The 71,069-nt window shown below is 39.4% G+C and overlaps 1 protein-coding gene across 2 annotated transcripts; it reads left to right on the top strand.

Moving 5' to 3' along the window:
- The first annotated feature begins 17,523 nt into the window (after positions 1–17,523).
- cplx2b (complexin 2b) lies at positions 17,524–65,336 on the top strand. 2 transcript variants are annotated; one of them, XM_061237090.1, is made up of 4 exons: positions 17,524–17,628; positions 37,514–37,680; positions 52,956–53,131; positions 56,369–65,336. In XM_061237090.1, the coding sequence occupies exons 2-4, from the start codon at positions 37,650–37,652 to the stop codon at positions 56,564–56,566; spliced, it is 405 nt and encodes a 134-aa protein (XP_061093074.1). In that variant the 5' UTR covers positions 17,524–17,628; positions 37,514–37,649; the 3' UTR covers positions 56,567–65,336. The 2 variants fall into 2 exon arrangements, with proteins under 2 accessions (XP_061093074.1, XP_061093073.1); XM_061237089.1 differs by lacking the exon at positions 17,524–17,628 and adding an exon at positions 34,229–34,377.
- Positions 65,337–71,069: the final 5,733 nt, after the last annotated feature.

Below are 71,069 nucleotides of genomic sequence, written 5' to 3'. Positions count from 1 at the left end.
ATGTTGGTGATCATGAAGTTTCCAATAATAGAGCCATGAGCCTTCAAGCCCTCCCCTTACTGACAGCCCATTCTCAAAATGGGGGAAAGAAGCAGGTTGAAAATAGGCACTCCTTTTGTTACCATAGCTGGCCCATTTGTGATTGAATCTCATTTACCAATTCGGATGGGTCTCAGAGGCGCTATTTTATTATTTAAATGGTAATTTGGCTTGATTTATGATGTTTCATTAGCCTCCACCTACCTACCCCCTCCACCTGAGCTCCAGCAGCAGTTCAACCCAGAGCTCTTTTCTGCAGTACAGATATTTGGATTATGACCTCTGACACGGCGCAAAAGAAAAATACATGGTTTGTACAACATGCTGCATGGAGCCTGCCGGTTCTGTGTGGATACACCATGATGCTTTATTTCTGTTCATGGTTGAGGGGGCATTGACCGGTCTGAAGCGGGCGGAGTGGTACTCTAACCTGGACCTGGCCAGCAGCCCAGTAAACTGCAAGAAAAAGTACAATTCCATGGAACTTCCATTAAGTTTATCAGGCAAAGGTGAACGTGCTGACGGTAACATACAGTAGAAAACCATTATCTGCGTTCAGCCTTCATAGAGCAGGTGAAATAATGTGTTCCTACCAGTGAATACATCATTAAAATGATCAAAATAATCATTTACCTTTTTTACCCTGCTGGTTTTTTTCTCAGGTGAACACGGTGGAAGATATAATATAGTTAGGGTGACCGGATATCCTGTTTTTCCCAGGACAGCCCTGTATTTCAGCCCCAATTCACAAGTTCTGACTTATTCTGAGAAAATCTTGACTCTTTCCAGTCACACACCTTGACACAACCTCGAGAGGATATACAAGCTGGACATAGGGAGATAAAGAAATTCCGGACTCCGGATAAAAATAACAAACTAAAATAATAACGGCAAAGTAAACCAAAACCTTAACGGTAGCTTTTCAGCCCTTGCCATTTTTCCTTGTATCAGTTGCTCTATATTTCAATGGATTTTATAACCACAATTGCCATTTATGTAGATTGTCATTGCATTATGTTTTGAGGCTCATTCCCACTGGTTCTTAATAGACTGCAAATGTAATACTGCACCCAAAAAACAGATTAAACAGATTTACACTGATAATTAATTAAATGGCTGCTATAAGGCAATAGCTGTTACATTTTACATTTAAATCTATGATTTCCTTGGTTTTGGTTAATTTAGTGGCCATCTATGATAACTGGCGATCATAGCCAGTCTATTCTATATTTCAATTCTGCATACAGTAAACAAGGTAAATGGTCTCATTGTTAGAGAAATGCCAGAGGGAATACGTCACTTTAAATTAATCAATAACTTAATCAATTGTTCATAGATTTTATTTAAACATGAACTGCATACATTAAAAATGCATACTTTGTCCCTGCTAGCTACCAGCAGTCCTAGCTCAGTTAAAGGTAAGTAATTAAATGAAATGTCCTTCTGTTGAGCCATCATCCTCAATTACCACCATATTAACAAATGTGAAACTAATGTTTATCAACCATTTCACATAAAATGAAACAGTGGTTTCATTAGAACTTGATAGTGGCAAATGCTTGTTGTACAGATAAAATGTCCCAGCTGTATTGTAATTCAAGCTTTTTACTATTATGATCCTGCTTCAACGGAAAAGCTCTCCTGACTTGTCCTTCTGAGGATAACATTTCACTCCAGGGTGTCAACAACAGGGCCCATCATGATTAGAGCTATCTGATTTAATCTTTGTTATCCACTTCCAGGCATGCACCGTGACCATTTTCTGGCCCGGTCTGATCGATTGCCCTCAATTGATAAGAATCTAATAACCCACATCCCTCTGAGTTAAGCCCAAGGTTCACATTAAACCTTAATCAGGGAGGATTAATTCCCTGTATCTTATTTTTAGTGGCTAAGGAATGAGCAGTCATGTCACTTGGCTAATAACCAAATCTCCACCACCCCTCTTATCTACCCTTTAGGCCCATTCTCATTTTAAAGAGCTGAAAATTGAGCCATTTTTTAAGTTGTGCTGGCAGTTTACCTCAGAAACAAAGTTATGTCCAGGTAATTTAATGGCTGAAAGAGCTATACTTAACCTGCTCACATTTCAAAGAGCAGAAGTGTCTAATCTAGTTTGTTGACGATTAGAAAACAGCGCAAATACAACCTTTCTCATCTAGTTCAACTGAAAATGTAATTGTAGGTGTGTAAACCTATATGACTACATGTAAAGGTATCATGATATTTTACCCCAAAACAATGCTTTTAGTATAAATAATAGTGGGCAAAAATAAATTAGTAAATGAATTTACATAAGAATACAGCCCATTAGCACATAAGCATACTGCCCATTATCTTGACATGGTTCCCTTTCAGGGGGCAGCACGGATGGTGCAGTGGGTAGCACTGCAGCCTCACAGCACGGAAGTCCTGGGTTTCTCTCTCTGTGTGGGGTTTGCATGTTCTCCCTGTGTTCGCGTGGGTCTTCTCCAGGTACTCCAGTTTCCTCCCACAGATAATGGATGGATGTCTTCCATTCAATCCTATTCAATTCATTTCATTGTAGCAGTCCACGACCTCGGGACAGGTAACTGAGTTGGGGCGGGCCATGAGCCTGGGGTAGTGGGGGAATAAAGAATGAAGTTAGGCACTGTAGAAGTTATCGATTCACAGAATAAGATATTGTTTCCGTGCCAAAGCTTCATCTTAGCTTCAGTTTATATTCGAGCCCTGAAATGGCCAACTCTGATCATGAACTCATGAAACTAGGCTAAGCTACATTCCACCCACTGTGCCACAGCCCAGCTCATTGAGCATCAGAGACCCTTTACTTATGCCGAGCTTAGGCTCTAAACTGCATGCACAGAAAGCCAGGACCACACAGAGTTCCTTGGTGACTAAGGCTGTAACTAAATAACTAAATAAGGTTGACAACCATCTCCAGAACTATACACCACTTAGGATGTCACCCCACAATACTCAATAATAGTGAATAATGATAAGTTATCTATCATTATTGTTACAGCCATCTCCTGTCCTGTCTCCAAACTATAACTAATTATAAGCCTTTTTAACCTAGATTGAAATATTCAGACTGTCTGACTCCCTCATACAGGTACATTTTGGAAGGGCATTCCACAATAGTGGGGCTACCAACTAACAGGCTACTTGGGACTACCTGCAAATTGCGAACGGAGTGATCATGTGGGCTTATAGGCTAAATGCAGGTTAGTTATGCACACTGGTACAATACCATGCAAAGTCTTAAAATCTATTCTTAAAAAAATATTTCATGGGTAGCCAGTGCAATAAAGCTAGCACTGGGGTAATATGTTAATTCTTCTCAGATAGGAAGGCATTACAGTAACCTAGATGTAACATAAGCATGGATCAGTTCTTCATCCCCTACTGATCGGAAGGGCCGCAATGTTCAGTAATTGAAAGACAGCCAATTGAAAGACAGCCACAAAAGTTTCAGTAGGTCTGGGTCAAAAGTAACACCAAGGTCTTTCACTGCAATATTTGGTTCAAAAGAACAACCATTCAATACACATTGTTGCTTGCATTATCTGAAATATGATACTTTTTAATGACACATTGAGGACAATAAAAACCCATCTAAAACAGAACACTTAATGTCACATGTCATCATCTGAGCAAAATCCAATCAACCCACACTAGCCTATCTATAGCATTTATTTGTATTCCCCATCATACTCCACTGTTACCAGGTTACAAAAAGCCTCGTCTCTGTAGGCCATGGGGATTCATTAGGTTACACTGGTTTATAGCTGCCTCCCATTGTCAGCTTTCAACGGTACAGTATTCTTCAAATATTAAAGAGTCTATGACCTCATTTATATCAATATGATTATATGCTGAAACAGGTCAGAAAGGTAGAGTAATATTTGATGCACCAATAGTCAGATGAAAAGGAGATAAGAGAATATTTCATGAATTAGTGGGCTTTCGCAGTTGCATCTACTGTTTTGAGTACTTGTACAGGGATATATTCTATTTTTGTTGCATCTTCATTGCATTGTCATATCGCGGAAGCTAGTGCTACTCTAATTTCTGTTTCAGCTTGTCTTTAAAAATCAAATGTCTCAATCGCAATGATTTTTATAGTCTAAAAACAGTATCTACATTTTGTTTAAGTGAGCACAAAATGATCACTTAATTTTCCCTATGGAAAAGTCTGCCAAACGTTGAGCCCGGAGAGATTATGATGTATTTGTCCTCTTGCCAACTGGATCTATGGGTCAGGCCATTGACCAATGCTTGACCACAGTAGCTAGTGGGTGAGGCTTATGATCGGTCAATTGACTCATACTGTCATACAATTATGATGTGAATGATTTGTATATTGAGTGCTGAAAGGACATTTTGGTTTGTGGAGTGGACAACAATGGTCATGATTTCCCCACAGACAAAATTGTTATACTGTATATTATGCCTGAGTGGGAAATCAGAACAGTTCCTGCCAGTCCTATGGCAAGTTTATATACGCCTGGACCAATACAGTCGTGTAATTGTTTCATAAGGAATTTTTTTTCTTAAAGAAAAGATTATATTTATTCAGATTTAATATCTACCATTATGCATGAAATGTCAGTCGCTGCCAAAAACGACATTTGCACATGAAAGTTGATACTACTTTCTGGGAAAACACCCACATTAACTTGTGCTGCCAGCTCAGCGGGGATGAAGAACTCCTACACCATGAATGTAACAGAAAAAGTTACAGGAAATTATTTGTAAAGATATTAATAGTTCATTTGAAAGCCATTGCTGAAAGGAGATTTAATTGAATACAAATGAATCATTTCAGTCTTCAGGTCTGGCAGAAAATCCGGAAGGTGATGAAATTAATAATTTAAATCATAAATTATTTCTGGAAATTAGAAACTATTCTGAACTCCGACTACATTAAATAATAATACTTTTTTTTTTTGGTGCAGCTTCTTTATGAAAAGTAAAAGTACATTTGCAATAAAATAATGTTTCTTTATGCCTTGATCTGGTTTGGAATTTTTGCACTTTTGCATGAGTGAAATGGTATGTGGGTCTGTATGTCATGGGATTCAATTCAATTTATTTTTGTATAGTGCTTTTCACAGAAGCTCATCACAAAGACACTTTCAGAGTAACACAGGAGAGAATTAAACATATCAGCCCTTAGCCCCCAATAGCATGGGATAGTAATGACTTCACCACTATCATTTATATGATATATAATATTATTGTACAAGAACATCTGTCCTCCACGGTGAGGTGTTGGTGGTGGACCATTTAAAAAAAGACATTTGCAATGTTCTATCTTGTTTTAGGGATATCACTGTGTACAATTATACAGTAATGTACAATTATACAGTAACATTTAATGCTGTGCTCAGAAGGCATTTAAATAAATAAAACTCAAAGCAAAAAACTTAATGTTTGGTTTTGTACATGTATCCCTTAAATGCAACAACTGCATCAAGTCTACAACCCATTGACATCACCAATAATTGTGTATCTTCTTTTGAAATGCCTCCCAAGCCTTTGCAGCTGCTGCTTTCTGTTCATCTTTGTTCTGGGGGGTTATTCAGTCTCTTCTTCAGCGCCGTAAAATGCAAGGCTAGTCCAAAGCCTTAAACTCTTTTCCATTGCTGAATTCTTAGAAGGCATAGGCAGTATATATGGAGTCATTGTTTGCTGAAGGAAGCACCAGCTGATGATGTTCAAGGAATTTCTTTGTACATAGCCAGACAAAATCTCTATGTACACTTCAGAAATCATTCTACTGCTGCCATATCATCATTAAAGATGAGTGGGCCTGTTCCAGAAGCAGCCATACATGCCCACGCCATGACATTGCCCACTCCATATGTCATAGTAGAGGTTGAGGGGCGCTTTTGATCATGGGCTGTTCTTTCCTTTCTCTACTTTTGGCTATCCATAGTCTTGGTAAAGGTTTTTATTTTGGTCCCATCTGTCCATAAAACTTTATTCCACAACTAATTTGGCTCGCCTCTATATTCTTTTGGCAATTCTAATCTGGGCTTTTGATTCTTGCTTCTGATTAAAGGCTTGCATTTTGCAGTATAACATATTTAATCCTTGTATAATCTTAACCCTTGCGTAGTGTTAACAGTCTGTATACTCCCTTTGTCCTAAGGGTAAAAAATTACCCGCCTGAAGCAAAAATGAAGCAACTTAACTGAATTACAAACCCCAAATCTATTTTGCATGAAGAAACAACCTGTCATCAAATTTCAAGTTGACAAAAGATCATTTAGGGGGTTTTCTCAGCTATTAAACATAGAGGCGGGTCATTTTTTGCCCTTAAGACAACACAAGGGTTAACAGCTACCCTCTGAAGATTGCTGGTGTTGTCACTGACCATGCTATTGAGGTCTTCAGGATTCATCTGTCATTAAAAGTAGTTGTCATCCTTGGCTATATCTATTTCAAGAGGCAGTGCTGTATACTTCTGCTTTTCAGAGCCCTGAATGGGAGACCCCAAGGGAGAACCCTTGGAACAGCTGAAGTATTTTGGGTTTCCACTGATTAAAGGGGACAGCTGACGTCTCTTTGCAGTCCTGTCACATTCCATGGTTGTAAGCAATTCCAGGATGAGGGTGGTCCCTGGGTCACTGAGACAAGACCTCACCACTGCAGGGCACGACCTCTATCATTCATCTAGTGGGGCAGGGGTTGCGGCTTTTGGCCAAAGTCATATCCGGTGGCAGGTTCAGTTGGATCATGTTACTCAGCCCTTGATCCTCAGTTTTGTTTGTTTTTTGCCTGGGGGAATGATTACTAGAAACAGAGTCTGGTCCATATTTACATGATAGCATCATGTTGTGAATCTCCCATTCCACCCCACCCCAAAGGTGCTTTATTGGATTGAGGTCTGGTGACTGTTGAGGCCTTTGGAGTACACTGAACTCATGTTTGAGGAGCCAGCTGAAGATGATGAGTGCTTTGTGACACTTTATCCTGCTGTAAGTAACTATCAGAAAATGGGTAGACTGTAGCTGTTGAGGGATGCACGTGATCATCAACAATACTCACGTAGGCTGTGGCATTTAAACAATGTTCAATTTGTATGTGTGTGAGCCAAGAAAACCCCACACCATTACACCACCGCCAACCCAAACCATTGGCACAAGGCAGGGTGGTTCCATGGATTCATTTTCTTTACGCCAAATTCTGACCCTACCATCTGCATGTCGTAGCAGAATGCTACATCGGGCCACATCTTCAGCTGTCCAGTTTTGATGAGCCTGTGCCCACTGTAGCCTCAGTTCCTTGTTCTTGTTTTGAGAGGTAGATTCGTTTGTGACGAAATCCCAAAAATGTTCTGTGTATGTCAATACCTTTACCTAGTAATAATTAAATGTATTGATTAGTTTTGGTGTGTTGTACTGACGGTATGGACATATTGAGTCAGTAGTGCAGTGCATCGTGTTTTTAGTCTTTTTTCTATGTGGAATGAAAGGCCCTGTACTTTCTATCTGATACAGATTACTTTGCAGTAGCACAGAGTTTGGCCAGCAGGACCATCCATAATCTATTCATGAATGGGGTAGAGCGTGAAGAAGGGCAACTGACTGGAGGCTCTGTCAGTGAAGAGGTGGGGTGATAGACATCTGTCTGATGATGTCACGGCCCCCAAATCAGAGATGAAAAGGAAGGGGTGCTTTTCACCATGACTACCTAAGAATGAGGTTGTCCGCCCAACAGTTGTGATTTATCTATTCACTCACAGATTCCTGTCTGGACATGGAGAAAGCAATCACTCTCCTGAGACCTTGAGATCACTGCAGGTGAAATTCATCTGGACAGTCTTAATCCTTCCTGTTTTTTATATACCATCATCCCTCCCCCATTGTATTTGCTGTTGATGAGCATACATACAGTAGATGTTTTGTGAATGACATGTTTCAGGGGCACACTCACAAAATGTGCATTTTTTTATCACATGATGCTAAAGTACAGATTCAGAGCCACAATATAATGTGTCACAAATTGGCCAAATACTTTGGCCATAATGTTAAATAGAATTATAAAAATATATATACATTTGCATGCATTGTATACAATACTATGGATTTTGTTCGCTGGGCCCTAGCTGCAATAAGGATAGGATACCGACAGTACAGTGAGTCATCTCTTCTGTGTATTTCCAAAAGGTATAGATGGTGAGGACCCCCCCAAGCCTGTTTTGCCACTCCATGTTACAAATTAAGGAACCATTGTTGCTAAAACGTAGGCATCATAAAATATTTTAGAAAGATGTAACTGTTTTAACACTTTCAAATGGTATATTGTGGACCAGATTGATTGAAATGTTCACTATACTCTAAAAATAGTGTAATGGCGAAGTAGAAAGGGTTAAATTTTTTCCCCTTTTCCCTATGGCTGAAAGCAAAATGCCTATCAACCATGAACCACCTCTTTAACAGAATCATGCTGTTTTATCAATCTTCTGAATAAACATTATCACCTCGGCCCAATTCTGAAATTACGTGAAAGGTCACCTGGGGGGGTTGACTGAACAACTTACTGGCTTGAAGTAAAGTTAATTAGCAGGTTCTGCCAGGAACCTTTCTTTTCATGCTTTCCCCATCACTCTCAAACAATACACCTGCTAAAAACAAGTGAGGCAGCAGCCCAGGTACTGGGCTAACTGCCATAGTGCCTACAGAGGGGCTTGCACTGCTGATTTGTGGTCTAGTTTCCGGTTTCCACAGATGCACTGGAAGCCAGCCAGGGTGTTTTTAGCGCAAATTCTGCTTGGCTTTCAGAAGTTCTTTTGTCCTGACCCTGCTTCTGCCAACAGTGCTGCTGCCACTTCTTTGCTACCTGCCAAGATGCACACCAAATTGCCTCTTTAATGGGGTTTGATGACAGTGAGCCTCCATGCTTGTTTGCTGCACCTGCTGTATCACAGCAGTTTGTCACATGCTCATTTGCATGAAAAAAACTTGTGCACGGAATATGAAAGGTTCCAGGCTGCTTACAGTACTTTTAATATCCATCACTCAAAAAACCCCAGATTGGTTTGCTATGCACATTGATGTGTGCCTGTGTCACCAGGTGTGGTATACCTGAGAGAGAATTAGCAACCATGCTGTGCATATTAAAAATTTTTATATAGTGTGACATTTCTTCATTATCAATGAAAGCTGTATTATTAAAAGGAATCAACCATACACCACACTGAGAAATTCATAAAGTCACCAAATATATTTAAATATCTTTAGAATTTCTTAAATTCTCAGGTTTAAATACAAAACTTGAGAGGAACAGAGACAGGACATATTTATTTGTGTGGGGTCATAAAAAACCACCCTGATTCAGCTCCAGTTCTAGACAGTTCTGAATGGGGGAGGGAGGGCAGTCCCAGATTTTAGGGAGGCACTTTTTATTCAGGGCACAGTGTGTTTTGGCTCTATACTCTAACACATTTAATTTGAAATGAAGCAATGAATATGAGGTTACAGTGCAAAATGTTAGGTCTGATTTGATGGTGTTTGTTGTGATCTGTGAATGAATTTATTTTAAGTGCAATGACCCCTCTCCCGTTTGTTCAGTAATAATATTTTACTTTTATGCCAATAGTGGTGCAATTCTACTTGATTTCTACTTCATGGAATGTGTTACATTATTTTAAGGTGGTAGAAAAAATTTAAATATGTAATACTTTAGATTTCAGTATTTTTAAAATGCATTTCACGCCCATCCTCAAAACTCTGTCATTAGCCTCCTTTTTGCATGAAGAAACAACCTATCACTCATCGTAAACTCATCAAAATTCAAGTTGAAAAAAGATCATTTAGGGGGTTTTCTCTGCTGCTTGACCTGTAAGACAACACAAGGGTTAAACAGAGCTTATCCATGGAACTCATGCCCTCTCCAATGGCCTAGGCCATGGCTGTCATTACATGTCATTAGGCAGCACTGCTTCAACATTTCCAATGCTCAAACAACCCAACAGCTGTATTTTTAACCCTATGCTAGCAAAGAAAATTAAGAAGTTAGCTATACTCATTCATTCATTCATTAATTCATTATCCTAACCCGCTTATCCTGAACGGGGTCGCAGGGGGGCTGGAGCCTATGCCAGCATACATTGGGCGAAAGGCAGGAATACACCCTGGACAGGTCGGCAGTCCATCGCAGGGCACACACACCATTCACTCACACACTCATACCTATGGGCAATTTAGGAACCCAGGACCTCCTTGCTGTGAGGCGGCAGTGTTACCCACTGCACCATCCGTGCCGCTAAGTTAGTTATACTGTATATGTAAATTATCGAGAGACAATAATTTAACTGGCTAGCTAGGTAATGTTAGCTTACACACCAATGGCAACAGCTGTTTAGTAGAGACATTTCTTTTTAGCCCAGTCATTCTGTGGCCCACCTGAGTAAGTTAGCTAACACAACAGATATCACTAAACATTTCATATCACCCTTTTTAAAGCAAGATTCTTGTTAGCTGATTGTTCAGGTCTTAGGGATGGCAGCTTTGGGGTTTTACCCAACAACCTTCTGTTTCCAGGCCTTATATCTGGACATGTATTTGTATTATATGCGCACTTTTTAACATATCACAACTTTTTACATGTTTATGACTGAAAGCAATCAGAAATCATATTGTTTCAGCAACGTAAGAGGAACTTTCTGTGGGATCAAGTTTGATATCAATAAAATATAACTGCCAAGGAATTCTGTACAATTATGCAGCTTGTCACAATTTTAGTCAAATTGTTGTCGTTTTTTGTCATGGCCAAGCAGTTCATGAGATTGGGGTGATTTATAGTATGTTTCTGAATCTCTAATGTTGCATAAAAGTACATTTATTTATTCCAAGATTTTACAATCCCTGTTGAGAAGCTGGTGCACAGAGGAAACTTATTGCTTTGGCATGCTGGAAATGACACTCGTACTGCAAAACTGGTCCAGGCTTTCCATTGCAAAAACGGTGAGGTAATAGGCCTATTAAGGAAAATTGACCTGACGGAATAGTACATGAGGGAATTTTAATGTCTTGAGTGCATGTTATGTTCTGGAGATACTATATCATATAAGTATCTCTCCTGTGTGTTGCCAGGAGGCATAAGGGGGGTACATTTAGGGCAATTCCAGGGGCCTCAAATATATTAAAAAATATGATTTTCTGGAATGGTGGGGCATAATGTGAAATCTTTTCATGGGCCCCAAACTCCCTGGTCACACTAATGTGTGCATTTATCATTAATCCCACTTGCTTGCCACTGTCTTATTACTGTTTGGGAACCAATGTATGTCAGGTGTCATTACTTCAAAGCCGGCATGGTAAGCTAACTCATGGCATGATAGCAGGCACCTACTCATCAGGAGAGGTAGAGAGAGACATCCTAATGAGGTCATCAGCAGGGGTCACTGGCCAGGGAGTGGGATAATTATCAAGATATGGGAAATAATTAGTGGCTATATTCTATGGGTGTGACATTGAGCTTGAGCCAACTGTTGTTCATAAAGGCGAATGCATCAGGAAGTTCTCTTGTACCCCCATTTGAGATACTCCCTGTGTGCAAATTGGTAAAGAAATGTATTGTCTATTATTGGGCCTGCTGCTACTGTCTTGCCTTTGGAGTTCCTGCAGTCTTTTTCTGGGGTATTCCTCATGACAGTACTGGTTTTCTTTGCCGAAAGACTATTTCAAGAAGTGTTTCTTAGTTAGCCACCGCAGTAAAATGTTGAAATGTAGCACAAGCAAAGGAAGTGACTGTGCAGTGGAAATTGCCATCACAATTTATGATCTCAAAATTGATCCTCAGAAGTGAAATTGAATCCGTGACATCTGGTCCAGTATAAAGATTTTCCAGACACTAGGGAGGAAGGAGTGCTTTGGTGTCATTTTTTTTCTGGATTTGGATTACAGTTAGTTTCAGGTTACTCAATTTCCATCAGTTTCCTTAGACCTAACCAGTTTAATAAACATTACAATTTAAATAAAACTCCCCTCAACAGTGTTCAAAATGAAAGATGAGGATCAAGAGGTATAGCAGTTTTCAAAGGATTGAAGCCTGACTTTAACACAATACTGTGGTTAAGCACCTGCCAGGTATATTTGTTTTGGGCCTTGTGACAGATGCTCCACTGTCACTGCAGAAAAGGATTTAAGGCTTTAAACAAGCACTTTTATGACACATCAATGACCCAAGCTCTAAACACACAACAGAAGGACAAACACTGCATTGTTTCACCATGGCTTTGTGCCAAGGCTTTAACCACAGAAGAGCATTCACATGCTAAGTCACTATTAACATTATTTATACAATGATACAGTACTAACATACAACAGTTAGCTTTAAGGCATATTGGGGCAGGATAATACATTTGTGATATAGCGTGAACCTCTCTTACTGATGATGAAAACCACCTGCCTTTTTCTCCATTTGTATTTAACATCTGTCATTGACAACAGCTGATTGAATGTGCCATTTTTGCTTGCTTTTGCTTGCTCTGGCACAGAATTAACCCTAATCCAAGTAACCGTTTCTGTACCTCATTTACCTCATTTAGGAAAAGCAATAGCTACACTCAATACATGGCACTTGCTGAGATGAAGAGAGGTATATTAAGAGTGCTCTTGAGCCCTTAGACAAATAGACAGATTTAATCCCTTGGGGAAAGTATAATTTTCTTTAATGCATTAGCCAAAATAACAGTATTTTATTTTAAAAAAGAGTCTCTGGTGATTTCTAGGCATTGCCTGTGCAAAACATAGGATAGCCAATGACAAACAACCCCTTGTTCTGATACCCACAGCCTGAATAAACCAACATTCCATGTATGAGTAACCCAATTAAGATGTGAATTATTCTTTATGCTGATACACTGAAAAGGCAGTCTTACCAAATCAATTGAGGAATCTCAATTTTGTAACTGAAAAAAGTCATTATAACTCAGTTAAAAAGACAATTATTAATTTCACTTAGTTGGACAGATAAACCCAAATGCCCCAGTGCAGAGATAGGGATACTGTGCTGTAGGAGATGCTGTCTTCTGGATGACATGTTTAACCAAAGTACTAACAATCCCATAATGCATATTGCAATAAATAGGGAGTTCCTGAATAAATTATCAACCTGGCTTTCTGTACCTGCTGCTAATTGTCCCCCAGTTTAATTAACCAAAATCAATCTCTCCCTCTCCACCTCAGCTGATTTGTGGTGAGCATTCTGGTGCGAAATGGCTGCCATGCATCACCCAAAGGGTAGTAGATTCTACACTTTGGTGGTTGAGGAGAATGTCCCCCTCATTGTAAGAAGCTAGTATGTTGGAGTATGTGAAAAGCTGTATATAAATGCAAGCCTGTCAGGCTTCAGAATAATGAACCTAAGCCAAACCCACAGAAGTTATCATCAAAGTCTTTTTACTTTGGGGCAGGTTAAACAGGTGGAGGTCGATTGCAAGCAAATAGGTACCTATATATAGGAGACTAGGCAGTTCGTAAACGATAATCCAAGCAGATGTTTGAGGCAGACATTTATAACAAAGGAAATCCGAAACATAGTCGTGGTTACAGCTAGAAGGTCGAGAATAGAAAGGCAGTCCAAGCAGGCAGATAAACAAAAGTGAAATCCAAAAGCACAAACCGGTAAAGCACAGTCCAAGAACAGCCAAATTACCAGAAGAGAGAGACACACAGGATCACCAGCAGGGGGAATTTAAAAAAGGATGAATAATGTAACTTGGAAAAACAACAAAAGGAATGACATTGGCTGGTCTGGGATCGGCTTGGCATCCCCTGGGATGAGTTTGAGGAAGTTTCTGGGTTTTTTTTTTTGGTTTTTGGAATGATAGAGGTTGAAGGGATGAGACAATTTGTGATTGCATATTCTGAATAAAGGTACAGAAAGGGTAAAGGTAAAACCCTTTAAAATCCTCTCTCATAGTCCAGTTTGGTCTGGGTGAATTATCCCATTAAATTTGGAATATAATTGCTGAGAAAACATCAATTATATTATTACTATTGGAATAAACATTTACCTGACATTAGGATTGATCTGTTTTCTGATATATGAAGATAAAATATGTCAGGGCTTAATCTAGTATATTGAATGTCTGCATCACTTTGTTTACACCCAAGAGTCAATTATGACTAAAAGCATAATCTCTTTAGCGGATGATCCAAAGATCTATACAATCTCTATTAAGTATTTCCTGCTAAAGTAAATTAGGAATCACAGCATGACTGGTCATAGCAATAACTTATATAGTCTATCATTATTGTTCTATTTGCTGGTGTTCCAATGTTACTTCAATTGGATAATTACACTCCTCAATAGATCAGTATTAAATACTTCAGAAGACTGATTTTGCCAGTGCCTACAGTATGTATGTATGAACTGAATAGAGTTTTAAGGACAGATTGATTATATATTAAAAAAAGAAAAACAATGAGAAAGTTTTTCATATCACTACAGAAGTACATAAATCGGTGATGTATTATTGTTCTTTCAAACAAACAAAGTAACCATTCTATGTCAGAATTATCTTTTTTTGTTTAATACAAATAGATCCTAAAATATAAATAGTTTGGTGAAGATCATTTTGAGAAGAGCTGTCTCTGTTGTTATCCATAGTGAATGAATAGTTGATTTTGCATTGAACACCGCATGTTAGTAAACTCACTGACCTAAAAAATCCTAGGCAGCTATTTTGCAATGTTTGCATGGAAATGTAGTTAAGTGTTTGTGGACCTTAGAGTTTTTTACAATTCTGAGTTGACTTTTTCACTCTCAGCATCAACAAGCAGCTTTGCACAACAGTTCATTTCAAAACACACCAATACCTAAATTCTGCAAACATGTCTCAAAAAAATGAATTCACCAAAGCACTAGTTTTCTAGTGACAAGAATACATTGTCAATCATAGCACAATGAGCTATAAAACACTCACAACTGGTGCCATTACAGTAGATGCACTATTTTTGTCAATCTTTGACGTAGTATCCTATATAATGTTGTGCCCTTTAGTTTATTTTGTTTTTGCAATGTGACTCATAGTGTAGCAATGTTTTGTTTTTTTTCTACAAACTTTCCATTACAAAACAGAACGGACTGTGCAATAAAATCTTTACTGTATGGAATGCACAGTTCCACAGTATATGCAACAGGGAAGTCATAGAAATACTGCAGTACATTTTTTTTATTGGCAAACATGTAGTTTACAGTGAAAGAAAAATATAGGAAGTCACAGGTACAGTAATGCTCGTTTCATGTCCTCTCTATACACTGTCCGCTATATTCTGGGGAAAGAACCTCTGTGCATGCCTCATCCATCCCTGGCACATGCTGCCATCCATCCCCAACTATATGTTGAATGACACCACAAATTCTCACACCCACTTCTGTGTTTCTTCCTTGGTCCATCTTGAACAAAACCATCGCAAAGATTAAATAGAAATTCTGTCTGCACCTGGGTAGGTCTCCAACTGAATCAATTGTTCTATTCAATAACCAAATCACAATAACCAAACAGCATCATCTTCATGCAATGCTTTGTTTCTATAACTATTATGAAAACGTGTTCAGGGAATAGAATTTTAGCCTATATAGGAGCTGAGTGACACAGCAGAGTGGGCCTTGGAACTGGAAGCTGGGTCTGGGAACTGGGATTGCCAAAGTTGCAACCGATGCAACCGCGACTCAATTTGAATGGCCAAGTTGATAACCCCTTCCAGAGTCTGAGGAAGATCCGCTAGAGAGTTCAATCCTGGATGCTTTCTGAGAGTCCTAAACAAGTCAGAGGGCCTTGGTGTTGAAGCCAGAGGACTTAGCCAAAGTCTGAAATCTGAGCGAAAAATCAGTCACAGAACTGTTCCCTTGACAGTTTGAATATTTACCAACCCGCAGGATTCCCCAAAACTGGCCGGTCATTGACTTTCTTCATGACAGCAGAGAAGAAAAAACCAAGTCCAATATGAGGAACCAAAGAGTCCGCTGGTTCTGGTTATGTCTAGTTCGTTCTGTCAGGAATGCAGGACAGAGGAACCAAGCGCAAGCTCAGGGTGAGGCGAAAAACAGCAGGCTTTAATAATGACGGAGCAGAAGGCAGGCAGTGTTCAATATCCAGGCTATCGGGTAAATCAGAGGTAATCAGGTGTGTAATCAAAAGGCAGCCAAAGTAAAAAAAACAGGTAGTCAGCCCAAGAACACAGCAACAGTACAAAATCAACAATAAAAATAGCATAGCAGAGGTCAAATACATTTTTTAAACACAAACAGAATTCAGACAGATAACTGATCAGGGAACCACAGGTTAGAGCAGACCAGATACACCGGTACACCAGAAAACAGAACAGACGATCTAGCACTGAACAGTGCTAACAGGCAGTTTAAATAGACTGACAAATGGATTTTTAAAAAAAAACAGGTGTGCGAACTGGAACAGATAATAAGGAACAGGTGAAAAGATTGAGTGAAGGACAGAAAGTAAGTCCATATAGGGAGTGAAGGGCGGAGACATGAAATGAGGAGAGAGGGAAACAAGAAGCACAATGCAAGCACAGAGAAAGGAAGCAATGGGGAAAAAGGGCATGGACATGACAAAACCCATCAAGTGCATTGCATTTTGAATTAACCCATAACCCTAGCCATGAATTTACCGCTGAAAAGTTTGGCTGCTACGGATACACTGTTTGAGTATTTGGTTTCAAAGTTGCAATTGTTATGTATTGCTCATCGACACCCACAAAGAAAATAGCTACAGGATATCGGTGACAAAGCATAAAAGCCATTGTTGCTGATGAGTCCCCATTGACTAAAGCCTCATGAGACGTAGAAAAACAATGAGAGGGACTGGGGACAACATGAGATAAAAAACATGTTTAAAAAGAGGATTATAATAATAGGATACAATATTAACAGCAAATATATGTTTGGGGAATTGTTTCCCCAAACAACAAAAAAAAATAAAAGCTATATCATGGGTCATGCATAGTTCAAAATTTGTTTTGATTGTTTTTTCCTGTGGTTCTATGTTTATAACCCCAGTGCACTCCCAGTCAATGTAATCATTCTTGAGTCACCAGACTGAGTCACCAGAACCCACTGTTGAAAAACTGTTGGGTTTGTTTTATGTTTATTTTTGTTTTGTATTAAACAGTGTTATTTACGCAATGCCTTGGGAAAGACATTCAATGAATGTAGACCCTTTTGCTCATTTTACAGTATGATATTTTCTGTCTCCGGGAAACGTGAATGTGTTCTATGACAGGTAAACCTTAGGGGTTGACTTGTTGAAAATAATTTTGTGAAGGCTTTATGTAGAAAATGTATGCATATGCCTATTTCATGCCTGGTTAGTTTTATTTTTAGCAGTCTTTTTAGAGAAACTGTGCATAGCGACGAGGGAGGGAACAACAAAGAAGTGTGTGTGTGTGTGTGTGTGTGCGTGCGTGCGTGCGTGAGCGACAGAGAGAGAGAGAGAGAGAGAGAGAGAGAGAGAGAGAGAGAGAGAGAGAGAGAGAGAGAGATTGCAATATACGATCACTGGATGAAACTAGAATTCACAAGATTAAGGGCGGTTTACGGAAGCGCTGCTGCCTCGCTTTCTCGGTAAGGTTTGCAGAGCGATTATGCATGTACGTCTTTTTTCTTGTCCCGGAACCGCTTGATGAATGAAGTGATGCCTATTGTCTAGCTGAGTCGCTTTGAGAGATATTGCTTTATGGCCCGGCTCTTGTGGAAATTCTTAACTATAGCTGTTCACAATCGGCGTTGAGGATAAACGTCGGGCGCGCTGGAAAAAAGCGTGCGCTCCCTGTTTCAGCACCATGTCTTAAGGAAAGCGCAAATGTTTTTGAGTCGCGATGTGGTCATGGTGCCTGTGCATTGGGTGGCTGTGCATACTTGTCTTCTCAGGTGAGAGGAGATGGCGTATGAACAGGGCCCGACCCCCTCTATAACGTCTCCTCGCTTTTACATGATCATGATATCCGCTTCTACCCCTTATTATTGCAAATATTTGTGGCTGCTCATGCTATGCGGAGCTTCGGCTAATATGTCAGATAGGGTTTGTTGCTGTATTACAGCATGCATGGGGCGTCATGTACGCTACACAATTTAATCGGAGGGGTTTATGAAATAGTGGATCGATAGCCATTACTTTCATTCAACTGGGTGGTCGCGTCTCGTCTTATTTCAGAATGCCTTTGAATTCCGTTTCAGCCGTAGCCTACAGTTTCCACAATTACAGCGGTAATCAGAGTTTTTGAATATCTGATTTGGCGGATTGATTTAGTGTTAGAGTAGTAGTACTACTACCAGTAATACCAGCAGCAGTAGTCGTCGTCGTTGTAGTAGTGTTTGTAGTAGATTTCTTTCAGTGTGATTGTTGGTTTGTGATCTGAATAATGTGGGAGTGGTTTTATATTTCCACACCATGAATATCCAACACCATGAAGACGTATTGATGGGGTGATCAATCAATGGGATGACCCATGTTTTCTATTTTATGGTAAAACATAATAATTTTTAACTGAAATGTGTAATGAATGGAGATACTAGCACAATAACTCATGATTCATGATTCAATACAGTATAAGGGTTTGATTGAATTTGCCCACATGTTGGTTCTTAGAAACTGCTTGGCTGTTTTGAACTCCTCTGATATAATTGTGCTTTCTCATGCTCTTTTACATCATTCAGACTGCATACACACATCATACTACAGGAGAGCTAGCATCAACCCATGGAAAGACGCACCTACTTGTAGCTTGTGGTGCCCAGTGAGTATTTAAAGTTAAACCTTGGCCAATGCCCACTTTGCCATGGCATGGTGAAGCCAGCTGTGCCCTGCTACTGTGGACCCTCATACTCTTTTTGCTCATCATCTAGTCAGACAGTTTCTTTACTATCAGATCTATTGTTGTTTTGAACACTGTGAGACTATATGGAGGAAATTATTTTTGCCTTTATGAAACTGGCTGAACTGAAGGGGAAGCATTGTCAGAATAGGAGAAGTGTTCTCTTTTCATTTAACTCAAGTGCTGGCCACTCAGTTATACAGTATTGCTAAATGAAGTAATTATAACAATTTGGTTTCAGAGGCATGAAGGGACATTTCATGTAGCCATGCATGAATCTATCACAAAATGCAAGCCTTTTATATGAACCTAAAATATATATATTTTTCTAAATGAGCAATTTGAGTATATTTCTGCGATGTTTCTTCAGTGCTGTTATGTGTGCTGTGAAGGAAGAGTTTGCCATTTGTGATGATGAGCCTCTTGAATGCACTGAGGTTTTCATGATGGCCAGTCTGAATAATGAGAATGGCTATGCATCGCTATATCTCCACAGCACAATCAAGTATGTTTACAGTTGACTTGACATTCTTCAAAAATATATTCTTTTATTTTCATCTTCATCTGTATTTCTTCTTCTTCTTTTCAAGGATTGGAGTACAGTGACAGAGACAAAATCCTATGTTGATATAAAGAAGAAATGCACATTACACCCTTCAAATTGATAGGACAACACTAAACACAAAATTATTCCTTATTTGCATATTAGCAAGTCATGCTTATTCATTCTGTGGTCAATAACAAACACAATGCAGTGTGTTATTAACAGTGGATGGAAGGCAGCAGGAGGGTCTTGAGTATGTATCATTTGTTCTTTGTTGTTGTGTATGAAGATGGGTTGCATTTATATAATTTGTATGCAATGCAATTGCGAGAATTCCTGAAGATTTTATTAATTTTGTTATTTCTCATAAGTCTTCCATTTAGAATGAATGTGTCCTCATCTCCTTCCTCTTGCTCCATTGACACTTTGGAGGCAGAAGGCATTTGCTTCCCTCCCAGACTAAAGTGCACTTAGCACATTTTCAACAGCTTGCTTGCATGCAGATTTGACAATTACCCTTTCTGATTTGAATATACTATGATTTAATACTTTAAAGGCAGAATTTATAGGCTAATTATTCATGTGATATGGAAAACAGGGATATACTTAGAATCAACATGCCAGAATGGAATTTAATGAATAGTAGCTAACACAAACAAGTCAGTCTGAAATATTGCATATTAGCAATTTTTCTTTTTTTGTATCATTTGACCAGTAACAAATATGGGGAAGGACACTGTAGAAAATGTAAATAACACTCGGGAAGGATATCTCAAGAGAGGAAAATCAGTTTCTTAATTGGAACAGCGTGGATAATTTTGTAAAGGAGGGTCTTGGGGCTGCCTTGAGTGGTGGGTGCATGTCACCATGGTTTGAGGTTTGTGGTTTGTGTGATTTCTTCCTCACGCACACTGCCGAGGTCTTGCTTCAGAGATTCTGGGAGAAAGCAAATGATTCATTATTTACAGTTTTTGCATTCAGAAACAAACTCAGTCATGGGTTAGGTATTTCGTACAGTATTTTCCTATTTTTGTGGAAGGGAATACATACTACATAACTGCAGGATAATCCAGCCACAGCATTACCTCCACATAAGCAGTCTTGGAGAAAACAGCTGCCATACTCTGAGCAGCTTGGTCGGGGATCTAATGGGTGTGATGGAGATGTTTGGACTTTTGCTGTCATTTTAGGCTCTGCCTGTTGCTCATTTTTCCTCCATACTAGGATCTGTTGTGGAGTTGTCCACCTATTTTGGTACCCATACGAGTTGGGCATTCAATCTACTTACCTGTAATCCCTTTCAATCCTTTGTTAAACCAGGGATTGAATTGGGGACATACTACCAAATACTGTACATTTCTGTATCAAGAGTTAACCCAAACTTGATTAGAACAGTCAAAGATTTGCTTGATGTTGTCATCAATGTATTCAGCAATGTATGTGTTAAATAAAGATGCATCCGTGAAGCTCCCCCACCATTAGCATATTTTCCATCAGCAGTCATTGCTACGACCGATGACTCCACATATTTCTGCTTAGGAGATCGATGATTGATGTAGCAGTTCAGTTTTGAAATAACTTCCATAAGTCTCCTTAGGCCCCTTGAAGAAACATGGAAATTATTAATTGTTTTTAATTTGGTAGTTTTTTAGTTGGAACCTCCGCATGTGATTGCCACCAAATCCAGCTGTTGTTAAATCTAGTGTGCTGTTAAAGTATCTGTTTGTAATTGGATAGGCCCTCTAATCTGGCAGAAAGGGGATGCAGATAATGCTCTTAGAATGGCAGGCCGACTGTAAGCACATTCACTGCAGGCTTATCTCCCCTCCCCAGATTGAGTTGCCATTTAGTGGCTTGTGCCTGCATAGAAACACACAAATATGCACACAGGTGCACGTATACGCGTATACGACTCTTTCAGGCATGTAGGCACGGATAGCTATACAAACATGTGCAGTCACACAAACACCAAGTAAAAAGGTGAACACTCCGGCTTTTACAATCGCAGTCGCTCGCCCGTGCCCTGTATGTCTGAAACAGACAGAAAAGTGCAAGCTCACACAAAGGAGCAGGCATGCGCTGTAGCCAAGAGGCGCTTTCATGTGACAAAGGCTAATTAGTCCTCGCAGGAGGGCCTTCCCTGTGGCTAGCCAAGCGAGGACCAGCCCATGGCGGACACTTCCTTAGCAGGGGGTCAACAGTAGCGGACGCACGCTCTAATTAGGCTACGTTCCCGCCGCACGCCCTGGCCAGCGGTCCCTGCACTGGGGGAGCGGCCGTAGTAGCGCACATCAACAGGCAGGGAGCAGACAGGCTGAGACACTGTACCCCTGGGGGACCCAGTGGAGCAACACTGCCACACTAATTCAGTACAACGCCCGGAGCACTGCCTGCTGGCTAAAGCATATGTGGCATGACCTATTCCTCAACTCCCATGTAGGACTTTCAGCACTTGTTGCTAAAAGTGTCTGTTGTCGTATTGGCTGTTAATTTGTTTTACTAAGTTGTTAGTTTAACAGCAGTTGTTAAGGTGATAGAGGCTTGGTTGGACAGTTTTCTTTTTTTTTTTATCCTAACCTGTCTGTAACAGCTCTCTCTCTCTGCTCTTTCTCCTAAATTAAGGAGTGAAAGCTTGATGTCCGCCCATACCAATGATGAGCCTTTTTTGTGTGATCTAAATTTAAAAGTATCCATCTCTTCCTCCTACTCATCTGTCAAGCCTTTGATTGTCCATTGTGCAGGAAGCCAGTGAAAATTTCCTGTTGCTCTGCATTAAGTCGAAAAGCAGTCTGGCGCAAAGCAAAAGAGCGGCATCATAAGTGAATTACTGAGGTATAATACTGAAGTAAACTAAAGCAAATTTAGTTTTTAGTTTTTTTCTAGCGTTATTGTTGAGTTGTAATGATATAAACACATTTCCTTAGTGTAGTGACTGCGACAAAGCGGGAAACTTCCTTTAACATTTAAGTTAATGAATTAACTGAAATAAATTATCAACATGAAATCTGTTTATTGTCCTGCTTCTCATTATCATCATTCGATAGTCCTGACATTGTCCTGTGATACCATTTCCCAGCTGAGAGAGAAAGAGGGAGAGCTACAGAGGGAGTGAGAGAACATACAAGAGAAACGTGTGAGAGCCAATAAAGGTTGTTTTCTTTCACTGTGAATTTCACATATTTTAATACTCTTTTAAAATAGAGTGATCATCCGGCTTTGTTTTGGGATTACCTCCGCTTGGCACTGATATTCGTATCACCTGGCAACTTCCCAATATATCTTCTTTATATACTGTGGTAACAAATAAACAAAGTGTTGGGCCTGTGTCTGGTTTTCCAGGGGCCCACCAGAAGCAATAATATAATATTATTATTAGTATTATTATTATTAACATTAAAAAGCAAAAAGTAGAAATTAGAAGCAGCTGGATGGTGGCTCAAATCTGATTTTGCAGTTGGGGAGCAGCCAGCAAAGATCAGGTAGGTGGTTATCCGGGAGCTGGGATGAGCACAGAGAGCTTTCCCATGACTGCCTCAGCCTGATCCGATAAGCGCTCTGGAAGCCTCTGTAGGGGGAACCTTGCCGGAGAGTGGTGTTCCAGCAAGCCTGTGTGGATGCGCTGGGAGTTTGTTGACTGGGTCACCAATAATAGAGAACAGTCCCTCTTTCCCTGTGGCTGCTCTCTCACTTAAATGGGTTCCTGGGTCACTGGGCCTCAGAGCTGGCATTTCTCATAATAAGAGGTTGTCTTGGAAACGACTCCTCACACCTGTTGCCATAATGCCACTTAATTTGTTTCGGCTAGCTGGGAAGAGATTGGAGATGGTGTGGAGCTTGAAAGGGGCTTATCCCAAGCCTGTGTGCTGGTTTGCTGTGTGTACTGCGTATATTGTGAAGGATTGGCTGATTTCATGCTCCTAGCCTGGCACTGTGCTGTGTTGATCTATGAGAATTTGACATTTTTATAGAATTCGTTTGAAATCTTTTGAACTGCAGTCAGCTGTGAGAAAACATTTTAGTATGCAGAAACATGGCAAAGACATGAAAGAAAAGCCCACTAGCTTTTATTTCTTGGAAAGACCCAAACTGTTTGGATAATTATTCCAGTTAAAGGGTGGGTAGCTCTCCTGTTCCAATCAGGACTCATTTTATTCAGAGATGGAGACTATTTTCAGTAATTAGAATTAGCATTTGAAGTGGATTTGTATATAATATGAGACTGAATACAAACCAAAAGATTAGACTATGTTTATCCTCATCATTTAATTCATTCTAACAGGACCCCCGAGATTTACTGGGCTAGATGTATTTCTTACAGCCAGTTACTGTTCTGTTTTTCTAAGGATTTGATATTTAATCCAGTGTTGCTTTTAACTGGGAGTACAAGCTACTGTTAATAGTAATGTACAGATTTTCTGGACCACTTTCCTGTACCTGACTTGCTAGTACTGCTGTTGTTTGCAAGTCAGAAGTATTTCTGTCTTTAGTTTCAGTTAAAAACCTTGTTTTTATTCAGGCATTCCTTTTATCGCTGCCATCTGTTGTCTCATCTGTGACTACAGATGACCAGTTCTTTTATTTTTTCTTCATGTGAATTGGCTGTCTGCAGTGCACATTTCATCCTTAACTGCTTAACTGTGAGGTTTGCCCCGCAAATGATGTGTGCTTTTTGAGAATTTCACATCATTTATCCAGTTTTTTCTAGTAGAAAGTTTTACAAAAAAATGTGTTGGTCGAGCATTCCATCCCTGCTTGCCTTTATAAAAAAGATTTGAATTCATGAAGTTGACACTGAATAACTAATGGTATTATTCATCAGGTGCTAATCCAGTGCCTGTGGGGGCAAGTTGAAATCTTTGTGGGTCAAATGCTTTAGACAAAAGGTTGACCCTGGTTGTGGTACAGCATGTTTATCTACTGGAACTGTCACAATAGCATATAAACAGTCATTAGATGTGAAACATTTCAAATTAGATTGCATTTATTTGAGCATAATCACATAAAAACATGGTTGTTGCTCAGAAATAATGCACAAATTGTCATATTTAAGGGAGTAGCTTTGCCATAAGCATAAGTAGCCATCTCTGTTTCTGGCATTTTTCTCTTGGCTAGTAACTGAATTGAAAATGCCAATTTTGCAGCTCAATTTAAAAATACTGCTTGGTAAGAAAAATAGTCACTTAAACAAAGCTAGTCCATGGCTGCAGTAGAAAATGCCTTTTATGTAGAAGATCACAGCTTATGTTTCTTAACATAATACAGTATGTCTTATCCTCTTAACAATATTTTGTAGTAAACAGCTGATCAATATTTGGCCTAGCTTCAGAAAGGATTGACTGAAATATTTAGCCTTTTTCCAGATTTTTCTTTCATGAAGTCAAATACAAAATGACAAAACAAATGCCATGTACACTACAAAACGATGTGAGACAAGTTTCTGAAATCACAAGATGATGCGATTCCCCTAATCTCAAAAGGATAGGATCTAATTTCAGGTTGGTCTACCAAGATCCAGAGGCATTTATGGTTGTATTTTATTCTGAGCTCATGATGAAGTGTCGATGAACAGGGCACACCTTGAGGTTGAAAGTAAAGACAGTAACCCGTCCGTTGGTAGCAGAACTGCTTGAGTGGTCTTTGTCATTACTGCAGCGATGATGCTTTTATGAGTCTGCATCCAGTCCTGTGCCTCTCCCAGTGTAATCTCCATAATGGAGATTGAGATACAAGTGCTGTGGGTCCAGTCTTGCATTTCCCCTTAAGTGTGATACTGTACGTCTCGCTTTATTTGTTATGGCAGCTATAATGACATGCAAGAGAGAACACCCTCCCCCATCTCTCATTCTGTGAGAGTAATAAATTATGAATTGTCCTGTACGGACACAAATACACACAGCAGACCTACTGTATATTGAAAACATGCCTCTTTCCTTTGGTGTTGGGTATGTCTGCAGGTTTGGGTACGTACAAGTTCTATAATTTTGTTTTCCATCTCATTTTTTCAACTGTGAGCTTCTGCTGACAAGCTTATCCACAACACTCTTATCAGATAGAGGCTTGGAGCTCAGTGATGGGTCAAGGTAGCATGCCAAATAGACAACTTATTATGCTTAGACCCTGTATCTCAGCATACATTTAAATGAAGTCAGATGCAAAACATGCCTTTGTGAGCTGAAAGTTCCCACAGAGGTCATTTCAGACATTATTTTCAAACAGCATGCAGCTGTTATCATTCTGGTTCCCAACTATAAGAGAAAGATTGGAAATGTATAACTTGAAAACCTCTGAAAAATTAAAGGCCAGTCTACAAAATCATGTAATATAGGTTTTAATCTTTCTCTTTTAAAGCAGGCCTTGTACGATATGTTAATACCTTTAACAACTTTTAACACATTATAACATCAAATATTCTTACCCATCCTCTTTTGAATGACAGTCTCACATAAGAGAATAAAATTATGGATATATGCATTTCTTCACTCTGCTCCTTAGCTCCTTTTTAAGGTTTATTGAGAGAATAATGAGTTGCCCTATATGTTGTGAAGAAAGGTTTTATATGTAAAATACACCTTTTTTAATCATGTCAAGGAAGGTGAAGGAATTTTGTATCAGAGTCTAGATTGGTAAGGATTAATCATTATAAGTCTCGAACAAAAGAAGTGTAGCTGAAAAGCTGTGTTTGATCCTGGTTTATTGCATAATTTATTGCTGGCAATTAGGTAAGGGATAATCCATGAAGAGGTGGTCGCTATCAAAAAATATTGAGGTGGAAGCACCCACCCCAATGTGAAGCAAAGGATTATCCTGCTTATCATGGCTTATTACCTTACAAAATAATTTTAGCAATAATTTGACACAAAATATTGATTTAAAGTAATTTTATTCGTCCAAATAAATTCATATGAAACGAATTTTCCATTGTGTTCTCGTAGATAATACACGGTGAGTTAACGTGCAGAGTGATATATAGAAGTTAACGCATTCTGTTACCAATGACCAATCAGAATCGAGCATTCAACAAACCCATGTAGGCTAAGAACACATTTTTTTTTTTTTTTAAGTCTACTCCTTAAAACTGATAATTGCGCCCCTGGTTCTTCGGATTAACAAGTGCAGGGAACACTCTCTCTTTGACTGTGTCCGAAATCACATACTTAGCATACTACTCAAACTACGTTTCAATGAAAATCAGTACGAGTAGTATGTAAGTATGCGGTTTCGAACACAGTCCTTATGTGGGTTACCCTAACCCAGTTAGACGGACACTTAAGCAGAACTTAACAAAGAGCTTCTTTGCAAAGTAAAGACATTAATAATTCATAAATCGATCAAAATTAGCACATTAGGGGAGAATGGGGTCTGTTGTGACATGGGGTGTGTTGTGACACAGGTTTTGAGTCAATTTTGAAAACAGAGGTGCTCCTGTGAACTAAATTTCAATGAAAAAAATAAAAAGTCATTTTAACTTAATAAAAACAACTGGTTGTATCTTGCATTAACTCAATTTTTAAGGAGTTTTTTGCTTTTTCTTTTTGCTGATGTGGAAGCAGACCCCAGTGGCCTGAAGTGTCTGTTTTTGCCACTCCAGCGTTGCGTGATTAGGCCTAATACCTCTCGGCAGCTACGAGGAGCATTACGTCCTGGATCTATCTCTGGGCATTGATTTCTCCACCTTCAAGCCCTGCTTGGCTGAGCTATTAAACTCTGGTTTAAAAGGGCAGCTTGCCACAGGGGTTACGGATGTGACCACACTTATCACCCTTCAGAGCCTATCCTGGCAACATCCTAAGACTTTCCAGTTCGGCATTTGCAAAGCAGCATAGTTTCATGTAAAAGCACCTGAAACAGCGATGCTCTGGAAAATATTCCAGCATTACCTTTATGTCCATTTCTTTTTCCTTGCTGTACTGTTCTCTGACCAGGGCTCTCAGCAGACTGCAAATGTACTGTAGAAATGGAAACATTTTCAGGCGCAATAAAAACATTAGGTACTTAAAGAGACATTACATTCAGGCTGCTGATAAAATTGTAGTCGCGCAGGACAGCTGCCCAAGGAAGTGGTCAGGTTAATGAATAAAAAGCCATGTTGATATTGTTTGCCAGGTTTATTCTCTTTCTGGTTTATGGTTTCCAGCAAGAGATGTATGTGCACGCAGGGGAGGGGGAGGCAAGAAGCTGACAATAATGCTTACTTGCCATATTTGTCACATGTACCTGCTTTGAGCTTGCTGAGCATTTCTTGCAGTTTTGTATTGTGTAATCAAACCCGGTTGGTGAAACACTAAATCCAGCTGTGACTTTGAATCTTTAAAGAGCTCCTGCCTGCTGGACAATCTACCTATGACGAAGTTTCAGCTTCCTAGTAGAGGCAACCAGATTTTCTGCCAAGATTTCCTGGTACTTTGTTGAATTCACTGTGCCAATGATCATACATGGTGCCACCAGACCAGTGGCAGCTAAATTTCAATGACCCACCGTCATATTTGACCGTAGGTATGCTTTCCATTTTGCTGCCAAACATGTCGATGGTGTGTATGGCCAAAACATTAGGCTTCCTAATTATGACTAGGCTTCCAGTCATAATTCCAATGAGGTTTGTTAAATGCAAGATGCTTGGTTTTGTTTATTGTGCTCAGTAAGAGCTGCCTTTGTACATTTCACTTTGTTTGATTTTATTTACAATAATTCTTAGGGGTGCAAATAAGTTTGGCACCTGTGGTTTTCTGGAAAAAAAAATTGATTAAACATTGAAACATTAGAGTAAATGTACTGAAATAAAAGTATATACCCACTGTGCATATACTACATTCCCATAAGAACACTTTGCAGTTCAGAGACAATAGGATGCCTTGGAGCATTCCAGTCTGTTATCATGAAAAAGGGAGGTTATATAAAGCACTTGTTTAAAATCCTCTTATACCAGTTGTAGGTTTCATGTGCTCCAGATAGCTAGCTAACCTGGATACACCTTTTCCATTATTTCAGCCAAATTGTATAGGTCTGTCACAGTTGAAGTACATCAAAGACATTTTCAGAATGGATTTCAGTAAGAACACATTGTACTGAAAAGCAGCTAAGACTACTCCTCACTTTGCAGTGAGCCGGAACAGTAACTGTATTAGCCATAATATATGTTTGCACAAAAAAGCAGTAACGCCATCATTATTATTCACTGTATTTTCAATACTATGTGTCCCTTGTGCAGCACTGCCTAGGGTTTATGGTATTTGCATTAAGGTGGGGAGGAGGGGACAAGAGGCATCATGTCTGTTTGAGTGTGCAGGAGGTGAAGGCTGCACAATAGGTGAATATTGTGCCCTTGCTCCAAGGTCACTGAAGGAAAAGCAGGTTCTCTACCATACTGTGCAAAAGTCTTAGGCACCCTAGATTGTTTTTTGAGATCTCCAAACATGAATTTTTACTAAAATGTTCTTCTTTCTATATTTCATTGAATAAAATAAATAATCAAGCCATTATTCAGTTAAAACAATGTCAAAAGTAAAAATGAAGTGTTATATGAACATATGAAGTAGCATCATTCTACAGTCTTGTTCAACAATGCTACATCATTTCCTGACAATATATTCCATATCTGCTTATGCAAGTAGTTCCATCTTAATTAAGAGTAACATGTTTTAATATCAGAATCTGCTTGTTAGCTGACAAGGGCATAGGGAGGAGTCCATATATTTGCTCTCCAGTAAGTCTTATAGAGATCTGAGGCACACTTCTGCAACAGAAGTACATCTGTTTGAGTCCAGGGCTGATATGGCTTCTGTGCTGTTACACTGTTACACTGCCTCAAAACTACACACCATAATAGCATACATACCTGCTGGTTTGAACCATGTTTCCCTTGGTTCACAGACCTGAGGCTAAGTGATCATCCCCAATACATGGAGAAACCAACATATCTATGCTCAACATTTCCCTGCAAATATTGGGCTTTTATCTGCCTATCCTGGTGAAATTATTTTATTCTTTGATGAATTCTGTTATGATGAATCTCTGAGAAAATATATCTTTTTTAAAAGTATGATGGTTTACATGTTTTTCTTACTATATGAAATTGGTTAAGTACATAAGATACTGCATAATAAAAAAATTTGATTAGCAGGAGTGTGAAGTGCAGTCTAGCGCTTATGTATGTATTTTCGAAACATTAAGTAAATCCAAATGACAAAGTCTGTTCACATACTGTATGTCTGTTTGAATAACGTCACCCATCTATAATTGATTTGGCCTCTGGGAATGGCCCTAAATAAACCCAGAACCCATTGCTTGTGCGTGTGCGTGTGGGAGGGGGGGTTATTTGAGGTCACGTATTTCCATGTTTTAATAGTACTTTATATTCTAAATGCAACTGAACTTTTCTGTTTTTTTAACAGTGTCTACAGGTTTTAGGACTGCTTTAACATACTACAGTAGTTATCAATGAACATACAGTATTTATCTTTCATAAAATATATGTCATTTATCAAATACAAAAGCACTCACAAATCACACCAGTCATTAGTCATATAAAAGACCTGAAAATGACGAAATATTTATAAATTGGAGTGACATTTTTGGAACTTACACGGATTTAAGCTTTTATCACATAAATGCACTTCCATTTCACATGATGGGAAAAATGTGTCACATCACGGGGGAAAAATGTATTCTGTTAAATTCAGACAAACAACGTAGAGGGAATAAACTCTCTGTTGACAGGATGATGTGGTAGGCATATATGGTAAACTGTTCAATGAATAGCACTTGTTGACAGTATGACCATCAACAATATGTGAAGTGAAGAATTAAATTGAAATTGATGAATTGGGGATCACACAGAGTAGATTGAAAGTTAGTGACTGATTGTTGAAGGTGAACTGTTATGTTTTGTGATAGAGATTCTTGACATTAAATATTAGCTAGATACTATTTTATAATGCTAAAGGAAACTACTTAAAATGTCTGTCTATTCAAATTCTGAATTTGGTCACACATCAAAAAAAAAAAAAATCCAGTGAGAAGATTCATTGGTTGCAGGAATTATTTCTTCATTTTAAGTCATTTTTATAATAATCGCCTTTCAGTATCAACACTGGTTGTTGAAATACATATCAAACTTCAAAGTACATCAAAAGAACAATTATAAAACATAAAATAATTTTTCATAATTTTTAAATAACATAATAAATATAGAAATAAGATTGCAGTGATAAAACGAATAATAAATACAAATAAAATAAATACCATAAAGGATAAAGATCACAAAAAGCAATTACACTCCATTGTAATGAAGGTTAAAGATCAGAGACTTGACAAAAGAGTTAAAACAATGTAAAATTTGAAATCCTTGTGTAATACATTCAGGGTTTGAGGGTCATACATTTAAAAAGCACTTTTACCGAGTTCAAAACAAATTTATGAAGGAGGGCTTGGTAAATAAGTAGGTACAAATGGTGATCTCTTCTTGCAGAGAAAGAGGGCCGAAATGGTGATCTCTTCTTGCAGAGAAAGAGGGCCACAAATTTTTTTTTTTATATGAGACATAGTGATGATAAGTGCGTAAAAACAAAAGGGTGGGATGATCTAGTGGACACAGACTAGTACAAGCTGCATGTCTATGAATTACATCCCCCTAATCAAGGACATCAAGAGAGGTTGATTCAATTACATGGGCAGTTCACCCAAAAATGAAAGCATGTTTCCACCTACCAGGAGAAATGTCTAATCATCAAAATAGTTTTTTCTGCGATGTAACAAATTCTCTGTATGTCACATCTTTTTATATAGAGTTCATTACGATATAATGGACCTCTATGTACCACTCCATTTCTGGTAATCAATGCGGCGACAATTTACATGAGAAAAAATTAACAGCAAAGTCTCTTTCCAAATAAAATGCCACAGTCGCTTGCGAACATCAACAGAGCTCAAAAATGCATTTTAAGGCAGAACTATTTCTTCTATTGCTGGGACTCACCAACTGTGTCCACCCAAGCAGATGTTCATGTCTTCTTTGTAGTCTGACATTGTAAACTTAGTTCCTATATTGTCTTGGCACAGTTTCGCTAAATTCGCAGATGGCAAATGTAGCCTACACGTTTATGTTTTGATATGCAAGGCAAGGGCAGCAAACCTCTAGCTAAAACACTGATCAAAACAACTGACACTTTGCCCCAGAGTACTGGTGTGCTTCGGTGGAAACGTCTGCTTGAATGGACACAGTTGGTGAGTCCCTGCAATAGAAGAAATATGTAATCCATTTCTGGATTAAAATGCATTTTTCAGCTCATTGTACGCGAGTACATGTGGTATTGGAGTTATGGAACGCATTACACCCCCTAGCTGTGCCAATATCCACGATATACCACAGGTTCGAGTTCCATAACGATTTTATACAACGGTTACCCCTATGAACTATGTTTTATGGTAAACGTATTCTTCCGCTGAACAGTAGGCACATTTTTTGATTGCTACGTTAGATAGCAATAATGTATCCCCACTCCACAAGCTAAGCAATGGTATTAACCTTAAGAACTAGCAATACTGTATCCCCACTGCACTAAAGTTAGATAGCTAGTTTGCTAGTTTACGTTACACCTGATGGCACTTACACACAAGTGATTTGCCTTTCCTGTAGACGTTTATCTGGGCTCTGTCAGTTACCGTGCAGTTAATGAAAGAACTCATAGCGTCGGATGTTGCATTAGTTGAATTTTTTTCGTTTCTATCCTACTCCTTTCCAAATCCCCGAGAAGAAAATCACTAATTTTGTTTTACTTTGGTAGGCTACTAGTGGTAAAATTATGACAACGTTAGGTTAAAAGATCTGAACATTCCATTTAGCCGTGCGTATATCGTGGATATTGGCATGGCTGGAACGCAAACTGACCAATAGAGATGTATATTATATATAATATATATTACAGTGCAGTCTGTAAATATTTGGACAGTGGTACAATTTTTGGTCTTTTTGGCCTGTACTCCAGGACATTGGATTTGAAATTAGGTTAAAGTGTAGACTGTAATCTCTTAGTATACATAGCCCCCCTCCCCCCTCTCATTTTAGGGGACCCAAAGTAATTGGACATTTGACTTGTCAGCTGTTTCTGATTAGTCAGTTGTATTAAATTGCTTCCTTAGTGCAAGTATAAGAAAGCTTTCAGTATCTAGTCTTAAATGTAGGCTTTTGATTGCCTTTGGAGTCTGTTATTATCATTTGTCATCCTGAGGCTTTTAATTTGCCAATGAAAGTCAAGGAAACCATTATGACTCAGTCAGACTCACCCTCGAAAAACAGTCAGAGACATAGGCCCAACAATACATTTACTGAAACAACTGTTTGGAACATCATCAAGAAAGCATTGTATATTTGGGATCATTGCCTTGCTGTGAGATGAAGCACTGTCCAAAGAGGCCAAATAGGAAAATAGGACTTCAGGTTTGGGGAGGGTTTGGGGGGGGGTTCAGCAATTGTTGAGGCATAGTCACTGTGCATACAGACTGAATAGTTGCTTTTACATCCAACAGCACCACCAACAGATTTCCCACCATGATTACTGGCCTATGAGTTCACTAGCCGGCTAGCAAGGTAGTAAGTTTGCTACAAGCACTGCTATCCTTTGCTATTGCCATCACTCTGATACAAGTCAATCTTGGCTTCATCTGTCCACAAAACTTTTCCTTTTTTTGCTGCCAAGTGGACACAGGATAAAGGAGTGAAGGTAGCTCCTGTGTGTATCCAGATAATTCTATTTGCCTGACCTGCTACTGTTAACCTTGTAAAAATCAATTATCTTTTAAAATCATGCTGAGGCATAATGGGTGAATTGTGCTTTTGCATGCATGTATAAAGGCTGATATTTGAACTATCTGAGGCCTAAACCCACCTAAACCTGACATCTTTATGGCCTGGCCTGAATCAGCCCATCAAACTAGGCCTGAACTAGAAAGAGCCTCATTACTGAAATAACAAGCCAACAACACCATACAGCACAACCTTCTATCTTCCGCTGGTTGACAACCAGCGGAAGACGGACGGATACATGTGACAACAATTGACAATTGTGCAAAGTAAAGTTTATAGTGTCGTAGTGTTCCATTATACTCAACTAGAAAATTAAAACAGTCGTATTTTTCCTACTGTTAAATGTAGCATTAAGTATGTCACTTGCATCTTCAAGAAACAGCAGAGGATCATCATCCTCTTTTGTTCAGTGCTTACATATTTAGTTATTTAGCACATGTGACTTTTTAGATTGCAAATCTTTAAAAAATCTTGAATATGTTTCTGTATTGTGTAGTGTTCCTTAATATTTATCATTTATAACCAAAGCAAAAACAATCTACCAAATGGTTTTGAAATCCTAAACATTAGTGACATTGTACACAGTAAAATGTCTAATGTTAATTCAACTGAAACAGAGTACATATGCATGTAAGAGTTGATTTAACATTGACCATTTTACTGCGTGCAAATGTGAGAATGTATACCATTTAGTTATTTATTTATATATTTATTTTGTATAGTAATGAGTAATTGGTAATTTATGGCATAACGTAGACTGCGTCCAATAGAATAAACGACGTAATTCCTTAGTAAAGATCGACATAATGCATATACTCTAGCGCTGCCTACTAGTTTTGCCATCAGAATCATTTGTCTTATTGCACGCATATACAGTACATCTCTCTCCTTTCCCTCTGTGTGTGTGTGAATGAGTGAGTGGTAAGAAAGGTTAGAATTTGAAGGTGAGAGAGAGAGAGAGAGAGAGAGAGAGAGAGAGAGAGAGAGAGAGAGAGAGAGAGAGAGAGAGAGAGAGAGAGAGAGAGACGGTTGTGGCTGTAGGTAGTTGTGTCAAGAAGGTTGTAATCTGAAGAAGATTTGAGAGCTACGAATTTGACTAGACGATTTGGATATACGCTGAGAGGTATTGGGGACTGGAAATAGTATCTTATAGCAAGGTCAGTACTTCACGAAACCGTGTGGACGGGCAAAGTTTCTAAATAGAAGGGATCAACACATGATGAATTGGGCTACTTCGAAAATGTTCCTTCTTTTTAGAACACCATTGTTTGAGATGAGGAATGTTGTCTTCTTTATTTGTCAATCTGGTAGCGGTGCGGTTATGAAGTGGTAGGGTTTGTCAGATGTATAGGCTATGCATACGATATCAATTTCCACGGTTTGCATCTGAGATAATGGTAAACGCTTTGCAGTTAATCGAAAATTTAAACAGAAGCTTTGATTCATTCAAAATGTGCTTCGATGTAAGTAAACACCTGTTTTAATGCTGTCCAGGTACAGTTTATTAGTTAAGCAATGTGTTCTTTTTGGGTAAGGCTAATAGTACAGAGTAATAGGCTACTATGCTTATGTGTGTTTATTACAGTTTCGCTTGACGCAAATGTTTTTTTAATAACCAATGACCATGTAATGTCTCCGAGTGTTCCAATTTTCATCGGCCATTTATACCATTTCCTGGAAAATATGATGCTTCGCTGCGTTAACCCTACGTTAATCGCTTTCTGAGTAAGAACGTCTCTGATTCCCTGTAGCAACGGGAAGGAATGGGCGGCGTTAATAGACCGATTTTGTCACTTTTGTAGGCTATAATATGGGACGGCCAGTTTGCGTGCATTATTATTATTTTTCTAAATGATTATTAGTAGTGGTAGTAGTAGTAGTAGTAGTAGTAGTAGTAGTAGTCTTGATGTGCAGTTGCCAGAGTAAACTGCAAATTCTCTAAATAATGTCACGACATTATAGTAAGATCTTAACATGGATTCACAATGGTCTTAACTGTAATTTTGTCATCAGAGGTCTTCATCGTGTAGGCTAAACGGCTTTTGTACATCGCGCACGGCAAAATGTGTTCGATAAGACAAGCCCCGAAGGATGCGCGCGAAACATATCATGGTTCTGAACTATATTCCAGTAGGCTAGATGTTTGTGAGTAAATACGTCCGAGAACATTACAATTTCGAAAATGTCCAGTTTACCTTTACTGTTAGCCTATTTGTTGTAATGTTTGTTTATTGTTGGTGGAAAATGCGTTATTGCATATCCCTGGTTGATATAAAATATCCATAGGCTAAAAACCATAGACTACGAAGCGTTTCCTGACGACGTATGCTCATTGCAATCTAACAGTCCAATAGTCAACAAATAAGTTAAGCGGCGAATAACCTGCGGGTTTTCGCGGAATCATCAGTAGTAGCCAAAGTCTGTCCTTGCTTTCCAATTTGTCTTTGTTGCACATTTCTGAAATGCATAACAGACATTCTAAAACGGCTTTAAGGTTTATCAGTAAGCCAGAGTTCAAAGAACCCGACAAAGAGAATGCTCCCTTAAATGCGGGCATGCGCTTGCTTCATCCCCTTCCTTTGTGTGTTCTAATGTAGGTTCAGATATTTTTTATTTATTTACAAGTCTGTTGACTGTAATTACAAAGATAACGTTTAGAGAGTGAAACGAAAGGAATTTAATTTATCGAAGGAAATCGTGGATTGCATCTTGGTGAGTCCGATCTGAAAAAAGCAATGGCTTGCTCTTTGACTCGTTGGTTGAAAAAAATATTTAAAAAAAAAAAAATCTTGAAAGTTCTACAACAGTGATGTCGCCCATATATGCATGTTACTCTACCTCAGCTATATAATTGAATCGATGCATATGACTTGTTGATGGAAGCACTCCTACCTGGGGGGCGCAGGGTGACATCATGACCATGAACAAATCAATTACATACACAGTGCTTTATCCTGATACCGGGGCATACTTTAAGATGCAGTACGTCTTGTCTGGACCAGTCTCTGTCCTGGAACTGTCTCACCTCCCCTAACCCCTGGATGATTTACATGGCGGGTAAACTGGAAGCATTTCCACAGCTCAGATTTAAGACTATGTTTGAAAAATCCATCAAATGTGCGGTGCTGTTTATGAAGCTGGTGCCACAGACGCCTGAGTAATAACCCCTGGTGGCCCTGAATCTGGCAATGGTGGTGTTGGTAATGGAAACATAAAAGCTCAAGACGAACTCAAGACTATACTCTGCAGGCCACCAGCTAACAGTGCACTAGAGAGTAGTCTTAAAGATGCAACACGCAAGCCATTTCCTTGATTGCCATCATTTCATTCCAGTTCAAAATCAATATTCAAAGTGGTGAAAAATCACTCCTTTTTTCCGTTTCCTGTACGGGTCATCTTTTCTGCTATTAAGAAATATATATATTTGGTTCTCTAACTATGAGGTTGTTGTTGAAATCAACATAATGGAATGTAAATGTTTTAAGAAAAGAAAATGAACATTAATAAATATAAAGTGATCCTGCATTATACTGCCAGTTACAAAAATAGATAATAACTGGGGTGGGGTGGAGGTGCAAAGAACCCCCTGCCTGTGATGGTGCAAAACCTAAAACCACTGAAATTGTCATCCAGTAAGTTTAAGTTGCAACATAATTAGGAAAAGCATAAAAGTCTATGGCAACCGCAAGCAAAAGAAAATGCTATCTGTGTTGTGTTCTCAAAAAATATTTACAAGCTGTCAACTGTTAAATCAAAGTTACTGTAGCTAATGATGAAGATTGAGGGAACCTTGTAGATCACTGGACCTACAGGGAACTTCTGGCTTCCCAGATCAACTTAAACTGTTTCTATCTCATTTAACAATGTGTTGAGAAATGCATTTAAATGTGTACCATTGTATAGTAGAAGGTGCAGTACCGTTATTTTAAACTTGCCCTTGACTTGATCATTTTAGACAGACCCAACATTCAGTTATACTGTAGCTCAGAATCGACTCATGCTCATGCTTTTTCAAGCAGTGACGATACAAATATAATCTATGTATTGTATAATAGAGGCATTGAAAAGTTTTTCTTAATAGACAATTAAAAATGTGTTGTAGGCAATTTATACTTTCCAACAAACTTGTATATGTGGCTTCATTATTAGCTGGAACAGTCTGTTAAAGGAAAAGTGTGTGAAAAGCAAAAGTGTTGTGTATGTGTGCATGTGCATATGTGCGTAATTTTGGTGATTATGTGTGTTTTATCCATTAAAAATAATGAATATTCTTTCCTTCTTTTTCCTTCACAGGTGTGAAAAAGTTGTAAAGGAGAAAGGAAGCACACAAGAGAAAGAAAAAGACAAGAAGATTTCTATTTGGGAAAGAAGTGTGGCTGTGTGCAAATTTCACTTCAGCTTTTAGAAGACTCGGGAAACCAAACACACTATGGATTTTGTTATGAAGCAAGCTTTAGGTGGTAAGTGCCTTAGATTTATATTTGTATTTCTGTTACCCATCATGGTCATGGATACACTCCTTATATCTTCATATCGTTCATTCTATGGCTACATTACATTGTGGCTACATTAAGAATACATATTTGGGTATGTGCAAATACTGGCATTTCCTCTCCAAAAAAATGAAATAAAATACTGAAAATACAGAGTTGCATTAGATGCAAATAATTCACAATATGGTGATAGTTCCCATATAAAAGTTCAAAATAAGATCATTTATGTTTTTATTATTTTAAATATTATTGACTCGAAAGATAATAAGCAACATAATATCACTATTGATGGCTCTGTAGATGGCTGAAATATGTTCAAGATGGCAAACATTAATTTTGTCGGTAACGTAAAATAAATAAAATGTTTTCCAGGAATTTTAGCGAACATTAGCTAACAGTTTGAAAAGGTAGCGCACGGTGAACAAAAATGGCCGCTGATGGGGAAAACACTGAGAGAATAAAAGTAGACAATTATTTGACCATTTCAATGCACTTACCTTTAAAAATAAATCACAGTTGGCAAACTAAATGGAATGCAGACATAGCTCACCATGAATGTCTTGAATGTCTTGAGTCGTCTGGACAGCTGACTGGTTAACTTGCTCACTGACTAACACATTCATTATGTTCATAACCACTTGCCAAATAGGTCATTGATCATGAGGTCCCAACAGGCCTTCCACTAATGATATAGGGAATTACAACCTGAGGGAAGTACACTTTTTAGCTAGCTACCTATATTTCATTATTTTTAATGTAAAATATAATTTATAAGGCCTCGGGTGTCTTTGGAGACTTTCGATGTAAAATGGAAAATCATCTTGATTTGGGATTTTGTGAATTTGATTTTGATTCCACAAGATGACAATCCATCCTTGGAGTGCTAAGTGTTATAAACAGACACTGGATATTCTTGTCTCTTTGAGGGCACTTTGTTTTGGGGTCAACGAGAAATCCCATTTCCAGGACCAGATTAATCAGAAGAATGGCTGGCAGTAATAAAGCAAGATTTATACCCTTTCAATTCACCCAACAGCCTCAAAGGCCGCAAATGGCCTTCTCAAAGGAGACCTTGGCCATCTGATAACCTTTTTCATCTTAGCTTAGTGCTTATATTAATTTCATTGAGTTCTGGGGCAGGGAGGTTGTTCTTTAGGATTGAGGACATATGGTCTTCTGGCAGTCTGCAGTTGTAGACTGTATGGCTAATGATCCCCCCCGCCACACACACACACACACATACACACACGCACACAACAAACACACACACAAAATGTATGACAACAGTTCCAGCTGTCCATTACATGTGGCTGTAATAAATAATAGTCAAACTAACTAAAAATAGTGGATTCAATCTTGATGTCCCCTCCAAAAGTATTGGAACAGCAAGGCCAGTTCTTTTGTTTTGGCAATGCACTGAATACATTTATGGTTGAGATAAAAATATGAACACGAGACAAGAGTTCTGAATTTCAGCTTTTATTTCCTGGTATTTACACCTAGATGTGTTAAACTACTTAGAACATAGCACCTTTGTGATCAGACCACTCAATTCTTAGGTGAGCAAAAGTATATAAAAGCATATCCCTTGCTACATAACTGCATCAAGCCTGTGACCCATGGAGTTAAGGTCTGGTGATTGACTTGGCCAGTCTAAACCCTTTCTCCCTAATGAAGGCCTTTGTTCTGTTGGCAGTGTGTTTTGGGTCATTGTCATGCTGCATGATGAAGTTCTTCCCAATTAGTTTTGACTCATTTCTCCATAAGTTGGCCGACAGAATGTTTTTGTAGACTTCTGAATTCATCCTCCTGCTAGTAATTATATCATCAATAAAGATTAGTGAGCCCACTCCAGAAGCAGCCAGCCATGCAAACCCAAGCCATGACACTTGTGCTTTACAGATGAGTTTGTATATTTTGGATCATGATCAGATCCCTTCTTTCTCCACACTTTGGCCTTTCCATCACCTTGGTAGAGGTTAAGCTTGGTCTCATCAGTCCATAAAACTTTTGTAGCCCATCTTTGTACTTCTTTGTTAATTGTAATCTCACTTTCTGATTCTTACTACTGATGAGTGGTTTGCATCTTGTGGTATAGCCTTTATATTGCCGCTCTCTGAGTCTTCTTTGAACGGTTGTCCGAGATGCCATCACCCCTGCCCTGTGGAGATTGTTTGTGATGTCACAGACTGATGTTTTGGGGGTTTTTCCTCACAGCTCTCACAATGTTTCTGTCATCAACTGCTGTTGTTTTTCTTGGTCAACCTGTCACTCAGTACGACAGCAGTTTCTTTCTTTTTCAGGACATTCCAAGTTGTTGTACAAGCTATCCTCAATGCTTGTGCAATGACTCTGATCATTTTTGAAGCTCCCCTCTTTTCTAAGCTTCAAAATGGCTTGCTTTTCTCCCAAAGTCAGCTCTCTGGTCATCGTGTTGGTTTATCTTTTCTAACACAAATGCGGTCTTCACAGGCAAAACCCAAGGCTAAAACCAAGAGTAGACATTCAGGACTATTTATTGTTTTACCAATCAGGTCACATGTTCCAATACTCTTGCTCGCCTAGAAATGTGGTGGTCTGATACAAAAGGTTATATGTTTTAAGTTATTTCAAGTTATTTTTATTTTTATTTCGAAGTCGAGATAAAAATACCTGGAAATAAAAGATCTGTCATCTCACATACATATTTTGACCTGAAACTCAATTGTCTTCAGTTTATAGCAAAAACAAAGGAGTTGACCTTACTGTTCCAATACTTTTGGAGGGGACTGTATTTTAAAATTCATAATCATGAGAAAATTCATTCATGCAAACAACATAACACTCCCTGTGCATATATTCCACACCCACACACATCTAGTCCTTCTAACTGGGGCAAAATACTGGAGAATCCTCTTCAAACTAGTAAACAATAAGAGGGATTTTAATGAATCACAGGAAGCAAGGTCCTGTATTCTCTCAACCTGCTCTGCCCCAACCCCTTTCCCCTTCCTCAGTCAAATCCACGTTGCCATGACAAATGCTCCATGACAACAGTTTGTCATCAGAAATAAATGGAATGCTTGTCCCCCTGCACTATTGTGGAGTGCCCTTGACTTCTCAATCCTAAAGCAACCTGCAAATATCCGCTGTTTTACACAGGTGCTGTGCTCTGTGTAGAACAGCCTGGTGAGAATGATTGACTGCATCACTGTTATCCTTTTCGGGGCCTTTGAAAGTCTGCGCAGGCTCAACGGGTGATGTTGATGGGTCCTTGCCTTGGAGTGAACTTTTTTAATTAATGAATTACGGGCTATGCTATGTTTGGAATGCAGCACAAAACCTTTTGGTTAATTGTGACCAGTTATTTTATATTTTAATGATCTATTGACCCCAATTATTGTTTTATGAATTACTTTAATTTGTTCATTTTTTGAAATGGACTGCATTTCAGGCTTATATTGGGCTTATATTCAAAGCGCTTTACAATTAATGCCGCTCATTCATCCATTCACAAACACACGGCAATGGTGAAAGGCTGCCATGCAAGGCACCAGTAAGCTCATTGGGAGAAATTGGGGTTAGTTGTTTTGCTCAGGGTCACTTTGTAACACCCAGGGCAGGGGATCAACCCAGCAATTCTCTGACTGTCAGACAACCGCTCTTACCTCAATTCTTCCTTTAGAAAGTTCATGTCTGAGCTGCATTAAGTTATGTTACATTAGGTTTTGTTAAGAAGGAGTTAACATAACCTAATGTTGGTTGCACTATTTATTTTTACAATAAAGAGTTCAACCAAGTTGCTTTCTCAAGTTCACTTAAGATGCTAAGGCAGCCCAAACACTACCTTTTTTAACATTTTTAGTTTTTTTCTACAGTACGTGAATCAACATTCTGAAGTGGTTTTGAAAACAGAGTGGATTGAGATCAAAAAAAGGGTAAAAGAGGGGTGAATATCTCCGCTGTGGTGTCCTTCATGAATGATACAACATGTCCTACCAGTGGTAAAGTCAGCCCAGCAACAACAGAGGCTGCAGTTATAATTAAGTACTGATGCGGGTGATTGCTCACACACCCTGCATTGTTTTTGTGAAAGCTGAAAGCCTGCTGAAGCATTTCATTCATCACTTATCTATAATATGAGCTTAACACACAGAGAAGAGCCAATATATAAAAACTAGCACCCTGCCAGCACTTCAAGTAGGGTTTGTTCCGGCTGCTTAAAATGATAACTTTGAATTCTTTAGAAAAATAAGGTCAATCATCTACAAAGATATAGGCTCCACATTACGTTTATTTATAGGGCAACTCTTCATCATGCCCCTTTCCCCATTCTATGGTGGAATTATATGTGTTTATTCCTTTATCTCCATTGCTACAGTAAGGTGCATCTTTACATAGATGTTGAACCTTTTCAATTCATTTCGTTATTGTTTTTTTACTGAGAAAAATGATACTTCCTAGATCATTACCAGAACTGGAAAATGTTTTTGTGTTAAATATAGAATTGATTTTGTGGGAATTAGTGCTAAATTCTACCCAGACTTATTGAATGCACATTTTATTATATAAGATGGCCTCATTCCTATTCAAGGCATCTACTATGAGTTATGTAAAGGATGAGCTGTGTGAGATGAAGTACAAATGTCTTAAGTGATGGACTTCAAGAGCAAATATTACATAAGAAGAGGTACTCCGGTTCTTTGTTCAAACAGTTTTTTGTCTGCTTGGACAAATGGTGGGTGGTACACAATAAATTAACTGACATGGAAGCAAGTTTGCTATGGTGTATTAACTAAGGTTATTAAACACAGTGAATCATAGGATAACGGTACAATAGCTATTTTCATGAATTACCTCTGGAATAAGTAAAACCTACCAACTCTTGAATGAGTGCAATTTGATTGGAAAAAATCCACCATCTGTCACACGTAATATGACACTCAGTGACCACTTTATTAGGTAGACCTGTACACCAGCATGTTAATGCAAATACTGTTTCTAATCTGCCAATTGTGTGGCAGTAACACAATGCATAAGAGCCTGGATCAAGAGGTTGAGTTGTTATTCAGTCTAAACAGGCCTTGACTGTGGAATGGTTGTTGGTGCCACTTTTGTTGATTTGACTTGGCAGTTTAATTTAATCCATAGGTCACTTAGAATAGGTTTTTAATCATTCAAATCCGTGAGGATGTTTTTTGGGTTTTTCTTTTCTGAATAGCATTTCCATTTAAGACTGGTTGGCAGTTGTGCTTATGTTGCTGTTGGATTTGTCTAAGAGAAGCCGTTTTGCTTCAGCCAGAGTGGCAGTCTTGTGCAGTCCTATTGAAGGGTTCTTGAAAAAGGACGTGGGGGGAGGGGTCCTTCTCCACGTTGGGCTGGTGGCACTGGAGGCTGTGAGTGTGTCTCCAGATGGCCATAGGCTGGAAGAGCACATTTAGTCATGAGGAGAGGCAAAAGGCATGAATATTTAAAGCTGGGTGGAGGCATGGAGGAGTCAGATGGCCTACATTATTCAAGCTCTACAATGGAGGAGAGTTACCCAAACACTCAGGCAGTCTCCCTCAGGCATTTGCAGTCTGCACACACAAAGACCAGGGCTTTCTCTCTTCTGTCTATGGTGAAGCCATGGATGATGAAAGAACTGGGATGGCACAAGTACAACCGGAGATCAAAAGTACATTGCTGATGAGTCCAGTCCATGGCCAGAAATTGTAACTTGTGACAAGAAATGTAAAACATACCAGACTATCCAACATAATTTACCAGGGACATGCCTTGATTTTGGTTACAATCCCGCCCCCCACCCCCCCAATACAGGCACACATAAATACCCAACCCCATTATGTTTCAGTGTGTAGAAGCATTTTTTTTTTTTACACATATTTAAAGTGTCATTGGAAGGCACACATAATACATGAATTTATTAAGCACAGACGGGTGAAATTTGCAGCAGGTAACTATATATTGAAACTAATGGAGAATGAAGGTGGACTGTGGGTAATTTTACTCAATAATTAAATTTTATTTTAAATACAAATGAACTAAAATGACACAGTCAATAGCTGCTGGCTTATTTTACCTTAATTCAGCTTCTGTGTTTCTCATCTCATCATTCATTTTCTAACGAAGAGAAAAAACGACGTTAATTTTTTAAACTTGAAAGGACGGTGGCATCACACACAATAAACCGCTACCCATTCATCCTCACTCAGTTGCCTTTCCCAAAGCTTCCTCTTAATTCCTAATTGCCAGCACAAAATCCCTTAAAGCAAGTACTTATCTCTGTGCAGCCAGATGTTCTGTGAAGGACTATTGTTGAAGCAAATTTACACTGTCCTTTCGGGGACCCAATTTGTCAGTGTCTTTGAATAGGAAATGCTCCAGTGTTTAACCCTTCCTGGAACCTATTTGATCTCGGGTTAATTGCATTTTGAATGGCTCGGGGCATGACAGTGTGCCGCCCCCTCTCCCCCGTAAGGTAACCCTGCTTCTTCTTCCGCTGCTCAATGGGAAAACTATGTTTTCCTTTGAAAGAGGAGCAGAGGCCTGAAGCCACAGGGAAGAGGCCAGAGCGTGGCTTGGTGTGAAGGGCAGAGATGATTTGTATGAGGGCTGCTGGATCATTTCTCCATTTTTTTCTCGCCCTCCCCAAACAGCTGCCAGCGCTTTGGAGCCACATGGTACCAAGCGCCGTCGAGACCAAAGGGATTTTATAATTAAGCAGGGGGACCCTGCATGTATTAATCTCTGTCATTACCGTGGTCACCCTCCTATACCTCAGCCTCTGCCCACCTCCCTGCAGTGCTTAGATGTTTCATTGGAGCAGAAAAACCCTTGACCAATTCCAAAGGAGTGACACAGGATGGGATGTGATCTCCCACCATGTAGCTATTAGGGATTCTGAATAAATTATTTTTCATTTTGTTTAATTCTGAAAAAAACATTTCCATTCCAACATTCAGCCAACATAAGCAGTTATAATGGTTAGGACGAAATGTAAACGCTAGTTGATAACATGTTTCAGTGATCTCTTTTTTTTTGTTTTTATAAAAATCATATTTGGAAAATTGTATGTAGGCAAATTACATGGGGAGAGATATTTCCTGGGTCCAACTTTTGGAATCACAGACACACCCCACTTTGTAAACCAGAAAGGGGGAGGGGCTTTGGCCACAGAACAGCCAAGGCATAATTTCCCCAAATGGAGGTTTCCAGTTATAGTGCACAAAATATAATGGATTGTGGAAAAATCACAGCACCCCAGTGCATTGTCCCTCCATTTTGTGTGAGTGCTTCGAATACCAGTACCTTTCTTTCTCCACACTTTCCTCTTTCCCTGGTACAGGTTATCTCATCTATCCAATAGACTTTGTTTCAGAAATCTACAGTTCTTTTTTTGTTTCTACAGTTACAGCCTCCTCACACATTCTAACCTGGCCCTTCTCTTCTTGAGGCTTATCAGTGATTTTGATCTTGTGTTATGTACGGTTCCGAAGACGCAAACGCAGACCAGGGTATATTCCGAAATGTGGTTTTTATTACAGTCCAAAACCAAAAGATCACGAGACAACAAAGCCAAAACGAGATGCAAAAAGAAAGTCGAAAAAAAACAAAAAAAACAAGCAGGGGTCAAAAATCCAGAGAATCAGAAGGCAGAGGTACATAAGGTTAAGGTAAATCAATGTCGATAAAGGCAGAAGAATCAAATCCAAAACCAAATAATCAGAGGTGCAAACAAAACAAAGGGGCTAAGCAAACTCGGAAACAGGCAAACCTTTGTCGCGAAGAATCTCAATAAATAGGCGTACTGGTCACTCGGCTCTAAATAAAGATCAACGTTCTGACAATGAACAAGGCAGAGACTGAGGTTTAAATACATGAGGGAAGGTAACAAACTAGACAGGGCACAGGAGTGAGGTGGGCTAACAAATAGACAACAGGTGAAGAACATAATAGGGTAATTATACAGGAGAAAACAAAAACGTGGACTGGATGCACATATACACACATGAAAGACATATGGCTCCGGATTAGGGAGTGGATATTTGCAAAGTGTTAAGAGACGTAGTGATAGCAAGAAGGAGGTGCGAACACTTAGTTGAAACTAAGCATGTAATCAGAGATAGAATAGAGATGCGTTACAGAGCAGAATTGCAACGGGAGATAATGTTAGTAAGTTAGTTACGTGCTTAAATCTAAATTACCCAAAATAAGTGATTGTTAGTTAATTAGTTAGACAGTTAGTGAGTTAATATAATTAGTACTGTACAATATCTATGTTAGTTGTTATTAGTAAGATTAGTGCTATACCACATGAACTAGCGAAAAAGCAGGAAGTAAAAAAATGTGAGACTGGGAAGGAATCGTTGAAACCTGGAAATCTCCGAAACCACCCGTGTAGTGCAGCATGCAGACCCCCCCCCCCCCCCCCCATTGTCTATGGCTCGAAAATATACAGACACAGACATAACAGGGGATGACAAATGCAAAGGACTGTAATGGATAACAATAAACCAGATATGCAATAATCATAAATAACAAGAATAAAATAAACAAACAGACAAAGAACAGGAACATTACATCCTGTGGTGAACCCTCAGAAGTTGTGCTGTGTAATCTTCTCTCTGGTACACATCTGCCATTATGCCTACATCCTGGAGAGGGTTTGTATTTTGTTCAACAGTTGAAAACAGTTGAAAAGAGGCTTTTTTACTTTGTAAAAGTTTTCTTTGGTCATACACTACAGTGATTCTCCGTGGTCCAATATATCAAACAGTTGATTTGACACACCCAATGTTTTGGCTATGTTTCTGATAAATGTATGCTAATTTATCAGTCTTATGATAATCTGCTTCACTAGCATTGACACTTATTTGCAACAGACTCCAAATGCAAATTTCACAACTATAATCAACTCACATTTTAGTAGCTTTCTAGTGCATGAACTAATGATGCAGTGATACACAAATGGCCAAGAAAATGCCAAGCAGCCAATTGTCCCATTAGATTTGCTTCCCTAAAATCCTACTATATAAGGTATACCTGTACACCAGCTTGTTAATACAAATATTTAATCAGCCAATTAGATCACAAAGAAATGTGATCTAAGTGACTTTAACCATGGAATGATTGTTGAAGCCAGACAGGGTGATTTGAGTATCTCAGAAACTGCTGATCCGCTGAGATTTTCATGCAGAACAGTCTCTAGAGTTTGCAGAGAATGGTGCAAAAAAAAAAAAAAAAAGCAGCTTTGCATGCAGAAAAACGTTATTAGTGAGAGGTCAGGAGAAGGGCCAGACTGGTTGAAGCTGACAGGAAGGTGACAGTAATGCAAATAACCATGCATTACAACAGTGGTATGCAGAAGAGCATCTCTGACACAGTCAAACCTCTAAGTTGAAGCTGGCAGTCTGCACTTTACCCTCATATTAATTATTTTGTTTCCAATCCAATGTGCTGAAGTACTGAGCCAAAATAACAAGATTATGTAGATATCCCAATACATTTCAATTTAACTGAATGCTTAAATCATTCAAGATCTAGTCTTTTTTATTCAGAATGTTTGGCAAGTTGAAATGACAGCGGCCTTATATCATGGCATTAGTGCCATTTTCCTTCGCAGAGGACAGAGAGACAATGCAGTCATTTTTTAGCTGCTTAACCATTCAGCAAGGCAATGACAAACCCATTCAACTTCTATAATTTTCATTCGATGCAGCTGGCATTGGTAGTTGCAGGAGTCTTGGCCAGCAGCCAGGCACTGCCTGTGTCCATAAAAACAGATCAATACCAAGATAGTTTTCTCTCTACTGTCATATACATAATTCATATTCACTCAGGCAGTCCGGTATTTATCATCGATTGAGGTCTAGTAAAAACAATGTGGTCAATATGGCGGAGAAAATTGTGATGTTGAACTGAGAGCCGCCACGTGGCACATAATTTCTTGTTTCTTTCTACTTTCCTTTTTTAAAATTTGGCACCCAACACGGGGCTGTACATAACCAATTCCCACCGTAAGTTTTAATGTCCAGTTGTCTACAACCACAGCTGCTTTCATGTGCAAATTCTACTGTAGTCTGTAAACACATCTCTCACATTATGTTATGCAGTTTTGAACTGCTGTATGAATTACCCATCTGTACCGTGACAAATGCTTCAAACGCTGTGTAATCTTGCCTTTGGTTGTATGTGTGTTTGCTGTGTTGAATTTCTATGTGCATTCTCTGAAAATGTTATGTTGGTGCTGGTATTGATTCATATTCTTTACACAGAGGGAGTCTGTTAATAGTCAGTTAGGGCACCACTATTAAATATGGATACACCAGAATATGCAGAGGGGATGTGTGTGTGTGTGTGAGTGTGTGTATTTCATCAGTAAAGAGTGTAACATGCAGTTTCACTAAAGTCTGCTTTAGTCACTCACAAGTCGCTTTAATTGTATCTGCGATACAATCGCATCAGCACATGCATATAGAATATGTAGAATATAGTCACACACTATACAGCATGTGAAGGACATTTGATAATAAAGGGATAAGTGGTTCTACAAAAGAAGCAGAGGGAGAAAAAAAGCAGAGTCTGTGGAAACAGGGAGAGAAAAAGCAGCATCTGTGGTTTTGAAATTGCCTTGTTTTCCACTTAGCTACAGAACATTTGATTGCCTTTGTGATTAGCAGGAGTGAGGTCAGTCTCAGGACGGGAGACCCTGCTCCACCCGCTGGCTGTGAGACATACAGCAGAACATTACATTACGTCACATATCATTTACCTGACACTTTTATACAAAGCGACTTACAGTTGATTTAGTCTAAGCAGGAGACAATCCTCCCCTGGAGCAATGCAGGGTTTAGGGCCTTGCTCATGGGTCCGACGGCTGTGCGGATCTTATTGTGGCTACACCGGGGATCGAACCGCCGACCTTGTGGGTCCTAGTCAGGTACCTTAACCATTACGCTACAGGCCGGCCGAACGTGCTCCTGGTTACTGACAGGTCGTGTGGGGCTCTGCTGGCCTGAGCTGGCGGTGGGTGAAGGGTTGCTCGTGTCCACTGCCAGCGAGGCAGATGGCAGGCGGTGAGGAGAAGCGCACTCCGTTCCGGTGACTGTGGTTCTCTCCAGCTGGGCTGGCCCTAACCCTGGGCCTTCTACGTCACCCTTCCTGCCGGCCCCGGCAGATCTCAGGATACCGCATCTCCGCCGAATGGCCAAAACGCATTTGCGTATCGTGGGTGTTTCCCCTCTTGAGGAATTGAGATGGATGCTTCGATCGTAGGATTTTACGACGAGCCTCGGCACAAACCTTTCCACATAGGCACTTTGCTGCTAGACTAGAGGCCTGGGGCAGATTGAAATGAGCCCAGCTGGTCCGCTTGCTTGGAGTTCCAGTATTTAGCTCCCTTAATGACCTTCATTGCAGGACCCGTTGCATTATGTCCAGCAGATCCCGTATTGGAGGGACGGATTCCCCTCTCGACCCAATCGACACCAGTCAGAATCGAGGCCCGTTCCTTTGGCCCGGGTGAAGAGTTTGAGCCTGATAAGTGCTGATATCAGTTTCCTCCCATTACCGCATAAACAGATCCAGCGCTCGAGGTTAGAAATGGTGCTGATGCGAGGCTGTGCTAACACTCCCGACGCTTTGATGTAACTCTCGAGATCCTCTGCCTCTGACACACATGCTTGGAGAGGCTTCTGCGAGTCATTGTCATTCTGCCTGTCCTCCAGCCACTCCTCACCACCCCCTCTACCCACCCCCCCTCCCCCCTCCCCCTTTTCTGCACTGCTGCTTATCAGCACTGAGGGTTTCAAAGGCAAGCCTCATCAAAGCATTCACTTTGCTTTCATTGCCCCAGAGAAATCTGCAGTCTTAAGAGGTTGGTTGCTTTCTCCTTGGATTTTAATAAAGTTTAGCGGGCTGTGAAGCGTTCTTGACATGTCAGGCTCGATTCACCGGCCTTTTGGTGGAAAATGGGACAGACTGTCAATTATCAGAGGACAAAACTACTTTTCTGTAAACTATGCCCATTTTAACAAACGTAATACTACTACTACTAATAATAATAATAATAATAATAATAATAAGACCACACATCTTACAAACCTGACAGACAGCAAAGGTACATGACTGACTAGAGGAGTTGCTGTTGCACCATGAGGCAGGGAATACACTGCCAACTGAAGCCATCTGCCCTCTCCTGGCAACTCTGTGGACAATTATGTATCGCTCCACAGGAATCCTAGCTACAGTCAACACTGGCATAGCCAGGGTTCAGTTACAGCCTGTCAGGCACATGACTGCATTGAGGACTACTGCTTTAGCTGGATAAACCAGCTAGACCTCAAATCTGGAGTCCCTCCAGAGTTCCATTCCTCAAAGTATACCTTTCATTGACAGTACTGTATGTGGACAGTATATCAAGCAGTGCTACATGCAGGTAGAATTGTGGTATGCCTAATTAAGCACATATCCTGTATTTCTTATTGGTAAAAGGCAGGCTGAAGCACGTCAAGAGGGCACATAGCAGAATGAGAGGGCACAAATGGAAATTGGCAAAAATTCCGTACAGATAATAGGAAGTATTTTTTCACGCAGCAAGTGGTCGCTGTGTGGAATAGTTTGCTAGGATATGTAGGGGAGGCAGAAACACTGGGGGTTTTCAATACTAGGCTTGATATGGTGCTAGATAGTATTTTGCTTTTAGGCAACTAAGCAGTAGGTACACTTAGGGATAGTGCTGAGCTGAATGGCCTCGCCATCACATTATGTTATGTTATATATTATGTTATGTCCTCAGGCACATTTGGCATATTATGAGTGGACCATGACAATTAGCTGCCTGCATCTTCCATGTACGTACTTAGAAGTTCTCACGTCCATATAAGTGTCCTTCATCAGGATTGTTCATTGTCAGCGGTGTCATGGAAACATTCATTGATGCAGAAAGATTGAGGTTATAATTATAGGCACTTATGATCTCAATACAGTGATGTAACATACTGGAATAACAAAGGGAGAGGGAAAAGGACGAGAGTGACAAAAGAGATAAAAGTGATAAAAGTGTGTTTATATATTAAAGGGTGCCCTGAAGGACACCTGAATATTTTAGACGGCATGTTTCTCGCTATAGTTTATGGTACCAGGGGCTGGAAATGGTTGGCTCTTAGATTCACCCAATCAGGTCTTTAAATCAGTGATCTGAATATTGAGCCCTGGATGAAGGTCATATGCATATTTATTTTAACTTGTATTTGTACATCAATAGTATATTAATAAAAGCGATAGAGCAGACTACACTCTATGTCACTGTGGGATTACAAGTTTGTGTCCAATCTAGTATTTGCATGTATCTTTGCTTTTGAACAGATTTGTTGGTTGACCATTAAGATTTGTAGTTTTCCTTAAGAACCAACATAGGGAGCCTGCCGCCTGTGGGGCTACTGCAGCCAAAAATAAGTTTGAACATGCCTCAAGATTTTTTAAATTAATTATATGTATAAAGTTACACTGCAGTCATGCAGTTTACACCCAGTACATGACTGAATGGAACATTTATGTCAGTGAAAAGATGAACAAGTTTTCATCACTTATGGTCTGCATACAGTTTTCACACACTCAACCTGTTGTTGTCCACAATGCTGGCCCAGGGTCATATTTTGATTTTCTACCCCTGTGTAAGGCCAGGGATGCTCTTGGTGAAAACAAGGATGCGGGTTTGCCCTCTCTTCAGTGCAAAAGTACATTATACTGCCTTCTGTTGGTTCAAAACAGAACTGGTCTGCAGTAAGAGCAGACAGACTTTGATAAGACTCTGGACTACAGAGAATGACAAAATAAATACAAAACACTTACAAATAACAGAATTTAGGGAGCACATGGATGCCTTAAGAGGGATATAAACTGTACACAAACTGTATTCCAGAAAATTGCCTCTGACATTAAGATCCAGATCCAGCCCAGCTTGTCCTTTGATGAAGTTGTATTTGGTTTTTCATTTTAAATGAAAAAAAAATCAATATTCACAATGACTTGGTTTTGTTATTTGTGGGGGGAAAATCCAATGTGACAACTTACCCACTGATGGGCTAGTTGTCACAAATGCCCACCCTCTACTTAACGGTCTATTACTCTGTACTGAAATGAGATATGAAGATGTAATTAATAAAGAATATGTGCCTGAGACTTCAGTCCTTCATTTTGCATGACATTTAATCCATTGTGATATATTGGGCCCAAGAAATGTAAGAAAGGGTGAAAAGTGTGAGAATATATGCCCCGTGCTCCCCTATGATACACAGAACGCTTGCCCTGGTTCATGCATTTGAGACTGTGGTCTGAGATATGGAGATAATTACCATGGTTATTGCACTTCGAAAATGCACCATGAAATTCCACGTACCTCCATTAACACTAAAAAGCATCTGCCACGAAATCAAGTGGAGCACCGAAAAAAGGCTGATGAAAAGGCCAGATCACAAAGTTGAAGATATAAGATTTAAGATAAAAGGTAAAGTCTGGGAGTAAGGGCTAAAATTGAATTAATCTTGCTAAGAAGCCATAATAATGACAAAGAAATGCCCTTTTATGTCTGTGCCCACACAGTAATATTTTATGGTCAAAAGGCAAAGGGTTTCATGTTGTGAATAGAGAGCAGTAGTTATTCGCTCTCTGTCACCTGTAACCTTAAGGACAGATCTGTCCTTAAATGGTTGCTAGCCTGTTAATGAACTAGTAATCATTGCAGCAGGTTGGTGTGCAACTTAAGAAATTAAGGTGTATAGATCTTAATAACTGGCTATGTTTAATTTACTTCATTCAGTTCATTTCAGTTTTACAGGGGCAGTGCACGTTGAGAAATATTAACCTTCCTCTCCCATTCATAAGCGATGCCAGCCTTTTTTTACTGTTATTGTTATGTTCCCCAGATCATAATTATGACTGCAAATATCTAATCAAAGTGTTGTGTGTGCCCATTTATATAGATGGATGAATATAACGTGCTGTGTTTAGTTGTTTGGTTTGCAATATTTAATTCAGATGGCTTGAGGGCAGGGTTGTGCTTGTATGTGAGAAATGTGAAGCATTTACACCACTTGTAGTGTATGGTGGGGGGGGGGGGTGTACTTGTACTTCTGATGTTGAACTTTTGCTTCCTCTCTGGGATTTGTCCTTATCCCAAACTCTGAAGTAGTGGCACAGGCTTCCAGCTCTGTGGGTTTGGTGAAGGAACATAACGTGCTCTGCGACTCTGTGTCTCCCAGGGGCCACCAAAGACATGGGGAAGATGCTGGGGGGGGAGGAGGAGAAAGACCCAGACGCACAGAAGAAGGAGGAGGAGAGACAGGAGGCCCTGAGGCAGCAGGAGGAGGAGAGGAAAGCCAAGCATGCCCGGATGGAGGCGGAGAGGGAGAAAGTACGACAGACCATTCGTGACAAGGTCAGTGTCTCTGTGAAGGACGCGCTAAACCACAGTGAGACAGGGGTGAACTATGCACAGTATGACCTATGCATGGCCCATGGAGTCTGACTTGCTGCAGCTCAGTCAAGGGCTGGGCAAAGCAACCCCTGGTGTGTTGTTGCCCGTCTTGCACAGAACGCAATGTCATTTTATATACATGAGCTGTGGTTTTCAATGTGAATAATTCATGCAAGCTAAAATAACAAGTAGGAATCATCAATTATCGAAGGGTCTGTCGTCCTGACTCATCATATAGGGCAGCTGTCATCAAATCTGGACCTAGAATCCAAATCTGGCCCTGGTTGTCTTCTCTCCTAGGTAATTAGCTGAACCATTAGTTCTACTGAGTAATCAGACTGTCTTCACACCTGACTCCAATGTAAAGTGAGGATGGAAAACCACTGATTTGATGACCCCTGATATAGGAAGATATTGCAGATCACTCTGTGGTCCGTTCAATAAAGGACCGTCCATGTATGGAAGAGTTTTGTTCTGTCAATTTCCATCCCTGCTACAACCTCCAAGCGTCTGGGAAGATTTTAATTTCTCGCTGTGTGGGGCTGCGGTTTTATGAAGTATCCTCGTGCAAAATAAAATCAACTCCTCTGAAAGTAAAGTGGTCATCCATATTTTACACCCATGTCAAGCCAAATTAGCGTCAGACTGGCATGTGACCCGCATACAAGCATCCTTAATTTAAGCACTTAGAACCCTGGTAGAGCCTCTGGACCTCAGACATTAGAACAATTTGACATGGGTGGATGGCATGCCGAAGGACAGTTTGTTGGGTTGCATTGGATATCAAAGGTACTTAAGAAATTCATGTCCTGCTGGGCTGGTGTCAGTGTTAGGGCTGTCAGTGTTAGGGCGCCAGGGAAAGTTTCTTTGATGAATGTGAGAGGGCTGCTGGTACACGCTCTGATGTGACTAACAGGGAGCCGAACATGAAGAACATGCCCAGCGGTGGCCGGGTGTCAGCCGCCCAGCCTGACCTGCCCTGCGCTGCCCCTCCTACCCTGCCACTCTCTGCTCTGCGTCTCTGTGACAACGGCTGTCTGGGCCTCTGGTGCCGGAGTGGCTGCCTGCTCGTCGCCATTAAAACAGAGTCCGGTGAAAAAATAAATCACTGTCACTGCTCGCTCTCTCTCTCTCGCTTTCTCTCGCTCGCCCTCTCTCGCCCTCGCCCTCTCTTGCTCTCTCTCTCTCACATTCTCTCTCTCACTCTCTTGCTCTCTCTCCTTCTCTATACCTCTCTTGCTCGCCCTCTCTTGCTCTCTCTCGCTCTCTCACTCTCTCTTGCTCTGTCTCTCGCTCTCTCTCACTCTCTCTTGCTCTCTTTCGCTCTCCTGGTTCTTTTATTACAGAGTGGCAACAATTTTAGAAACATCCATCCATCCATCCATCCATCCATCCATTATCTGAACCTGCTTATCCCGAACAGGGTCGCAGGGGGGCTGGAGCCTATCCCAGCATACATTGGGCGAAAGGCTGGAATACACCCTGGACAGGTCGCCAGTCCATCGCAGGGCGCACACACACCATTCACTCACACACTCATACCTATGGGCAATTTAGACTCTCCAATCAGCCTAACCTGCATGTCTTTGGACTGTGGGAGGAAACCGGAGTACCCGGAGGAAACCCACACAGACACGGGGAGAACATGCAAACTCCGCACAGAGAGGCCCCGGCCGACGGGGATTCGAACCCAGGACCTCCTTGCTGTGAGGCGGCAGTGCTACCCACTGCACCAGCCGTGCCGCCTCATTTTAGAAACACACATAACAAATTCACTCAGGCATTCACTGTGAAATTCCTGAAAAGACAGATTCTCGACCAATTCGTCTGCAAATGAAAAATTTGATTATTGTTGCCATATGAATATTAATATTTTGGCCCACATGCAGTAACTATTATATATATGTAATTGCATTTACAGAGCAGGGAACTGTTAACAAACGCTGTGTGATTTCACATGAAAATAAATAATGTTTTCTCAAATACTTTAGTGTGTGTAGGCAATTTTTGCACAGCCTCACTACAGGAAATTATTATGGTTGAGGTAGCAGTGAAGCAATAACTAAATACCATTTCTTATTTATCAATATATCTACCTCTGATAAAGGACAAAGGTGTGATTTCATACCCTCTCTCATCTCAGTGAGGAGGATCTGGAAAACCTAGAAACACTCCGGAAATTATTTGTAGATATAGAGCTGATATAAATGCCTTTCATACACATATCTTATGACTGTATATTTGTAGCCAGACATGTAGTGCTGAAATGCCCCTGGGACCTGGACTTCCATTTCCAACCAGTAAATGTAATGAAAAACCTCATAATTTACAGCGCTGAAAAAAAAATGTTCCAATATACAAAGTGTGTGCGCAATAAAATATCTTAGGCCTGATTAAAATTTCTTGATGAATATATTAATGCCATTCAGATGATTTATGTGGAAGTGAGGAGCTGTAAATATAAAATAGTATTTCATTATGTGAGGAAATATATATATTTTAAACATTTTTGCGAGACCAACATAGTGCCAACAACTTCAGGAGCTAAAGCTCATATAAATGTCAATTTAACAGTCTTCTCGCAGGTCAGTCGACATTACAATTACACTGTGTTACATGTGAGCTGATAACCCGGGCCATACTGTATGCTAACACCGATGAGACTTTCTTGTTTCAGCTGGAGGTGGGTTTGTTTGCTTGTTTAGCTGCACAACAAATGCAGTCCCAGACTTCATCATGTGGCTCCTGCAGAGGTCACCACACTGAAGTCTAATGGCGCGGCATGCTTCACTGGTCAGACACAATGTTGTGTGCCGTGGCAAGTAAACAAATCGATAGCCTCTGTGTGCACATGTGCGTGAATGTGTGTGTGCATGCGTGGGTGTGTGTGTGTGTGCGTGCGTGTCTGATTTTGAGTGTGTATGTGTGTGAGAGAGAGAGAGAGAGAGAGATGGAGACAGTGGAGACAAATAGAATGATGTCCATGAAACCAAGCACAGTCAGAAAATCACCACAATCTTTCCAACAGTTTTTTTTTTTATATTTCTGGGAGTTTCATTAGCGGTGCCAGAGAAGCAGCTGCTTCTCCTCCGGTCCTGACTCAATTCTGCGACCCCCTTTCTGACCTCATCTGCGACACCCCAGTGTGTGTACAGACCCACGCTGACCCCCTCTCCCCAATGTGCCTTCTTAATCTAGTACGGGCTGAAGAAGAAAGAGGAGAAGGAGGCGGAGGAGAAGGCCGCCATGGAGCAGGCGTGCGAGGGCTCCCTGACACGGCCCAAGAAGGCCATCCCGGCCGGGTGCGGGGACGAAGACGAGGAGGACGAGGAGAGCATTTTGGACACCGTTCTCAAATTCCTGCCTGGCCCACTGCAGGACATGTTCAAGAAGTAACGCACCTGCAGCGCAGGCCAGGAGTCAGGTGGGGAGGCCCAGACCTGGGGGGAGGGGGGCGGCTCCTGCCGACACAGCCTATCCGCGGCCTCGACAGGCTTTCCTTCTTATTTCACACTGCCAGAGAAAAGACACAATCAGACCCACATCAACCGCAAGTCAAGAAAATAGTCATTGTCTTTGCAATTCTTTGTTTTGTTTTTTTAATTCATTATTTGTATTTATTTATTTATTTGTTTCTGTTTTTCTTGCTTATTTCTTTTCAACAGTCAATCAGTCCAGACCAAGAATTTACCCATCTCGAAATCTAGCTGAGCTGGGCACTACATTGATTTGTCATTATGTTATTGCACTACGGGGCTGTGCAAAACTGAGAGGTAGCAATCATGTGGGGCACATGCCGTTCTTTCAGTTACTTTTGGGCAGTAAACGATCTGAGGGCACCAAACCGATTAGTGTAAGCAAAGACTGTGTTTGTATTAGCTTAAAGAACTCTTGATTTTAGCTATTGTACCGCTATATGTTATGATGTGGAGGTACAGTACATTTCAGGTTTAGTTTGATAACTTCATCTTAGTTTTATCTGCTCGTTCATGCATTTCCCCCTCAAATTCATTTTGTGAGTGGACTTCCACAATAAGGTGTAAGTGGTATAGTAAAAATGTGAAAGTCCAAGGTTACTGTCCACTCAATTCAGGACCAGGTCATTCTGCAGGTTAAGTGAGGAATTCTAATTGCATTGGAGAACACTGCCAAACAATTCCAATGGCTTGCTGGCAGAAAACCAGCTGCTTCATTTGGGAATACAAAGAGCCAGCTGTCCTCTGTAAGAGTTTTGTTTTGAGGTCAATGGACTTACTGATCCGCTGTTGCTACGGGTGCTTGGCGATAATGCTAGTTTCCCGTAGGTTTTGTGCCTCTTTTCGCTCTGCCACATTGAGGCTCTCGTCAGTGGAATGGTAATTAAAGGACATACAGTCCCTCCAGTCTCATTCTAACGAAGCTCAATGTTTTTAAATGTTTGTTTGCTGGCTGTGCTGTTTTGCCTTCAGCTTCACGTGCTGTATTTAATATTGTTCTTTTTAAAAGTTTTCAGTTGCTTTTCAAAGCCAAAGTGTTTAGGTTATCATCAATCGGCTACCAAATTCCAAACTTCCCCTTTTTTCCCTGGTCAGGATTGGGAATTATGTATGGGTTTTATAGTAAAATATATTCAAAAGAACAAAAATAGATTTTGTTCTTGATTGAATAACATGCCTGAAACATTTCACTGTTTATAACAAACCAGGTAAACAAACAAAATTATTGAGAGGGAACTTTTTAAAAGGAATTATTTTTGGTTTCTAGCCGTACATGTTACACTTGATATGAGAATTAATTTGTACTGCTGGAAATGAAAATTACGTATATGTTCATCTGTCACTGGTTTCAATGCAACTGCATTTCCTGTATACTGTTTAAATTATCTTTTCCTACAAATGGTTAGCACAGTCCCAAAGACAATCAAACCCGACCACTGCTCAGATGTGGAAGTAGCCGATATATGATGTCATTTTGCATTTCACCTGCCACGTTACGTACATAAGCATACCGTAATGGATATATTGCATTTTTTATATCAGTGAACAATGCAGAGAGGGGTGGACGAAGATTTTTAGATTGATTCATAAACAGTGGCATACTGCCAATAAAATAATTAAAATTCCAATTTGAGTGCCCTTGTCCCAATGAACCTAATGCATTTTAATGTTAATGTTTTATTTTTAGTAGTTATATAATTACACTTTAATATGTGCCTGTTTTAGCTCATGTGCAAAATGAGAAAGTAATATGCCATGAAATCTGATGACTGCCAAACTGTAGATAGGATTTATGTAATGACTGTTTACATTGTTTCCTATTGATTCATCTCATTTTACACACGGACCTCTCCAGTCCAGTCAAAGAAATCTGCAAAAAGTGTGATGTCTTATAAGTTTTAATACGGATCAGTTAATTGAAAATAGGTTACAGTCTGGTTAGATGAATGCAAACTGCCACAAAACAAGTTCTTATTTCACAGGTTTGCCATTGGAACATCCATGGCCTGTACCATTCCAAACCTTTGAGTGCCATGTACCTTTAAAGAGAGGGAATCCACTTTTTTAAAATGTTCCCTCAATTGATCTTTTACTCACTGTTTCTGTCCCATTATATAATTATGAAATACATTGCTATATGCATTTTGCAATTCATTCATGCAATATTCACCTAGGTCTGAGTAAGTGGACAATAAAAAAAAAACTTCAGTATAAATAAAAATAGTTATTTTGATTAATACATTAACTCAGTGCAGTTACTTCAGCCCGTGATTCTGCAACCATGTTTATTAAATGATTCACCCACAGCTTATTGCATTTAAGTTGTTCATATACATTCAGTTCAGAAACTGGACTTATAAATGTTATACAAATATTTTTAAAATATTTTTAATAGTGGAATGACAGACAGTGATGTTGTGGGGGCCTTTATATTTGCATTCATTAACACCAAGACCAAAGAAGAGGGCAAAAAAATTACCTTGAAGTCCTGTGTCGCTCACATCACTCCGAACTATTTATTTGGGCTTCATTTTGTTGAGTTATGCAGAAACAGACTTACACATGCATTTAGTTTACAAACATATATCTCAGGTTCCAGATAGCCTTGAAAACGTGAAACCTATAATTAAAAAGGACTTGGGAATGATGGACAATATCTCACATTGCTATGTTAGTATTTCGCTAACATATGTACTGCAGTGCTTTGAACATGACAAAACCCTTTTTCATTAAATCCATATAGGTAGAAACCACTACACAGATAAGACCAGTTACAGTCATGAAGGAGTTTAAATCTAGAAATAGAGAGACTTCTTTTGGCATAGTTTTGGTGTGTAGGCTGCTTGTCGCTGTGTGAAACGTTACTGAGTATATAAAAGCAACATTTATTTTAGACTGAACAGCAAAACTAACGTAAACATATACTACTGGCAGTGCATACTGCAACAAATGTCAAATAAATCTGCCCTAAAAACATACGTATACAATACACCATCTTAAAGTCACTATACCTTACACTGTCCAATTAAATAGCAAGAAAGTAAGAGACCGAACAGTTTACATTTAGTATTGTTAGTTTTGATGCATGTAAAATAAAGCTGGAAAACATGCAGGGTCCAAGACATTTCCCTGATCAACTGTATGCCTTGAAATTTGTAGTTATCATGTGATAAATGTATTATAGTACCTGTCAGATATGAGTCTTATTTCAGAAATAATGTAAACAAAGATCTAGAGTTTGTAAAGAAATTTATATTTAAACTTAGCTCCTAAACTACTTAAGCATGATGCTAGGGGAAACTACTGTATCTGCTAGGTGACGCTGTTGTACTCGTCTATTCAGCACCTAGCTAAAGCCAGTATTTAAATTAAATTAGATTTATCACCAAAACATCAAAACATATAACATGGAGTTGAACTCAAACAGTAGTAGTCAATTATTTCAAATTATTTAGAAATTATCTCCAGCGTGCACCAGCTGTGACATGAAAAGTGTATATGAGATACAGCCTGTAATGTGCTAAAAAGTTTCCATCGGTGGGAGAATTTGTCATTTTGAAATCTTTCCTTTTTATTTGCTGTGTGGATCCTTTAACTAGTTAAAGCCATATTGTTTAGACTGCAATAATTTATTGAAACAGTAAAAAAAGTATAAACCGGAATGGGAGATCTTTTAGTCTCATCTGTTTCCTGTAAAGAAAAGCTCTGTCTATTGACACTATCTACCTATCAATCATCTGACTCTCTCTCATTATATATTAAATGTATGTATGTATGTATTTATGTGTGTATATACATACACTATAAATAGTTCATCTGAAAAATGATGTCTTTTTAAAAAAGAAAAAAGCCACAGTGATGATGTCTCTGTATGTATTGTATTTTATGTGTATATGTATGTGTGCGTCTGTGTGTCCGTATTTGATGTAAACTCCATGTTGCTGATTCTTGTCCCTGTTAGTACTGTAGACGTCTCTTAATCTATCCAATGTGCTCAAACCTAACCCTAGCTCTCCTCAAAAGTATGACAGAGAGCACGGGCTCAGATCACGCCACATGTTTTTCAGTGCTTCTACATTCCAATAATGGTAAATAAATCTAAATTACATGTAAATACAGACCCAAATTCATATTTTTTAATCGTTATGCCAACAACAGAAACCATTTACTGAATCCAGTAGTGCTGTAATCAAGAGTTTCTGAAGAAGTATAGGTTTCACCGAGGAGTTGTAAAATGAGAAATCAGAAATGTGTACAGAAACAGTTAGCCTCACAATCGCACTGTTGAGAGTTTTTGGTGATAATGATAATGATAATGCTTCAAAAGCCAGAGGTGAACTTCAGTTGAAGTGTGTTGCTTTGATATGAATAAAGGTTATGAAAAGGCCATTGCGCTAGCAGGTATAAAACATTTTTGTCATAATCACCTGCAAATAAGACACAAGGGACGCAGACTTATTGGAGTTATCTACATTCTTTTTTTTTTTGCAAATATATGTTGGGGAAGAAAACAACATATAATTCTTTAAAATCAGTAGCTGTTTGTCTCTCAGTGTGGTACAGTTTTCCCAATGAAGCAGGAGAGTTAGAAACAGTGGCTGAATGACTTGCTTGTGTACTCTAGGGAGACTCCATTCATACATTGAAAGCAAGATCTGTTTTCCTTTTCTCCATTTACATCTTCATGGGGAAAATAAACTTCACACATTTCCTCTGAAAAAAGTGACAATATATTAGAAATATATTGGCTTTTCTGTCATAATTACAGTCATATTGTTAATATCATTCAATGCTGCTAAAATGGCCTACAGCAATCACATAGTGGATGTATTTCAGTAAATCAAATAGCGAATTGTCTATTAGACATGACATACTCAACAGAAAGAATTGTCGATCATCTGATTAAATTGTAAATCAGTTTTTTTATATTTAGATATGCAGTATATATCATGCTGCTCTTGGTGAGATTGTGACAGAGTCGTTGTTTCTCAGTGTTGTCAATGTGTCTGTCTCACAGCAGGGGCGAAAGGGCTGAACGAGTTGTGCAAAAACCAGGCTGCTGTCTAGCTCAAGAGTTTTTCCCACTCACATTAGAGAGCCTACTGTGCGCGGTACTATTCGAAATGTGCACAACCTACGTCACCTCGAGGCTATTGGCTTTAACAAATGTACTAAACTAAGCATCCCATAATCCCGTACTTGTGTTGTTATCAGTAGCAGGTGAGAGATTTCTTAAACTGGTGCACAAATGGGTGCAGTGAGTCACGGGGCAGTGAATGGGCATTTAAGCCAAGCCGACTCGCTCTATTTCACTCCCATTGCAAAACTATTTCAAGGGACACAGCCCAGTACTTTCCTGCTTTCCTTCCAATAAAGGGCTCATTACACCGGGTGAGAAAGGTGTGAGTGCAGCCACCTGCTCTGGGAGATATAGCCCCTACGTTCGTCAGCGGGAGTGCTGAGAGGGGAAATTGCTATTGCAAAGTTCAGCTGAGGAGAAGGACAGATTCAGATTAATCCAGGAATGGCCACTTTCAGCCGGTAGGGCAGAGCTGCCTGATGTGCTTGTGCTGACTAATCTGGCCCCGGTTCAGTCTGCGGGAGATAGAAGGGCACGTGTTACATCGCTGGCTGAAATGACAATCTGAGTGATTTTCATTTAGATTATTTTCCTTGCTCTTTTTTATTACGGTTCTTTTTTGAGGGAAGGGGTAGACCGATGATAGATGATAAGATTTAATTCTGTATCTGCAGATGCTTCATTTTAGATATTCAGCACAAAATGACATTTCTTCTTTCTTTCTGGACTATTAAAATTATTTCGTTTGGTATTGAAAATCAAGCTGCAAAGGCGAGAAACGGAATCTAGTTGGTGCCCTTCCTCAATTATTGGAAAACATGTATAAAAAATTATATATTATAATTATTTGTTTTGACATTTCAGTGGTAAAGCTATAGCTGCCATGTAGCTCACTCTAGTAGTTGAAAGAAATATACAGAAAGAATATTGATGAACAGGGTGTGAAGGAGCATGGTGGTACAAGATGGACAAGGTTTGGGGAGTAGGGTTGGGTAAGTTGGGCTGCATCTGAGCAAAGGGTTGGCCCCAGTTGACTGTCAATGTATTTCTACAGTGTTGTTGCAATATCTCACAATGCTGCAGAAGTCATTCTGGGGGGAATGTATCCATCTTGCACATGTAGTCTCAGTGGCCAGTCGCCCAACTCTGACCCAGAACAGGAATAAGGCTTCTTCTAACAGGATAAACAGCCATATCCCATTAGTGTCTTTCAGTGTTTCTTTCTGCCATTTCAGCTGAGAATGGAATCGAGTAAACTGCATTTGTAAAGGGCTATTTTCATCGAATTCACCACGAGTTCACCACATCTTCCATCCCACTCGCGCCTCACCCTCGCCATTGCATAGCATTGCTCATTTTGTGTGTGGAAATCAGCAGGTGGGGAAGGAGAGACCTGAAGGGGTGATTAATAGAAGAGGGGACCTGACATTTTCACCCCTCCACCAGCAATAGCAGGAAAGGTTCAAGTTTGGAGCAGGTCATCAAGAGATGCACTGCAGGAGGTGGCTGGAGCAGAGCTGAGTAATCAGGTTAGCCGGAAACGGGAGCGAATAGGTCACAGAGAGGGGCGGGCCTGCGTTTGAATTCTCTGGTGCTTCAGAATGACTTATAAATGGGGATAGTCTGGTCAGGCTGTAATAGTGTTGTGTTGTGTGAGCCAGACTGGTGGGGTAAACCAAGCAGCACAATGCAGATGGGAACTTGGCTGTGCACTGCATGTGTTTTCTTCCATGTTTGTGGAAAGAAACACATTGGTCTCATAAATTTTCCCTTTGATTGATATGTGTGAAAGGAGGATTACAGATTACCAAATGCTATGAAACAATTGACAGTGAAGTTGTTCCTCCTTTCAGAATAGAAATAAGGACAAAACAAAGTAGTGAAAATTATTTAACAAGCTTGCAGTACCTAGTGGCAGTTTATTGGGGTTTTTTTCAAAAGGAAATATTTATCAAGGTTCATTGTAGGGCAGATTTAGACATTTAGGCATGGGATTTTGTAAACGGTTTCTGTTGTCAGGAAATAAAATATCCACTAATCAATACAGCACTGTTGACATGTGTGTCTGTCTGAGAATGATGATTAGTTACTTTGCTAAATTAAAAAATTTCAAACTGAACAGTTTTTTAAACTGCACAACATACAATGTTGGATCCACTGGGAGAATACATTACCTGAACCCATATGTGTGTCTGCTTGTAAACACTTAAAATGTCTTTTGAAATCAACTTTAAAATGTATATTTTAAACAAACTGTACAAAACTAGGCACATACAAGCAAAATTGTGTGAATAGAAAGAGACTTGTACATATGTTTTATTCTAGTGTTAAACATTTTATTTTCATTCTATGGAATGGGGAAGATATAGGGGATGTTAGGGGTAGGGGTTAGGGGGAGGATCATATTTCAGATTAAATATGATTCATAGAATTGTCAATAACCCTCTCAACTTTATCACTTATCTGACTCTGTGTGGACACTGTTGAGTTAAATGTTCAATAATTAATTCAGCTTAGATGATAAACATTTCAGACGATATGTTATTTACAGTTGTTTTCATATGTGATATTGTGGACCAATACATAAGTGGATTCTTCTGAAAATGAGTCCTTTTATAGATGCAATGTATTTTGGTTGCACAAATCAGGGCAAAAAAACATTGCAGAGTGGCATGCATGGTTTCTTATTGTATCTCTGTTTGATTCAGGTCTGCACAAAATTTAAAAAATCTCCATTCATCTGTATGTGTGCATTGTAAACATTTGCATTAGACACCGGATAGTCTCCTTGAGTTTGCTGTAGATATAAATGATCTTATGGATATGTACAAAACTAGATATACATAGGTCCATATATGTATTTCATCTTGGCCACATGTTTTAAATTCACATCCGAACCAGAAGATTCAGATGCAATGTTTATTTTATATTAACAATATAAATTTTATATTTTTCTTTACACATTAATCATTTAGTCATTAATCAATTCACCGGTTCTGGAGAATAGCAGAAAACTAGCCACACTATGACCTGCCAAACAAACCTTGATGTGTGTTCACAGTCTGCCATGAAAATTGGTCAGTGATGATAAATGTCACTGCTAAATTCTTTGTACAGTGACATTTGCACAAATGCCTGGCAAAAAACACTCCCCAAACACACACTGGTTAGACAATGACCACAAAACTTTAATACATTCCAGTATCTCACAATTTGCACTAGAATATATCTTTGAATTTACTTTGAACAGAAGTAGAAGGCCTGTGAAGTCCATCATGTAGACACCGTTACTATATGTCAAATTGTTCTATTATGTGTGTCTTTGTCTTTGTTTTTTATTAAATACATTTATGATAAAGTTGAAGGGATTACGTTAAACATAAATAAATAAATAAATAATATGCCATCCTAAAACAATTGTTTTATTTTATTTCAGGGTGTGGGAGCTGAGAATGTAATTAAACACGTGAATTAATAAGATATTTGCTTTACTGCATGTCATATAATGTATGTATAACCAAATCACTGTAGAATTGTCACATCTATGGAGCTAAAGCATCATTTTTGGAGATTTAATGCATAATGAACTTAATAAAGTGATTTCATAAAAGAGACTGTGTCTTCATTGTGACATGAAGCTACTGGTTTTTTTTTTTCCAAAGTGCGACACATGGTGTTATGCAACGCCAATCTAAATCTGACATACTGTACATAAGAAAGTCTAATGAAGTGAGCAACCCCTCAGCAAGTATATGAGCATCATTCTGCTACAAGGCATATTATATTAATAGAAAACGAATTAATGTTAGGTATATATTTTACTTCTTGAGAACATTCAATGCAGATTATACAAGCCACGAATACTGTATGACCAGTGGTGTAGACCTAAGAAAAAAAGCAGGTATGCTAAATTTTAGGTCAGCCGATGAAAATGACTTCTCATAATCTCCATCTGAAATTGATCTAATCTAATTGTGTTCCATGTCTCCAAACATACTGACATGCCATTGGTTTTTCCTATCCCCAAAATCCTATCCCCTATAGATCTCCGAAAGTCATTTATTTCTTTCATTATCTCAACATCTTTGGGTGTCTCTAATTGAGTTCACCTGTAAAATGTTCCTGCTTCTACCCAGACTCTGTAATGTGACTCAGAGTACTGTAAAAAGAACTGGGCATACGAGGGGTATACACTTAAACTCCATTTGAAGACTGTGGCTCCATTGTTGTCAAGCCCATGAGGTACAGTCACAAGCATCTGTATCCACTGTTTTCGGTGAGAAAAAGATCATCCACTACCACCGTGTTTGAGCTTCTGTAACTTTGTTTTTGTAAAATTTAGAGTAATTCTGACTCCCCCACCAGATACATTTCAGAAGAGACAAGATTATTACTGTAGTCCAGGGGTTCACAAGGAGGGCCGATCTGTTTCAGGATTTTGTGCCAACTTCAGCTCTTAATGTTTTCATTTGTTCAATCATATCTTGATCTGACACTTGTATAGGCAGCAGCTACAGCTACAGACTGCAAGTGGATGCGAAAATGTTTACTGTGCTCAAGTGCAGGAGTGAACTAGCATAGTTTATAGACCTGCCTGAAAACTCAAACTAAGGTAATTTTTTGGAACAAAAACCAGCACACTGACTGGCCCTCCAGGACCGGAATTGTGCACCCATGCTGTAGTCAAAAGGGTTCAAGAATAGAAACCACTTTATTTTGGGCATGTCATTTTCAAGCTTGTGTTAAGAAATGGGGGAGATACTTAAGGGGTTATCCTCTAATAAAGAGATGGAAAGAGAAAAGAAACATGGTGGAGGTAATGTCATTGCTTAAGCATGTATGGTTGCCACTGGAATAGGCTTAATTGTCACTACTGATGATGTGACTACTGACAGCAACAGCAGGATGAATTCTGAATTGTACAGAAGCATGTTATCTGCACAGATTCACCCAAATGCCTGGAAACTCATTGCATGGCGCTTCACCTAGCAGCAGTGTTATAGCCCCAAACATACAGTACTGCTAATGCAACCAAATTTCTTTAGGGCCAATAAAAGTGGAACGTTCTTGACTGGCCAAGTCAATCATCCAACCTGAATCCAACTGAACACACTTTCACTTGCAGTGAAAAGAAACCCCCAAAACAAACAGGAACTGACAATGGTTGCAGTACAGGCCTGGCAGAGCAACACCAGGGGGTATACCCAGTGTCTGGTGATCGTCTAGGGGTCGCAGACTTCAAGCAGTGATGCAAAGTAATTGCAACCAAGTAGTAAATATGACAATGGGTAAAAAGGGTTACAATTCACATACAGATAACTGGATATGAATGCAAATACGCTTAAATTAAAGCTGACAGGGCACTTTACCTCACACTCATTGTTTCATTTGAATGTGCTGGAGTACACAGTCAAAACAACAAAAAAGCAGTCAAATACTTATGGACTGCACAATAAATCCAGAGTTAGGCAGTTAGAAAATGAAAGTTAATAGTACAGCTACTATACTGTTTCTACTGTTTAACAATGGTACTTGTTTTACCATTTCAATGGAACAATGCATAATAGTTTTTAAAAGTTTTTTTTTAACTGACCTCTGCATCCTACCAAGTGGGTTCTTCCCATCAACACCTTATACTCACACATTTCTAAAAATGGCATAATGCACAAAAGAGGCCTTTTCTCTGTTCTCCAGTAGGAGGATACTTGTTCATAATAATTATAATAATTACTTCCTTATAAATGGGATTTTGTGATTAATTATATAGTTCACTCTGCTTTGAAATGGCAGCAATCATGCTCCATTGTTCTTGTCTGCAATAACCAAACTGAAAGGACACTGAAAAAGCAAACAGCTTGATAAAAGTACTGACAGTTGTGTTTCAGCTGTTATGAAGATAATTTAGTTCAAATGGAAAGTGTCTGCTTCAACATGAATAGCTTTGGTGGCAAAGGTGATATGGGAGAAAATATCTCTGCCTTTTGTTTGCTTGACAAGAAATACACTTGATGTGTTTTGCGCAACACTTTTCTGTGACATTGTATAACTAATTGACCTATGATAAACTAGGGACTGTTTCTATTGAAAATAGGATTGAATTTGACCTTTAATTGGCTATCATAAAAGATAACCACTGGGCTGTAGTGAATAATGGAGAGCAATTCCCTTTATGACATGATGGGAACCAGGATGGCAACTGGCTTACTGACAGTATTATGTTGGGGGTTAAAGGGATCATCATATTGTGAAGGAAAGAAGATAGTATGTAAGGGTATCCATGTGAGAGAAGAGTGAGAACTCCTCAGATATGGACAGGGTCATAGATGGCTGTACAGATACAAACTGCTAGGTGGGGATGGTATTGTATGGTATGGCATGGCATGGCATGGCATGGCATGGCATGGCATGGTATGGTATGGTATGGTATGTTATGGTATGGTATGTTATGGTATGGTATGAAGTGGAGGTGTCGTTGAGAGGGGCCATCTATTCCTATGAGGAGGTGAGGGTAGCCAGGCCAGTAACTCTGTGAGGCAGCACAAAAAAATGTCTTGTCTAATAGCTCTCCACTGCCATGGAATTTTGCTGCCAGTGTTTTACTGCCATTGGGCTCCACATGCTTACAAGACTGGCAGGTTCATGTGCTTCTGGACTGATCAATACATATCCTACTGTACCTGGCAGAGCACAGCACAGCAGAGTGAAAGATGTGCTAGTTGCTTGGCTGGCTATCTAGTTAATTTCAGGGATGCACAGTGGAAGAGTCAGAATTCCCCATACACTGTAAAATGTGGAGTGTTTAAGTAGATTTTATTCACTCTCTATCAGACTACTAATGAGTCCAATAAGGACCATATCTGCCCCCTATTGGACTCATAAGTACTCTGATTGAGTTGAAAAAACACTGGACATTTTACAGTGTAGCTGATTTTATCCTCATCCACCGACTATGACAAGATCACTCAACAAGGAAGCCAGACTATTGAAAAAGATAGTGCCAACCTAGTTGGATTAGAAGAAACATCTATTCGATATTTTCAGTTTGATCAATACATGCAGTGGAATTATTGTAAAGGCATTAATAGAATAAATGATCAAAGGCAGGGATACCATGAACAAATCATTTTCAAATGCAACCATATCTAAAATATCAAAATGAAATAGAGATTTCAGAAGTTTCCTGTGTTTGTTTCCTCTTTCGAACAGGGGTGTATCTGCAGCAACCACCCATTCTCGCATAAATGTCAAGCAGTTTTTACAGATTTAATGCTGTACTACCGCCATAGCATAGAAAGAGCACTCTTTGATCTCTGCAACACTGCGCATGGCTGTAGATAAAAGGCAGGATACGACTCTCTAATAACTGGATGTCTCTAATGATAAGAGCAGTCTGATTTCCCAGTAAATAAACTGAGGCAACTGTCCCTAGCCTGTTGCTCACAGCAACTGTTGTGCAGTAAGTGGCACAAGACAGAGTGAGGCCAGCAGAAACCCGAGATTAGTGCACAGCAGGGTAAGCGTGAGGGGACTGGATCAAAGAGGCTACTACATCGCTCGTGGATACATAATAGCTGGATAATGAAAGAAACAGCAGAGTGAATGTGAGAACACAGCTGAATATAACTGAACTACCAGCACAACACAAGTCTCTGAATACAGCCTACAGCTTGGAAGCAGTAGGGAACATGCTGTAGCTACTGGGCGTGCTGGCAAGCAGAGAAAATGATAGAGAACAGATACCTATCCACCTTCTGCCAGTGAGGTGAAGCACGAAAACAATCTACTAGCGGTTGGCAAGGAAACACACATGAATGTACAAGTATATCAGAATTATATAAAGAATGCATAATGGTTATTTCACAACAAAAAGATAGCATGTCATTCAGTTCATAGTACTAGAAAAATATGACAGTGAATCCTAATCCCTACCTTCAAAATGCTGACCCAAGGAAATAAGACGTTATAAAATTATTATTATTGTGAGACTTGAAATTCTTGATGGCCATTGTTTTTTCTTTCCTCTTTTTTTCCAGAAGGACAGCACTTCATCCATAATGTGACATAAATTATCCAGGGGCATTATATTATTTAAAAAACAATTGAATCACAAATTCACTGATGAGAAAACATTCATCACATTTTGTACTGCAGCTCATGTGACACCTAGAGATTAATTGAGGTATTTATGAAAAGGACAGGAGTTGTTCATTTCTGGAAGTATTTTTCTCTGAGACCTTCCCTTGTTTTAATTGAATGCATTAATTCAGGAAACAGTCAGCTCATTAAAGCAGTATATTACATCCCTTATTTGTTCTCTGACACTGAAAGGAGTCAGGTATCGTGTCTGTGCAATGATTACCCTCTGTTTTTTTCAGCCAGCCAGTTTTTTTAGTCAGCTATGATATGGCCTATCTGCTTCTATCAGTGACATTGTTATGCTGCTCACCAACTAGGAAAAAAATAAGCACACCTTATGAAAGCCAAAACAACAACAGACAACACTGCAGTGCAACAAGCTACTACAGCACCACCAAAGAAAACAAACAGCACAGAATCATAACTAAGCAGGTTCTGCAGGGTAAAAACGTTTGCACAAGGGTATGACTTTACTCTTTTACTCATCCTTTTGAACTTGTGTAAACAAGGTCATATTCCAGGTATGGCAGTCTTTAAAAATCAAAAGGGAAGTGTAGTATTTTGGCCTGGAATGAGCTATTGATGGACAGAGCCTCTTGGGTATTCCTGACTGTCCACTGATACAGTGCACCAGTCATACATCAATCTCCAGTTTGGCAGCTGTTACCAAAGATGATGCCACCAGCACTCCCCATATTGAATCTCGCTGACAGTGTGTATTTATTTCTGTTTTCAGCTCATCACAGTTTAATTGCAAACTGAGGTGGTTGTCATCTGTAGCGCACTGAATCATGTTATACATTTGGCAATGGCCAGCTGTGCAGCTGGGTGTTAGAGAAAGGAACCTGCAACTGGGAGGCTGCTTCTTCAAATCCCAAGGGACATTATTGCTGTAGCCAAGTGCAAGGCACAGGAAATATCCAACTGTATCAATCAAAAATACATACATACAGTACTATGTAGAAGTCTGAGGCACCCTAGACTTTATTATATATATTTGAATTTTTTGGTGTCTGTTAGTATAAAAAAACACATTTGAGATTTCCAGATATTCATTTTCCTTACTGTAAGCAATTTTACAATTTGACTACTTTTTACAGAAAAACTTGATCAAGGCTGTCTGAGATCAGAAGCAAGGAGCTAACCAAAGTCTGCAGAAGAACTGTGGCAAGTTCTCCAACATTCTTGGAACAACCTCCCTGCTGAT

Source organism: Conger conger, chromosome 3, assembly GCF_963514075.1.
Source record: "Conger conger chromosome 3, fConCon1.1, whole genome shotgun sequence".
In the NCBI taxonomy this organism is placed as follows: Eukaryota; Metazoa; Chordata; class Actinopteri; order Anguilliformes; family Congridae; genus Conger; species Conger conger.
This window is presented reverse-complemented; position numbering and strand designations above follow the sequence as displayed.

Bases quoted from the DNA above. Each gene is read 5' to 3' on its own strand.
- cplx2b (XM_061237090.1), top strand. From the start codon at position 37,650: ATGGATTTTGTTATGAAGCAAGCTTTAGGTG. The intron at 37,681-52,955 runs GTAAGTGCCTTA...TGTGTCTCCCAG, and splicing joins TATGAAGCAAGCTTTAGGTG to GGGCCACCAAAGACATGGGG. The intron at 53,132-56,368 runs GTCAGTGTCTCT...TTCTTAATCTAG, and splicing joins GACAGACCATTCGTGACAAG to TACGGGCTGAAGAAGAAAGA.